The following is a 66,605-nucleotide window of genomic DNA, read 5'->3' as shown; positions in this document are numbered from 1 at the left end:
CTGTTGGATGGCATTCCTGATGGTGTGCTGGAAAGTTTTTTTTTTTGGCGCGACTGATATAAATTTTGAGGGGAAATCTGAGGTTGTGTTGAGTGATAAAAAGTCACCGGGTTTTTTTTTAGAGTCATCAGCACAATTCCTTGGGTACTATTCAGTGGTATTGGGAGACACCCCCTTTTCTTCCGAAATACAAGATTGCCCATCAGAGATGTGAAGTGGTTTTTCTTTTAAGTGCGCGCGGGGGTGGTTCGAAGGACCAACACAAAGGCTCCTTTCAATGGCGCTCATCATATAACAGACAATTGTGCGCATTTTGGTGCAAAAACCAACTTAGAGGGCATATGATGTGGGGTAAGAGAAAAAGATCGAGGGGATGAAGTGTATGTTTTTGGTAAAGAAATGCCTTAGACATGCGCAACTTTCGCCAATCCTGTGAGAGCAGGTGTGGCTTTTTACACTCTATGTGGCAACAGGTTGTTGTTCTTCTGGGGGAGATCCTTTCTTCTTTTCACTTTGGTGAAAAGCTACCCTTATTCTCAAAACCCAATACATTCTTTTTTATCAGGCCACCTCTTTCCTGATTATAGCATGCAAAAAGCCATCCACAAAGCTAATGCTCGTGGCTATTTTTCCCGCCAACTTCCCCGTTAGACAACCCCTAAAAGCTGACTTTTCGCGCCAAATGAAAAGTCATTGTAGTGGGGGTCAAATCATTTTCTCCACGCAGGCACGTTGGGTTGATGGTGACTGTATCTCCTGTAATTATAATGGGAATTGAATTGCATCAAGTGAAAGTGATTCGATTATACGAGAGGATGGGAGTTTATTTAGTGGGTTTTCACACAAGAGGATTTTTTTAAATCCAGTTCCTGAGGGCATCAGGAAAATTCCATTTAATTCTTAATCAACAATTACGTCTGGTTTTAATCTAAAAATCTGTTGGGCTGGTAACTTTTACCAGGATTAACTATATAACAATCATGCCCTTCGATGATTAGGAAAATTGTCCAACAAGGGGAAGATATTTTTCGTCTTGATGTACTTCACTGATTAAGAATTAAATTGTAGACATTTTTTTTAGCTGTCTGAAATAGTCATAAAAGATGAACAGGATGATCTTTATGTGCTGGACACATTTATGTCTTAAGCCGAGTGATGGCTTAACGTAATTATAATCAAAATAACGATTGGACTAAACTCCCATCAGTTTCTCACTAAGTAATTTCCTGACTTAAGCCGAGAGACGGCTTAGTCAAGAAAATGATGGAAATGTAATGTAATAATTATTTTGATTACAATTAAGTTAAACCGTCCCTAAGCTTAAGTCGTAGGGAGAACTGGGGTAGTAAACAGGGGTAGTTGTAAACACTGTGATTTTTTTCATCCATTTTAAGACTCCAGAGGATAAAACCCATAAGCATTCATAGATACCATGGGGATATATGTCCACAGATGAATTGGTCAATAAAATCGTAATTACTTTAAAAATTAAAGTCATTTTTCCCGAAAATTTTTGATATTTCCATTATTTTGGTCATTTGGATTTCCACCTGGAAATTAAAAACTGTGTAAAATAATCGAAATGTAGCAATACCAGTTCTTTCCTACATCTTTTAGGATTATATTAATGCATTTACTAGAGAAATTGAGATTCTCATTATTTTAAAAGAATTAATAATTGGACAGAAAACAGCATTTGGGGTAGATGTAAACAGGCAATTTCCCCGTAATTGTAGATGTCGCGAGTGTAGAATGAATGGCAAAATATTTTGTCTTTTTCTTCTTCATTTCATTCGTTTGACAGCTGCATCTCATGATGGGAAATGTTTCGTTGTGGTCAATAAGAAGTCACATGATGTCAAAATATGAGGAAAATCCATTGAAAAATATCTTTTATTTGCATGCTTTTAGTTTTTTTTTGCTATTTTAATTATTCTTTGTAAAAAGTGTAGTGATTTTTTGAAAAATAAGCAGTCTTTATATCTCTTAAGTAATCAAAATAATTGAAAGTGGTGCAAAGTTAATTTCAAGGGTGGAAAAAAGGGTGTTTACATCCTCCCCAGAAAGTGTTTACTTCTACCCCAGGTATTTTGTGGAAAGAGAAAAATGCACAGTGACACAAATTTTATTTTTATGGAAAACTGAATTATTTTCCAGCATCCGCATTACCCTCGATGTATTGCCTATACCCAAGGGTAAAACATGAGCTAAGAAATATTTTCCAAAAAATCACTGTGTACTTGGAAAATCACCTCAAATTCGCATCTATTGAAAATGTTTACATGTGCCCAAGTCTCCCCTTAAGTGTGTCCAGGCACATTACGTAGTATTATTAATCATATCGGAATACTTTGTTACAATGTACTCTGTGCTGAAAGTATCGGCTGATCGTACACCACCCAGGAGCGCCTTTCCCGTGATGTGGATGCTTCTTCTATGCTCCCAGAGTTTTTTGGGCGCAGTGGCGGTGCGTTTGTACTACGTTTTATCACAGTGAAAACGTCTTACCTGACATTCAGTTGCTTGTACTTACGTACGTAGATACTACGCCATATTACGTAGTGAATATTGTTATTGGTATTAGTGCTCGAACTGTACGGAACACTGGGGCATAGTCAAGATGTCAGGGGTTGAATTAGACAAGTGGGATATCGTATTATAGCATTGTCTTGGAGCAGTGGAGTGGGATGAGAACAAAATCCATATAGTATTTGGATTCCTTGCATTAACTTTTGGGGGGGTTGTCAGAACATTCTAAGTGTCTAGCTCTATTACTTTGGTCAAAAAAATAAATCAGAAGAAATTCTTCCATTCTGGCCGATTTTTTTACCATCTAGGGGAAGAAGGGGTTGGTTGTCTTTGCTGTAAATGGATGAAATGGACTCTGGGGGCCTCTCTCTCTAAAACATCCAAGACTGAAAGGAGGTCATAGTATTGTCTCTGATAACATTTTTCAGTATCGGTCAATTTGATCGGGTATGGTAGGAACAGGTATATAAAAATCTCGGTAGGTTTAGTGTTAATGTATCTAATAAAATGCAAGGAATATATGACGTTTTCTCATTAATCTACGTTTTCCGATAAAGATAAATGTTGAAATTTTGTATTCCAAATGGTACCGAGTAAGGTGTCAATAGCTCCTGACACGAGTTCTTAAAGTGTCAATAGGTGTTCCTTTCACCTTACTTTTATTAAATTTTGATCAAAATTTCAGGTGATAGAATCGGTTATAGGGGGTGGGAGGATTATGATTTAGAGGATTCAAATCGATTTTTTTAAAATTTTACTTAAGCTTTTGTGAACGAGTGTAAAGTGTCATCGAAACATTCGTCGTCGTCAGTGGTTAAAATTAAAATTGAGACTTTCCCATCCCTCTTGAATCGGGTGTAAAGAGTAAATATAAAAACTCACGGACGAAATAGAGAAAAATTTGCGAAAATTTTAAAAAGTTGTTCATAATTTTATTTTTTGTTTTTCCTAAACAAATAATGTGAAACTAATTAAGGAGTATTTACCACCATTAAATTCACGAATTCGAATATTTTAAAAAAATTAGATCGATTTATCACCCTTTTTTTCTTTAGGTTAGAGAACTTCAAAGGGGTGGCGAAGCGTCCCAGGCTTTGCGAAATGCTCGAACTCGAGATTTAGATGCTATACCTCAAAAGTATTTTCGCATCATTTACCGGTTTTCAAACGATTTGAACCGATTTATGGCTCAAAAGATCCCCAAAATAGTTTAAAAAGTAATAGAACTGATTTTCAGATAAAAAAAATTAGCTATCGGCTATGAATCGGTTCATTACCGGTTCAGAACCGTTTAGAACCGGTTCAGTTTTATAGGAAATTCCAAGACCTTTCCAATGAGCCCAAACATGACCCCATTCGTTTGATAAATGCGCCCTCTAGTGTCTTTAATCTTTGACCTTGAAAAACCGTTATTAGGAATGATTCAAGGCTATTTTCGTATATGGATGTCCAGATGTCCGCCTGGGTAATCTCTAAAACATATCCAAAAATGAAGAAAATCGCATGCCGCGTTTTCGAGCAATCCCAAAAAACATGGTTTTGGAGGAGCAGGGGAGGGGTGGGGGAAAATGAGGGGCATGTTAGCGATCCTTGGGTCGACTTATTGGGGGGTCTTCCGAAGGTTCAAAGTCGCTATCCCTAACCGTTTGGCCTCTAGAGCTGGCGGTAGCCGGACGGACAGTCGGACAGACGGACAAACATCGTGACGCCAAAAAACTCGAAACTTCAAATTTCCGAAATTCTACCAAAATACGACCCCATGGGGTTAAGGAGTCGAAATATAATAATTCAAAATCAAGGGATTATATAATACTATACCGCTCTCTTCGTGGAGTTTCGAGCAGTAAAAATCATTTATTACTTACTAATTAAGTTTCAGATACTTGAGAACTTCCAAGTACTTTTGGTACTTTGTACGCGGTGTACGTGATTTCTAAAGACAGCGTTGCCTTGAATTTTAGGGGATCTTATATAATTTTAGTGAAATAAATGTCTATTGTGTAATTAAATGATTTTGAGTATAATTAAAAATCTTTCTTGGCATTCAGGGGAAGATGAACCAATTGTTTTTGGTGAAATCCTCCAGTATATTATTGAGCCATTGAATGCAATGGGGGGTTTTATCAATCCAGAACACAACACACCCTTTCTTTGCCACTCAATTAAATCCTGTGAGGGGTTTTATGTGTGAAATTGTGCAAATACCCAGAGTATTCATTGATATTTCTCTTGTATCAATAACTTGATCATTTTCTCAGTGTGTTGTGAATATAACTTTCAATTTTGATGGGGGTGAAAAGAGAATGATGAATTATAGAAATAACAGTGGGAAGATGCTCTCTATATCCTCAGGGTATGTCTTTATTGCATTTTCAGCAGTTTTCCTCGTGTGAAAATCAACAAATAGAATTTTTCTTCTATTCTTCTGACTTTTCCTCTATTTGTTCTGGAAGACTGACTGGCTGGTGTTTTTCTTAGGACTTCTATAGTGGTGATGGTTTGTTTGATCAGAGATGAAGAGCTTTCCATTCCAATTGACTTTTTGCACTTTTATTCAAGTGTTGGTCATTGTATTTTAGGGTGAAATGTGAGAGGGTGTTTGATATTGAATTGTGGGTTTATACTCGAGAGGGATACAATTTTCAGGAAATTCCTTTGATTGTCCTGTTGAATAAAGTGAGGTACTAAAAGTCATCCATTTAATCGGTAAACTAAAATTGAAAGCGTTGGGGATAATTGCAACAGGGACAAAGGTACGAATGAAGGTGTATAAAGTGCCGTGAGTGAATTTTGAAGGAAATCCCCTATCAAGAGGATTCAATATACACCAGAGAAGAGTGTATGAAAGAGAAAGAGAGAAAGAGGGACTGAAAGAGCGATATCCGGAAAAAGGGAATTGAGAGAATTTCCCTAGCTTGACTATAATCTTTTTGTCGGGGAGCATATTAATTCCATCTTCAATGCTGTTATCAGAATAACACAGTGGAGTCGTTTGTTTTCGAATAATGGACATTATTCGCTATTATGTGGCATTTTATTATTCTCATCGCGTCCTTCTTTTCACACCCTCCGATGAGGGTTGAAATTGTTCTCCAGATGAAAGGAGAGTTGTCTATGGGTTTTGTTACTATTATTTCATATATCATCTCTGTGTTTTACTATAACTTTAACTTCCCTTTTACCTTGTTCATCTACCTCAATGGTTTTTTTTCTTGCCGATATTATCTATCACCTTTTTTTTTTTTAGAACAACCAGAATAACAAAAGAAGTTGAAGAAAATATTTTCAAACAAATTTGCTTATACGGAATCTTTTTTACCACTTCCTTGCCAGTTTTGTGTGAAGTACTATTGACAATAGAAACTTTTGTTGTTTTTATCACATGAAGCGCAATTTGAGGTGTTTGTTATTCGCATGAGGAAAAAGTCTTGTAACTAAGCAGATGTTGCACATAATTAAACATAAAATATCCCTTTGGCGGGAAAATAACTGCTAGAAAAATCTTTTGACCAAACTACCATATTCTAGCAGTTTGTAGAGATCAATTGTGTCAAAGTTCATAACCTCAAGACGATAATGCAGGTACTAACTTCTGTCCCAAAACTAGAAACGGCTTTATGTCATTGCTAAGCTAAACTGTTTTCAATTTGGACACAAATCTTCATCTAAAATTGCAGTTATAGCAGTTACTGCAATTACCAAGCTTTTTACGAATCCTTTTCACACCATTTATTTGGAGGGAGTATTCCTTGCAATTAGCAGGAGTGCTAAAGAAGAAATTTATATATATCTGGCGCGAAAAAAAATGTGGAAAAATCATGATTATCCATTAGAACACTCACTCACAACTGATGCATGTTAATTTAATGAGTAAATCAGTTTCAATTGCAAACTCAACTCTCTCCTGACGGTGGAAAAACCAAGAGAAGTATAGGGCGAAAAAAAAGTGTGGGAAATGGCAGGAGGAAAAATTAACTATAATTTGCTTCTATTTATTTAATTTTTTTTTGTTTGAAAAAAAAAAGAGGGTGAAATTATTGAGTATAGGATGAAGCGGTATGAGGAAATTTGAGGGATTGAATTTTATGAGGGATGTTCAAGTGTTTTGGCTCTCTCTTCATTTATTTACATTTTGAAATTGAGGCAAATATAGGAGGATGATAAAAAGACTTTTCTGAATGCCACTTTTTTTTCCTTTGGTGTTTATTCAATAAATTTCCCGTGAATAATTTTCCACTTGATAGATTTGTTTATTTTTCTCAATAATTTACACTCCATATAGTTTAATTTTAATTAGATTTTTCTTGTTTTTTTATCTTTTTCTCTTTTGTAGTCTATCAACGACAAAATTACATCAATTTGCATAATTTTACAATAAGGTTTATCCAATTATCCTTTTGCCTGATTAGTTATACATTCTATTTCTTTTCTTTTTAATAATATATTTTTTTTAATTTTAAATACAGAAAAGTTAGACTATCGTTAAGGTGTGTGTAATTAATTTAACGCTAATTTCGACTACTTTATTTTATGTATATTTACATTTTGTGTGAAAGGAAAAAAAAACTGTAAGACTATGAAAGTGGGTTAAGTATAAGGGCTAAGGTATTATTCGCAATAATGCCCCATTTATTCTTTGTCCGGTCAGAAAATCACAGTCAGTGGCCTCCGAAAGTCACCCCCCGGTGGATATTGGTATCCACCAGAGGGATAGGCGTTTCCACCTGAAGTCTCCAACTGGCTATCTTGTCCACTGGTCAATTGAGCTTTGTCACCCATATCACCCAATTGAGGAGTAGGTTCTCGTTCCTCAAGATTATTGTTGTTCGATGTCATGCCATTTGTTGGCTGCTGAAGTTGTTGCTGTTGCTGGCCGTAGATTTTGCTGATGTCAAATGCGTAGTTAGCTGCCCGGTCCTGGTACATCTTGGAGTCGAAGTATGCCTTTGTGAGAACGGACGGATCGAGGTATGCACTATATGCACTAGTTGGTGCCTTCGATGTGTCATACAGGGAACTAGCAGCTGAGCCTAAGTATGCACTCCTGTCCAGGGCAAACTTTGACACATCCATTTGAGTTGGCAGGGATGCCTAGAAATATTTAGTGACTTTAGAAAAATGCCATTTATGGGACCCCTTCAAGATCCTTAAGTTACAGAAATTTGCTAGAATATAATTTTATGAGATAATTATTTTTTTATGTACTGGATCCACTGGATTCAAACATTACAATCGTTCTTTGTTAAAAAAAATTTGTAAGGCAATAGACTTCCATTATGGTTAAAACGTGAGGATCTATTCCTATATTACGTCTTTGCTCTACTATATACGATGTTCCACTTGTTTACGCCTTCCCATTTTTCAATATAATATTAACACCTCAATTCTATATGAGGAAGCAATATAACATAAAAATTTCCCGAGCTTTAGATACTTACAAATCTATCACATCAGGTTGTCATCAATTCACAAATACGATATAAGAGAATCCCTGGATTCATTCAATATGAGATATCTTACTAAAAGGGACAGATAATCCTAACCGGCTTATGTAGGTGAGATTCTTAACGTGAGCTAACTCGGAGTGCATGCAAATTCGATTTGATGCTGAAGTAGGGAGACGCCATTCAGTTATCTTGAACCAAATTCGTGAAATTATACAAGTTTTGTATTTGAACCAAAATGTCAAGGATTTGGATGAACTGACAGAAAAGTGTTATATGGGTGAAATGTAGACCAGAATGTTCTCTATAATTTTGCCGTAGAACTTGAACTCATCGATTACTCAGAAGCCAAGATAAGCGAGGTTTTTTTGTTTCTTAACTCGTTTTTTCATCCAGAGTACCCCAAGTGTTCATTTATTGAACTTCAACTAAATCAAAGAATTGTTGTATTTTGCGGGACTTTCCATTTAAACCCCTATTTTAAGTGTCTTGGTCGAGTAGAGGCAGTCAAATTGGCATCTGAGTGATTTCAAAGCGTTATTATGGGAAAAATCAATTTTTTCACACTTAAACGGCAAAATCGGAGTGATAGCGTAGTCTGAGCGGAAAATGATGTATGGACGAAATGTAGAGACAAATGTGTTCTACAATTATGTTGAAGTAATCATCAAAATCGGTTCAGCGACAGTCGAGATAATTGAGGTTATGTGATATTGAAATTGGTTTTTCGACTGTGGCGCCCCTGGTGTTGGTCCCACGAAGTTCAAACATTCTAGAAAGTTGTAGCATTTGGTGAGATCTTTCGTTTAAGCCCTCATTCATCAAAATCGGTCACATAGAACCGGAGATATGATTTTTTGAATTTCGTGAACTTTGACCCCTCATATCTCCGGTTCTATTGAAACCACAGCGCGCATACGCACCATTTTGGAAACGTCCTAGACTGGACTACAACATTTTAAAATTTCATTAACTTGCACAATGCCGTTTTTGAGAAAAGTGACTTTGAATTTCGATGAATTTTGACGCTATCACAGCGCCACCTGTGGTGACTTTTTGAACTTCCATCTGAAAGTGCTCATCGAGACGAAACCAAAAAGGTCAAATTTAGGTCGCTATGTTAATTAGAACCGGAGATAGAGGCCGATCAATGTTCGAACTTTGACCCCTTATAGCTCGGGTCAGGGGTTTTAGATCGACTTAAGGTTTTTTTTGTTTGATAGGTATAATCAACGGCTACAACATACTAAATTTTCAGCCCGATGCACAATGGAATTTTTGAGTTATTTAACTTTTAAGATTTAAAAATTTTCTTTTTAAAAAAAGCGCCCCTAGCGGTGGTTTTATGAACTTGCGATGTTAGAAGGGGAAGTGGCATTTCACGAGAGCTTTCCAAAAAGCCCTCACTTTTTAAATTCTGACAATTAGAACCGGAGTTATGGCCATTTTAAGAAATTTTTTTTGGACCCTTATAGCTCGGGTCAGGGGGGTCGGGGGACCTTAAGTTTGGTATTGATGGAAAGCTCTAAGGCCCAGCTATAACATACTAAAATTTGAGTCCGCTGAATGCCATAGGGGCGGAGCTATTGAGAAAACAAAAAAAGGGGTGGTCTTCAAAATGGCGGAAGGAGGGGTGGGGGGTGGGGGGTCTTTGCACCAAGTTGCAATTTTCACCCGATATATAACCTTTGCCGAAAACCGCAAGTCGATATCTTTTTTAGTTTAGGAGCTATTAAGCTCCAAAGAGCGGCCGGCCGGCCGGCCGGCCGGGAACGTAAATTAGCCACACATATATTCGTGATCAGGAAGTGCTGAAACACATTTTGGCCAAATTTGAGGTCGATCGGACGACATGAAATTTTGTTAGGATTATAGTAGGTGAGATTGTTAAGAATCTCACCTAATATAAAGATCTGATACAAAAAGAACTTGCATTCATTTGAACTTTCAGGAATAAAGGATCCGCATAATTTGAAATTGAAATAGGGGAATGTTTACGGGAATATAGGCTGCTTTTGAACACGCCAGATTTTTAATATTACAATGTTTCATTTTTCTTTATATTCTATCAACTATTAGGGTAAATTAAGCTAATTCAAAACCTGTTCCAAATGGAATCTTTTCGCTACTCCAAATGGAAACATCATTTTTTCCATCTTTTAAAAATTATTATATTTATATATTTTCTATACCATAGTTTAATTATTTAGTTAATTTTGCTCTAAATTACGTATTTGTTCGTAAATTTTTGCCAGACAAACAAAAATTTACGAACAAATGACAAAATTTTACGAACATTTTTTTTTGTGTGTATACGAACATTTACGAACAAATGTTTGTAAAAGTACAAAATATGTTTGTCAAATGATTATTTTACTAACAATGTTTGTGAAAAAAGTACAAAATTTTACGAACTTGTTTGTGGATTATACGATTCACGAGCATTTCGTAAGTCTGTCATAGGATTTCACAAACATTTACAAAAGGGACAGATAATCCTAACCGGCTTATGTAGGTGAGATTCTTAACGTGAGCTAACTCGGAGTGCATGCAAATTCGATTTAGAGCTGAAATTGTTAGTCGCCATTCAGTTATCTTGAATCAAATTCGTGAAATTATACAAATTTTGTATTTAAACCAAAATATCAAGGATTTGGATGAACTGACAGAAAAGTGTTATATGGGTGAAATGTAGACCAGAATGTTCTCTATAATTTTTCCATAGAACATGATCTCATCGATTACTCAGAAGCCAAGATAATCGAGGTTTTTTGTTTCTTAACTCGTTTTTTCATCCAGAGTGCCTCAAGTAGTCATTTGTTGAACTTCAACTATATCAAAGAATTGTTGTATTTTGTGGGACTTTCCATTTAAAACCCTATTTTAAGTGTCTTGGTGGAGTAGAGGCAGTCAAATTGGTATCTGAGTGATTTCAAAGCGTTATTATGGGAAAAATCAATTTTTTTCACACTTAAACGGCAAAATCGGAGTGATAGCGTAGTCTGACCGGAAAATGATGTATGGACGAAATGTAGAGACAAATGTCCTCTACAATTATGTTGAAGTAATCATCAAAATCGGTTCAGCGATAGTCGAGATAATTGAGGTTATGTGATATTGAAATTGGTTTTTCGACTGTGGCGCCCCTGGTGTTGGTCCCACGAAGTTCAAATATTCTAGAAAGTTGTAGCATTTGGTGAGACCTTTCGTATAAGCCCTCATTCATCAAAATCGGTCACATAGAACCGGAGATATGATTTTTTGAATTTTGTGAACTTTGACCCCTCATATCTCCGGTTCTATTGAAACCACAGCGCGCATACGCACCATTTTGGAAACGTCCTAGACTGGACTACAACATACTAAAATTTCATTAACTTGCACAATGCCGTTTTTGAGAAAAATGTCTTTGAATTTCGATGAATTTTGACGCTATCACAGCGCCACCTGTGGTGACTTTTCGAACTTCCATCTGAAAGTACTCATCGAGACGAAACCAAAAAGGTAAAATTTATGTCGATATGTTAATTAGAACCGGAGATAGAGGCCGGTCAATGTTCGAACTTTGACCCCTTATAGCTCGGGTCAGGGGTTTTAGATCGACTTAAGGTTTTTTTTGTTTGATAGGTATAATCAACGGCTACAACATACTAAATTTTCAGCCCGATTGCATAAGGAATTTTTGAGTTATTTAACTTTTAAGATTTAAAAATTTTCTTTTTAATAATAGCGCCCCTAGCGGTGGTTTTATGAACTTGCGATGTTAGAAGAGAAAGTGGCATTTCACGAGAGCTTTCCAAAAAGCCCCCATTTTTTAAATTCTGACAATTAGAACCGGAGTTATGGCCATTTTAAGAAATTTTTTTTGGACCCTTATAGCTCGGGTCAGGGTGGTCGGGGGACCCTAAGTTTGGTATTGATGGAAAGCTCTAAGGCCCAGCTATAACATACTAAAATTTGAGCCCGCTCGATGCTATAGGAGCGGAGCTATTGAGAAAACAAAAAAAGGGGGGTCTTCAAAATGGCGGAAGGAGGGGTGGGGGGTGGGGGGTCAATGCACCATGTTGCAATTTTCATACGATATTTAACCTTTGCCGAAAACCGCAAGTCGATATCTTTTTTAGTTTAGGAGCTGTTAAGCTCCAAATAGCGGCCGGACGGCCGGCCGGCCGGGAACGTAACTTAGCCCCCCATATATTCGTGATCAGGAAGTGGCGAAACACATTTTGGCCAAGTTTGAGGTCGATCGGACGACATGAAATTTTGTTAGGATTATAGTAGGTGAGATTGTTAAGAATCTCACCTAATATTTTTTTCTGTGTAGGGGGAAGTGGAGCACATTTGATTTGGGACAGCTTTGAAATTGGGCTTCTTTCTCTAATATTTTAAATGGAATTGAGCCTTATCTTGATGTAATTTAGCTTTACAATTGGTTTATTGAACTAACAGAGCGATGCAACTTTAATTTCGTATCTTATAAGATAAGATGTCAAATTTTGAATTATAAGATTTTGGTATGCAAGATTAAGGTCTATGTGGTGAGTTTATTTGAACGAGACTACCATGCTAGCTATGAGTGTCATTTAGTTTTCGCGCTAATTTTTCTCTTTGGAAAGCAGAAGGCGGGAAGGAAAAACAGTTGAAAACTGGAAAATATTTAGTGAAAAGTTCATTCTGAGGAAACGGTGACCAAAAGAAAATGTTTAAGATTCGTTTACTGGTGAGTAGTACTTCTTTGAGATCCGTAAATCACAATGAAAAGTTAAGTTTAGGTTTTTCCTATTGTACATATCTTTAGAATTAGAGATCTTCAGAGCTCAGTGGATAGTTAGTATTAGCAGAAAGCATTTGTTGTCTTTGCAGAGTGTGACTTCCAAGTAAAGCTTGCACTCCCTTCATCAGGAATTCTGTCATAAAGACGAGTATGCTGAACAAAACAGGAGAATCTGAGGTCACCGGAAAGATTGGATAAGAACTTTGCATAACACATGTGAAGAGGATGCTCCTGCAACTGCAAAGATGATTCGTTTTGAAGAATAATCTGTTAGGGATTTGATGAAAATTTCTTTGGAAGCCAGAAGATTGTATCAGGAATAGGATATAATTATGTAGTTCTGAAATGTATAGTCTTTTCCGTCCCCAACGATGTCTTTGAATTATTCTGTATTAGAAAATGCGATCAGAAGATGAAGAAATATACCCACAACGTGCACCGATAGCAGAATTACCAAGCTGAGGAAGAAAAAGCCTGAGATTGGGTTGAGAAAAATAATTAAAATGTATTTTCAAAAAAAATATATGTTTCATTTTTCAAGAAAAAATATTGTATTCTGACGAATTCTGTACAATTTTCATGTAAGAGGGCATGCCCCCTATTGGTTATCAATAAATTCAAATTCAAATTCAATTAAAGATTTCTCAACTTCAAATTAATAAAATGAATATTAAGAAAACCATTTCTTAAATTTTTCTCTCGAAAAACACCCATAAACAGACAATCTCGTACTTTGCGGCACCTCTGAAAGTACGAGACTGTTATGAGACGTTTTGAGGTTGGAATTCATATTTTATAAAATTCACCACTCAGGGTTGCATCGCAAATCTCGTTCATATAAAATCTCGTTCTGAACAGAGCCTGTCAATAAAATTACGAGATTTGACATCTCGTTCATAAAGTTGCATCGCAAATCTCTTAAGTTAATAGACTAATAGACGAGATCTGTAAAGTTGCATCGCGCTGTAAATTATATTTTAATAAGGTTCAGTTTCATTTAAAATCGTAGAGAAAAGCACAAATACAATGCTACTCCAGTTTAAAGGTACCCCACTTCCCCCTATAAATGATAATTGCTTCAGTTATTTTACTCAAATGCCCCTTCCGTTTTCTTCCAAGAACTTAGCATGAAAAAGCTCACTCTTCTTGAGTTCTGAAAAAGCACATTAAACTTTAAGAGGTATGGCTTCAATCTTAAAAATTTAACCATTGTTTTACTCAGACGGACAAAAGTTTTCTTCAAAAGTTTGGTGTCTTTCATAATTTTAACAGGTTTATCATCAAACGATTTTGGAAAATAGAACATATTGGGTTGTATCAGTAGAATGCTACCCTATTGCTTTTTTTTTAATTTTAGTGGCTTGAAATAAAACAATTGTTTTTGTTTTAATAATCTATTAAAAAAGACATTCTTAATGACAAATCTTCAGCATAATAATTGTAACGTGATAAGACACATAAGTGTATTTGTGTGTGTTCTTTTATGAAAGATTCTCTTTTCCATAATGCTGAAAGTGTGTAAATTTCGTATGAATGGTAAGCAATATTTTAAAATGACACCTCAACAATACCTCCTTAACGAATTCAACCAGCACGGTCAAAAGAATAAAATAAATAGTATGGGAAATAAAACAAAAAGATGAATGTGAGGCATTAGATAGATGAATGGGGAGTCTCGGAAGAAATCTTCGGGGGGAAAATATTCATATGGAGAGAACGATGGGGACTTTTGTGGTATGTTCCTCGAGAGCCGCCCGGTGAGACAAAAGGCAAAGTACTTGACAGACGTCTTTTGTATCATGGATTACTGGTGATATTTATTGTTACTATTTTGGTTTTTTTTTGGAGTTATTGTTCTCGAGATAAAAGAAACACTCACGAGGATGCTTAAAATGTCTCTCTTATTCTTTAGTGATCTTTGAAGAGCTCTTATGCATTGCAAAATTAATTTCAAGGTGAATATTATTTAATTTTATAATCGTTCAACTCTGACCTCAATTCTCTTTTTTTTTGTCTACTTCATCTTTAACTTCAATTAACTACCTTTTAGGAATTTTCTCCATAATTGAATATCCTCTACTGCATCCAATTACTGATGAATTTACATCCCAAAAATTATTAAATGTGAAATATGCTGAAGAGATGTTGTGGTGTAAAAAAGGTGTTTAGTGTACAAGAAAGAATTCATCATTATGCTGAGATGTCGATGGCATTCGATAATGAGGGGGGAGGGTCAAAAGATGACTGACGATTATGTAATTACATAGTCGAATGATCGACAAATTGACGGTCACTTCCATCAACATGTGATTTTTCTCCCCCATCATTCCCAATCCTCCTGAACATCGTACAAAAACAAATATTTACCATCAATGGAAATAACAATTTTCTCACACTCTCAATAGTGAGAAAGGACCCAAATAACGAAAAAAAAAACTGTACCACAGTATCCCTTTTGTCATCTACGTAGCAATATAATTTAGTTTCTCACTCAGATTGTCGGTTACTTTGGGGACATTCTCTCTGGGTTTTTGTCGATATGAATCGTAATTACAGTGTTTTGACTTTTCCGGTGAGATATTGACACCAATGTTAGTGCCAAGAAGAAAAGCCTCCCGGCTATTCTGTATTTGCACACCAAATTACAACCCTCTTTTGCATTGAAATCCATTTCCAATGCGTTGAGTGTTTGTTTTCAAGGGGTTTTCTGTTACATCAACTAAACGGTCATTCATAGGCTCCCAAACAATGTTTCAATATAGATAGGTATACCAAGTTTTTGTTCTATATTGTATTATGTTCTACATATTTGCAGGTTGTGTGATTGTACGTTGGCAGTATTAGATTTTATCTTTATGCATTATGATGTTATTCCACAATTTGATTCAGAAGATTGCATTTTAGAAACATTGTCATCATATTTCAATCATCAAACTGATTGAATTCGTATTGATTTTAAATAAATACTCATTGTCAGTGAACTTAGAAACATAAATTGATTTGTGCAATTTATCTGATAAATTAACGGATACAGTATCATTAAATTTACTCTTAAACAATATTATAATAAGTAGGTCAAATGATCTGTTAATTATAATTCTATTAAATGATGTTTACGAAATTATTTACTGACTCATAACCCTTTTGAAGTTATCTGAAAAGCCTTTCAAATGAAATCAAACTTGTTCTAATCTATTCGATAATATGCAGTCTACAGCATATGCCCTTTTAAAGAAAATAGTAAATCTAACTGCACGGGTCCCGGTCAAAATCCCGAAAGCCAAAATCCCGAATGGGCCAAAATCCCGAATTCTTAAAAGTGTCATAGCTACTCCCACGATTGCATCCGCGCTTGTTGGAGGCAAAGGGAAATCTTTTGTGTCTTAGAAAATTATTCTAAACATTTTCCCCCATATATTTTTTTCCCTTTCAGGATTTTGAAAATTCGGGATTTTGGCCTTTTCGGGATTTTGGCGATCGGGATTTGGGCTTTTGGGATTTTGGCTTTCGGGATTTTGGCTGCCACCGAACTACACACATCTTTACAATCAAAACAGTTCAAGCATTTACAGCTTTTTTATGCTGGAGAAAAACTTACGATTTTAGAACTTTTCAGACTATTCTTAGTATACAGAAATTTCTCTAACATTTAAAAGATTCAACTTAATGGGAAATCAAAGTCTTAGCATTTTTGATCTTGGTAAGAGATGTTGAATAAGTACTGCACTTTAACAATAAAAAGTAACATTCAGTATAAAATTTAATTTAGAAGTTTCCTCCATTTTTCGGAATAAAAGAATCATTTATTCTTTTATTTGTAGTTTTGTTAGGACAATTCATCTATTCATTTTGAACTGCTTGTCCCTAATGGGGTTCGTGAACTTAGAACGTCTAAGTTAGACTTTCGTATCTCATACATCTTTGCTACATCAACAGGAAGATTTTTGGGGTTGATTCCTAGACGTTCCTGAGCAAGTTTCTGAATTTAATCCAGCCAACTTGTCCTAGGTTTACCCTGGTCTCGATAAATTTTATAGTAATGATTTGTAAAATTTTCTAAGCCTTGGTAGGGTAACTTTGGAAAAATTGTACCAAAAGAGAAACTGGTTTTTTTTCACGAGATCTCGGTAGATCTGAGGGATTTATACTCTGATCTCATATTTTGCTGAAAGTTTAGGTGGAATGATAGCTTTTTGATACTACCGAATTGATAGTAACTATAAATTTGTATCTGTTAGATTAAGTGAATGATAAGTTTTTACGCATTGTTAGGCCATTTATTGTGACATTCTTAATAGAATGTAAGTATTGACATTTGTATTAGATACAAATTTAGATACAATTTGTATTGGATCGTTTTAATTTTTCAGAATCGACAGTCCATATTATCGAAAAGGAGTTATTATACCACCCCTGTTTTCTATTACAAATAGAAATAGGGTATAATGGAGTAATTTGGAATCGGAGTTAAATTGGAAATTTTGTGATTTTCTTACTGTTCGAGATGCGTAAATAGAAAATAAAAGATGATCATGAAAAAGTATAAGTTCTTTCATAAAGAACTGAATTAAGAACTGAATAAAGAACTGAAACTTGAATTTAGATCCGATTCTAAATTATTCCTTACTTTTCGAACCTTTTTTTAAAAGTTAATTTTTTTTGAAAGACTGCAAGTGAGAAATCCGAAAAAGTTAAATTAACATTCCGGAAATGTTATTTTTATCCTGCAGTATTGATCCAAAATCGGTGTAAATATTACCCTTTTTTAGGTGTATTAAGGGTTAAAGTTACCCTTTTTCATGTTAATTTTACCCTTAAAAAAGTGTAAAATTAATAATCTTAAAAAATGTTGATATATTTTTACACCTAAAAAGCGTTAAAATTCTGAGGAGAAAAAGTTAATCCCATCCTCTTTTTTTTCTCAGTGAAATAATTTTCTGTAATAAATTAAGTGTTTACTACAAATTAAGGTTTACTACAAATGCTCCATCTCTTATTGTTCTGTGTCTAGGAATGCTAAAGAATAAATAGTAAAGTCGCATTGAAAATCAGAATTCCGTCCCTTCTCTTAGTCTAAGCCAACATTAATTCTTTGAATGTCAAAATACTCTAGAGATCGTTATACTTAACCTATTGGAGTTAGTATGTATGGAATTATTTAGCAGGTTTTGTAATCTCAAACTAGTTAAAAGTATTTCCAAACTATTATTAAATGAACTTAAATTGTTATTCGAAATCGAACTGTAATTATTTTTTGTTAATTTTTTGGAAAATTTTAAGTTGATCTGTGAATTGTTTTCAAAATGTTGTGAATCGGTAAATAAAAACCCGAAAGTAAATGGTAATTAAAGTGCGGTCAGGTATTATTAAATTCAGATTTCAACTAGGGAAAACAGGGCAGTAGTACATTTGGGGTAGTTGTAAACACTGAAGTTTATTGCTACTCTAACTAGGACTGACCTCTACTATTTCTTTAGTAGACAAGGATCTCTAATCCTTAATCCCTATTATCTATGAATTCATATAGGTCTCATCCTTTGAAGTCTAATATCTAATTAAAAAATCACAGTGTTTAGTACTACCCCATGTTTACTACGATTTTGCCACTTATTTTTAATTAGTTCATATACCAATTTTATTTATTAAAATTAAATTGAAAGATCTCTTAAAATGAAATTTTTAATTTGCGTCTGATACTTAATGCTTAACCGGTGGTCCCTGTGGTTTGAAGGGTAGATCATATAAAATGGAATCAAATTTGAGATAGAGATGTACTTTTCGAGTGATTTCCGTTTTCTCTCGAGTGTTTGTTTTCTAAAACATTAAATGGGCGTGAAGAAATCAATTTTCGTGTGAGAAAGATTGCTATTAAGGTGATTGAGGTGAAATAGACAAAAAAAAAAGCCACCAAAAACTGATGCATGGTAAATGGGATTGAAGTAATTGGTATAATATGAAAAAAAGAAGAAATCTGGGTGTAAACATACGTTGGATGCTGGATATTCTAGATGAAAAATTACAATGGTTGAGAGAAGATGAAAGGGAGTTGTGGAGTGAGATGGATTAGGAGATTATGTGGTGGAAAAACAGTAGCCAAAAGTGATGTGTCCAAATAGAGCGTGCATCGAATATTTTTAATGATGATGGAGTGAAGGAAATTGTAGTGTATGGGAGAATAATTGCATGCCGAAGAAGTTAACCCAGGCAACAATAGGCAGGTATGAATGGACAGACAATCAAATCACTGTGCAATTATCTCATCACTTTAACGAGATACGCCGCGTTCATCGAATTAAATTATCTCTCTCGCCACTCTATCTCACCTTTTAGTGTCTCAACACTTCCAATAACTTCTTTTACTCCACCTTCTCTTTTTTCTCCAACAGAATTTCCCATTGTATCTTTATTAATATTCCTTTAGATTTTTTTTTCAACTCCCTTGGGGTCGTGATAAAATCTCTTATTTGTTATTTCTTTTATCCGGCGAAGGACAATAGAGGAGGAATATTTTCAATGATGTGATGAGGTACAAGTGGCAATTTTCTACCCTTTTACACGGCCATCAACTGTCGTTTAATGATGAAAGGGTTTAAAGAAAAAGAGGATTTACCTGAGTCGTCGGAGGACTTGTCTGTGAGAGATGACTTCCCAGATGATAAGGTGGCCCTGGAGCAAAATATCCTGGAGTTATGCCTGAAAGCAAATTATAGATATTACGTTTGATTATTTCAACAGAAATTAGGATTTAGGCTAGCTTATGATTCATCTTATAGACTTGAATATTCAAACAAGATAATTTTGTTTATTTACAGCTGAAAAATAATTTCCGTATTAGAATGGTTTAGTGTTATTCAGGAGTTAAAGTAAAGCTAGGTATTGATTTTTTTGAACGCCAGAACGTAGAGTAGTAGGGGAGATTGGGGCAGAATTAGCCAAAAAATTTTTCTTGGTTTATAAATCGTCAAACAAATGCTTAAATCAGACTGATAAATATTTCGTTGAATAGGCAGGACGTTGATTATTCTGATTAAATAATAGTTTGCTTAATAATCTTTCGAAAACTATAATGCTTCACTGTCTAATTTCTACACTTGACTAATTCTGCACCGGTCTCACCTACTTTGACATAAGTTTTTACTGCTTGAACTCCACAGGGAGGGCAGTAATCTTTGAATTTTTTCACCATCAAAAAATTTTCACTTTCTACTATCCCGAAGACCAATTTTCTCAGCATATCTTCATGTTTCAGACAGTTTCTTAGCAAGACGTCACGCTGTTTGTCCGTCTTCGTCTATTCGTCTGGCTATCGCCAGTTTTAGAGGTTAAACGGTAAGAGATAGCGACTTGGAACCTTCGGGGACCCTCCCATAAGTTGACTCAAGTATCACTGACATGCTCCTCATTTTCCCACACCCTTCCTCTTTTCTTCCAAAGCCATGTTTTGTTATGAGATTACTTGAAATCGCGTCATGTGTTTCTTTTTTCATTTTTGAACATATTTAAGAGACTACCCAGGTGGAAATTTCACCCTTTTACGAAAATACTGTGGACTCATTGCTATTAATGGTTTTTCAAGGTAAACGTTTAAAAAGGCTCTAGAGCTAGAGTCTAGAGAGCGTATTTCGCAACCGAATGGTATCATGTTTCAGTACTTTGGAAAGGTCTTGGCATTCCTGAGTAGTCTGAACAAATTCCAATCAGTTTCAAACCGGCAATAAACCGGGTCATAACCGATAACTAATTTTTATTCGTTTTTTTTAGTATTGGAAGTGAAATTTTGTAGAATCGCATTTTTGTGGAATTTTGTGTATCGACAAAAATCTGTATTCCTAGTGTTGTCCTGAGAGAAAACAAATTTCTTTTTGTTGGCCAGTTTGGACACTTCTGGTTGATAGCTTTTTTCAAACGATTAAAGTAAATCAGTGTACCGCTTACAATTAATACAGTGGGACCTCGATAGAGTCAATCTCCATTAGAGTTAACAGCTATTTTTTTACTCTACGGACTCCGATAGTGTCAACTTGGACCCAAATTGACTTCGATAGAGTCAACTTTCCTTGTATTATTGAACTAATAATATTATATGATTTTAATATGATATTTTCGAAATAAAAACGAGTCTTATTGTGTATCAACATAACAATTTGAACATAAGAAAAAAATATTTATCTAAGGAGATGGTAATTTTGTGATAAAATTCGTAGGTATATATATTAACCGTGTAATCATTTTCCAACAAAATAATTTTCTTTACGTGATTTTAAGCTTTTTGACCAATTGAAAGTTCTCTTGTCTTTTCTCTCTTGTCTTAAGAATTTTTGATTAGGTTTATGATCACAATGTAAGGAATTTTCAGCCATAATTAATTTATATGTGAATAATATTATAGCAAAAACAAAAAAAATATGAACTCGAATTACAAAAAAAAAACATTTAGGATGCTATTTAGATATTTTTAGTATAACATAGTGAAGAAACTTTTCTAAATTTATTCGAGCTTTTTAAAGGCCCTACTTCTTTAAAAAATGTACATGATAAACGATCACGCTTCTAAAGAAGACGCGTAAATTTATTTTAACTTACATTTTTAATTTAAAATATCAGTATCTCAAAAGAAAATTTGGATCAAAAACAAAAATAAGTAGCAGAAAATTAAAATTTTTAAGCAAATTCATTAAAAAGAAATCGCCTGTGGGTATGCAAATTTTTTGGTGCATAATGCCATTTTGCGCGTTTTTTTCGTTCCCGAAAATGTGCATAATGCCCAGAGCACAATAACTTTTGTTTAGTAAACATGTTTTTAACTGTAAAAGGTTTTTGAGAGGACCAGAGGTGCATCCCGAGAGTGTCCCTCTGAAGGTTTACACAAACAAAAATTATTGTGCTTTGGACATAATCTCGGGACTGAGTGTATTTACTAATAATAAAAAATATTCTTAAAAATCATTCCTTAATCTCCAACTTTTGCCTAAACACACGACTTTTTTGGGCCAGAGGGTATAGAATTTATGGATTAATTTAATAAAATATTCTACTATCGTGTTAAATTTATCAATGATCAAGTAAAAACATAAAATAATACCTCTTTATATCAAAATTTCACATTTTAATTAATTTTTTCGGACTCAGATAGAGTCAACGAATCCAATAGAGTCAACAGACCTGGAAATAATTAGTTGACTCTATCGAGGTATCACTGTATTTGGCTCGGTGCGAGGATCGTACACAATGGTTCATTTTCAATTCCATTTGGCATTGGCATACCACAAAGCATTCCTTATTTTTACTCTAGGTTTAACCATGGTTAGAGCCATTTCGCAGATCCTAAATCATGAACGTTAGGTATAAGATTAATATTGTAGATGTAGATAATGCACTTTTATCGGTCCATAAGTCCATAATATTCTCTTAAAACCACGGCTCTTTTAATTATTTATTCAGCAATAATTCATAAATGGGCATGCTATAAAAAATAAACAATTTTTGCAAGTTCCATTTTAATACGAACGACAGAAACGATAAATTGGAATAATTTGATAGAAGAATAGTACATGATAAAAGTCCTTAAGGTGGAAATGGAATTGTTGTAAACGCGCTAACTGTATTGATAATACTATTTCGTGGAAATGTTAGCAAATTTTTAGCAATAGTTCTCAAAATAACATCTTCAGAGTTATAAAAGTTTTTTATTTGCCAAATTCACGATAATACTTTTGAATTATTCATATCACCATGAGCTTTTTCTGTCTTTTCCACCCTCAAATCCAGGGTAAAAGTTGTGAGTTATATTTGCTGTTTATAGAGCTAAAATTAAAATGAGGATGGTCGTATTTTCCATTTCCTGTCACATTTTCCTGCTAACTTCAATCCCATGAGGGTGTGTTTCAATTCTCATATGAAAAAAAATATATAGAAGTGATACGGATTTTGCTTATGAATTTGCGTGTCACTGGGCAATTAGTGTCAATTTAGATGTTATGTAAAATTTTTTAGTTATAGTTTGAAGGGTGAAAGAGAAGGTTATTCTTTCTACCAATTTCCTCTGTAGCCCCAAAGAATAATTGGACAAATATGGTAATTATAGTTGAGGGTGACATGGTAGATGAAAAGAAGGAAAATGTTAGAGCTTTTGTGCTTTATTGTGTTCAACATGAGAAAAGAGAGACATATTTTGAGGACAATGTGTTATCGTGTTCCCTAAGTATTCAACTTTGCTTTTTTTTATCAATCTTGTCTCTTATTTAATGGAAAGAAAGAAGATATGGGAGGAATTATTTGACAAATTGTTTGGTGTAATGGAAGCTGTTTCTACCCATGAGCTGCTATTTGCAGATACAGAATAGATTTGAGAATGAACAAAGATTGTGTATGGAATACAGAAAGCTCGGGGAAGTGGAGAAGAATGCAAAAAGAATGCAGTATTGTCTCTTCATTTTCTCTCATTCTCATCTTTTCATCCCTTGTCTGGCATTTGTGAGAATTGCAATGGGGAGATTGTTAGAAAAATCTCCGGTATTTTCCATGAGAAACTTAAATGGGGAAAACCTATTGTGTGAATCTGTCACGTGCATCGTGACTGTACGTAGATTTTTAAGATGGGGGTAAAAATGATTTGTTATAGAAATTAGGTCACAAAGTTCTTACCTGCTCGTAGAGCTTCCACAGGAACTGAAGGATATGGCATTGGATATGGATAACCGTCGCGTCTGAGAGCTTTTGGCTTTCTTCTTGGTCGGTATTTGTAATCGGGATGCTCCTTCATGTGCATTGCCCTGAAACAATATAATTAAAAAATAAAGAACGAATAGCATTAGAAAATTCCTTTTGCTAATTGGGATTTTTATTGTATAAATTTTCAGAATTTACAACTTGTTAATAATATACCCTAGATAAAATCCGGTTAAGTGAAAGCTTTCAAGCTTCGCATACACTCAGCCTTCGAACACTTAATATTTTTCCTATATTCCTTTAATGAATATGACCTAATATTTCAAGAAATGTGTGACTTAAGAATAAAGAAAATAAAGAAAAATATGAAGTGTTCGAAGCCATAGTGTGTGCGAAACCTGAAGGCCTTCCCTAATTCCTTTATATTTCGCAAGTTTCAAGTTTTTACCTTATTTTCGTCAATCAAACCTACCCATTTCAAAATATTCTTTTATTTATAAATTAATTTAAGTACAGTGGAACCTCGATATAGTCAACCCCCGATAGAGTCAATTTCCATTAGAGTCAATACCTATTTTTTACTCTACGGACTGCGATAGAGTCAACCTTGACCAAAATTGACTCCGATAGAGCCGACTTTTCTTGTATTATTGTTCTAATAATATTATATAGTTTTAATATGATCTTTTCGAAATAAGAAACAGTCTTATTGTGTATCAACGTAACACTTTGAACACAAGAAAAAATATTTATGTAAGGACATGGTAATTTTGTGATAAAATTCGTAGACTTATTAACCGTGTAATCATTTTCCAACAAAATAATTTTCTTTACGTGATTTTAAGCTTTTTGATGGATTGAAAGTTCTCTTGTCTTAAGATTTTTTGATTAGGTCTATGTATGATCACAATGTAAGGAATTTTGAGCCATTATTAATTTATAAGTGAATAATATTATGGCAAATACAAAAAATATGAACTCGAATTACAAAAAAACGTACAGGATGCTAAATTTTTCAAGTATTACATAATGAAGAAACTTTTCTAAATTTATTAGAAAAGACCTTACTCTTCTTTAAAAAATGTACATGATAAACAATCATAAAAATTACGCTTCTAAAGAAAACGGGTAAATTTATTTTAACTTACATTTTTAATTTAAAATATCAGTATCTCAAAAGAAAATTTGGATCAAAAACAAAAATAAGCAACAGAAAATTAAATTTTTTAAGCAAATTCATTAAAAAGAAATCGCCTGTGTGTATGCAAATTTTCTTTATGCATAATTCGATTTCGCGCGTTTTTTCGGTCCCGAAAATGTGCATAATTCCTGTACTGAGTGTATTTACTAATAATAAAAATATTCTTAAAAATCATTCCTTAATCTCCCATTTTTGCCTAAACACACGACTTTTTTTGGGCCAGAGATTAATTTAATAAATGGAATAATTTAATAAAATATTCTACTATCGTGTTGAATTTATCAATGATCTAGTAAAAACACAAAATAATACCCCTTTATATCAATAATTCATATTTTAATTGATTTTTTTGGGACACCGATAGAGTCAACGAATCCAATAGAGTCAACAAGCCTGGAAATAATTAGTTGACTCTATCGAGGTCCCACTGTATTTAGGTAGTTCTCTAAAAATTTTTGTACAGACAAATATTTAGACGTGTCGTGGTGAAAAAACACTATTTTACATTTTCTTTCTTTTCTCTGTGATGTTAGAAATAATTTTCTTAAGTTTCTAGTGGAAAATGTAAATCAGAGAACATAGTACATACAGTAGACTCTCGCTCAATTGGCCCTTTTTCAATCGGGCGAAAAATTTTGTTGACAATTTTCACGTTTAATTATGAAGTTAATTTGCTCAAATTCGCTGTAGTTCTTCCTAATTTATCGTGATTCTTTATAATTGAGATCGATAAACGATAAACCAGATGACATTTTGGCCCAATTGCCCAATTGAAAGAGAGTCTACTGTATTACAAAATTATTTTGAAAAACAACTTTGTTTAACGTAAAACTAATTCCGCAACGAGTATGGTAAATGCTATTTTTGTCGGAAGTTCTTGCCATTTCAACAACTACTTTTCTTTTGAAAATAAATATGTTTAGAAATTCATATTTAACTTACCGTAAACGTTTGGCTTCATCGATGAATGGACGTTTCTCATCTTCACTCAGCAATTTCCATTCGGCACCTGAAATTGTATCTCAGATTGTATTGAAAGTGTTCAGGAGGAGTAAATCCAAAATAGGAAGCTTTGTAAGGGAGAATGAGAACATTTCGAATAAGAGAAATTTCTGTAATTGCTCGTTTTTGGCAAACATTGACAATATCCTGCGAAATGTTGGAGGAAGAGTGTTTTCTGCCTATTCACCATAGCTTTTCGGCAGTGAAATTGTGTTTAATTCAGAAACAATATTTTCAGTGTACAACTGTGTGTATGTTGGGGATGGTAAATAATGGAATATTGTTGTCAGAGTATTCAGTAGGGTCCTTTTCATGTTTCATCCTCATTCTCTGGTATATGGCATGTACAAGGGAAAATTCATCAATGTGCGGAGCTTTTTGTGCGAAAGTTTCAGGTGAAATTTACGTGGGAGCCGTAACTCACTGAATTTAACCATCTCGCTCTCTATATTATAATACCTTCCTGATAATGCCAAAAATTCAGCAGTTTGTCATTGTTTGGAAGAGAGAGAGGTTATTTTTTTTCTCCCTTGGTTTCGTTGCTTTTTGGACAGGGAACGGAATTTCAGACAGGTGTATGTTATTTATTCGAAAGGGGGTGGTGGTTTGGTGAAGCCGCGCGTGCTTTCACCAAACTAGGAGACATCGTCATCGTGCAATTGTCGAAGGAAACAATGCACAATTCTATTGTCACCATGACAACAGAACTCGAGTTTTTCGTTTTGATTAAATGTCGTCGTTCCACCCTTTCTGTGCCAACCACTACCCATTCCCCAAGCCAAGATACCAACTTTCGATTCTGGGAGCAAACAATGGCGCCAGAGTTGTGGATGGTAGAATGAACAACGACATAGTTTCCACCACATTCGAGACGTGTTTGGCTCAAATGTGGGGATTTTGCAAATAATCTCAACCATTTTGTGTTTTCGGATATAGACAGTGGTTCATGAGGAAATTGTAACAACTGTTTTTATGTTCTAATACTCTTGTTCTCTTACACTTTTCATTGTTAGATTCGAATGGAACATTTGTATTGCTAACTTCTCTGCATTAAATTTTCAAAGTTCGCTTTTAATTAGGATTTTATGAAATTGTTTTATTTGAAATATTTCTATAGATATAATAACTATTATGGCTATTGTCTTTAGTATTTATTAGTATACAAAAAGGAGAATCTTTTTATTTGCTGACTTGAAAAAAATTAACACTAAATTATTTCAAAATTAACCCTCTAAACCGTAATACAGGCTTTAAACTAAAGGTTTTGCCTCAGTTTCTGAAGGTTGCGAAATTCTAAATGATAAGCAATTTTAGTGATGATAAGAAATTAGAGAGGTTAAGCTGTGGGATCCTGTCTGACCCACTAACCCTTTATAGAAGATTGAGAAAGGATCTATTATATTTTTTGATGGTTTACTTCTTTAAAGTAAACACACTCCAAAAGCATTGGCCCAAGTTCGGAAATTAATACGGTTACGATTATGGATAGAGGAGGCCCCACACCTGTAACAAATGCACCCTGGCGGACTGACTACCTCCCAGAGTGTGAAGAAACTCATCCATATAGCCTATATATGGAATAAAACATCATGACTTTTCTAAGTGATACTCCATTGGCTAATTCAATCCCATTTTGAGTATAGTACGCCAGAATTCAATATCTGTACTCCTCTAGGCGTAGTTAGGGCATTATATAATTTCAGGACAAACTTCAAGACAACTTCAAGAACAAATTTTCTAAGTTCCGACGGTTCCAATTTCAACAGAATATTCTCTGTCGGTGGCGATAGTCGTATTGGAGTATCTCTAAAGTCTTGAAGTCTTAGGGGTTATAATTATGTCTGATTCTACAAGAATACGGTGCTTTTTTGTTTTTTTTTCTTCGGTGTCGTTTCAAGAGATTTTAATCAGCTTTCTTTTGATGAAATTCTTGTTAAAAATGTTAATTTTTGACTGACTAATTGCAAAAAGATGAAAAGTTGACAATAATCTCAGAAATCCAAATGCGAGTTATGCTGAAATCGCGAAGATTATAATTCGGTTTTGGATCAAGGTTCAAGACTGTTGCTCAGAAGCCAGGAGGAAGTGGCCGAAAACCTGGGATTCAGGACAAGGGGATGTAAGAGAAAGTGCTTGAGAAGAGAAAGATGGGAATACGTTGTATAATAATAATAATAATAGTGGCACAACGTTTCATAGAGAAACTAGGTGTTCCCACAAGGGGAGTTCGGGACATCCATTATTTTTTTTTGATACAGGGATGGGGTTGTCAGTCCCATGCGCCGTGGAATCAAGTGCACTGAACCTCACTGGATGCAATTCGAACACTTTTAACCCTTTAAGGACGATTGGAACACCGGTGTCCCATAAAGAAAATAATTTTTCCTGACTACGGAAAGTTATTTTTTCCTTATGTTTATTCGTAGTTGCAAAATAGAAGGTTAAAGGAATCTAGGATATTTTTTGGAAGTCTCCAGCTTTTTGATATATAGTAAATTTTTAAACTCAAAAATTACAAATTTTTAAATTCTCTTAATGAAAATTAATTTTAAATATTTTTTATACTTCCAATTTTTTTTAAGCAAAACCATTTTAGTATAAGAAAATAGAATACTCAAACATAATATTTTTCATTAAATTGAAAATTATCATTCATTAGTATTGTCAGAAAAATTACTTAAATTTTTAGGCTACTTTTATTCCTATCGTTCATAGACACACAAAATACACCAAATCAGACTCTGTTGGCTTTTCGAAGGCCAGATATAAGACCTTTCACTGGTTCTGTTCATTGATTTCATTTTTATTGCTGATTTTCGGTCCGCGAAAACTGTCTCGTCGTTAAAGGGTTAACGCCAGAAAAATTCCTGGTGACCTAAAGGGATTCGAACGCGGAACATTTGCATCATAGAGTGAGTGCTCTACCACTTGACCCATTGAGTGCCCCATTATTGAAGCTTGGTCCATAAAATCAAGAAGAGGAATAGTTTGATAACCTACAAATCTGAGGACGCTCCCCATCGGACCGACAAATACCGTCAAAGTTCTAAAATAAGGTCACGAAAATTTAACGATCATCTTTTCAAAGAATTCTAGAGCTGTGCGATAAGATATTCAACCCGTCCTTCACTCCGAAAACTTGCCTGATTTCGAGAGAAAGTGGAACAAAGCCCTCCGAGACAGTGGAAACGTGCTTGTCAAGTCCTTTATTAAAGGAATTAAGAAAAAGGTGCGAGAATTCGGCGAGAAGTCGTTGGATTAAAAAAAAATCCCAATAAAATTATCTTTCCGAAAATACATTTGTTTTTTCATATAGGGTAAAAAGTGGAAAGCGAGTCAGTTTGGAAAGTGGGACCAAGTGTGGAATGTGAGACACCTCCCTAAAAAGCCTAAAAACTTGATAATAAATCAATTAAATATAAAGCAAGTGACAAAGGACCTGGGCGGATTGGGTATTGAAGTGTGCTAAAACGTTGCATTCGCTTTAATTTAAAGCTTTAATTGCTGGACAGCGCGGGGCGTCTATGTGAAATTTACAGAACCTCTTTTTGGTTGGACGTCCAGGAAGTTCTTGGTAATATTTCAAGGATTCCTCAAGTGCTACCCGGACATTAAGCAGGGATTAGAATAAGTATCCAATGTGCAAGTATACGTAGACAACCCTCAACAATTGATTTTCTACATATTTCGTATAATATTTTGTCATTAATATCACTGTGTCCATCTTTCCAAAAGTTTTTGTCTCACTTTCCAACATTTTGTCCATCTTTTCAAAATGTGTTCTTTTCTAATTTGTTTGAATATTCTAATTAATTGGTTGAAATTTCTAATAAAGCTGTCAAGATTCTATTAGAGTATTTTACAAGGAATCTCATGATACAAAGTAAATGGAAAAAAAATATTTATTCGGCTTACAAATGCATTTGAAATTGAACTTTTTCTTAAGTGTCTCCCTTTCCATAATTCACCCTATACTGTGGTTAACATGTGAGAGGTATTTTTCATTAGGGAAAATTTATCATCTAAATGCTTTATTAGAAATATATTTTTTTTTCGATAACAAAATTGAGTAATTTTTACTTTAGAAATGTTCTAACTTATGAAACTTTTGACTATTATGTTTAAGCGATTAATGGAACTGTTAATCAGGTTAAGCTTAGAATTCCTTTGCCACTTCTGCTCTTTTCTTCCACACCTCCTACCTAAATCTTTGCTGTCTGTCTGATTATATTGTATATCTTATCCTATTCACATGCCACAAGGCAAGGTTATTGTTGTGCAAGTGGCTGCTCGAGTCATGGCTGAATATGTTCTTAAGGCTTTCCACTTGCAAGAGGGTTGTCTACACAATGGTAGTACATCTAATTATTCTTATCTTCGTTTAACAGTTTCCAAATTTGAATATTTCCTATATTATTTAGCTTTTCTGTATGTTTAAGTCTTTCCCGCCAGATTTGTTTAGAGTTCGCACAGGTTGTATCGGAGTTTGAGTAGATTTTTTTCTGAGTGTAAAATAGAAAATCCTCTCATCATTTTTCCCATTTACTTGCTTTCGCGCAATGTAAATATTGACAATCGATAATATTTTTTTTTCGAATGAAATGAGCCATATGTCCAATTAATGGGGAAGTGCATTGGCAAAAAACAATGGATTCACCACCCTCTCTCATTGTTGATCGGTCTCATCCTTGTTTCCCTTTGCACTTGTCTGAGCCGATGTGTGTTCAAATCTATCATCCGGCAAATTTAGATGTTTCTGAAGTGCATATTAACACACCATCTATTGTTTGGGGTATGTGAAGAGTGGGCGGGAAAGTGCAAATATGTTTTGGGTGGATGTTTAAGCGAAAATATGTCAGGCTTTTGAGGGTTAAAAACAATCTGCGTGTCAATATTTAACGTCTATCTATTGAGGGAGTGAGTATTTTCCTATTGTCTCTCATTCTGGAAATTAAATTAGATTTAGAGGATTTTTCTCCATCTTTTCCAATGTTGAGAAAATATTTAAATAACACTCAAACGGATAGAGAACGAAGGCAAACTTTTTCCTCTTAAGGATTTTATGTCTTGGTGGAAAATTGTCAGAAACAGATTTGTTTGTCCAGTAGTGGCAAAGGGAGAAAGATATACGCGAGGAAAAATAAGGGGTTGAAGATATTCCATAGTATAATAAAGTCTTTTATCAATTCTTTTCCGTATTCTCGTATCATTGATAAATCATTTAATTGAAATTCGATCCTCATCTCTCCTTCCTATTCGATATATACTCTCCTTATTCATTCAATCAACTTTGTCTGGGTTTTTCTTCGTCAACAATCCATCCCCAATACAAAAGACACATACCATGTTGTAATTTTGCTCTCTGGGAATTCTTTCACAATCTCCAGATAGAAATTGTCTTTCAATTCCTCAACACATTTCACCATTCACATTTGTTGTTTTTCATCAATGCCAAGTGATTGTTGATGGAACAATGACATCATTACAGGAGGAAACAAAATTGATTGAACACACTTTCTAACCCATTGATTTTCATTTTCCTTTGTGCATTTACCTTAATGATGCGTCGAATATCAGTGAATGGAAAACTTTTTCAACCATTTGATTGTTTTAGGAATACAATTTTATCGAAATAATTTCCAATTTTATTAAAAAAAAATTGAAACCTTTTATAGGATATTTTATGTTGAGTTTTTGATAATGTTTACCCATTAAAACCCGCTTAAACAGTAATACTAATGCGTGACTATAGACTGTAGAGGAACTATGTCCTTTCATAGACGAGATTGTCCAATTTCGAATCTTGTTAGACCTAAAAACTTTGTGGTAGTAGGAATACTAAGACGCATTTTGATTTAAAGGAGATCCGAATCTTAAACAGTTGTATCATATTCATAGTGCGGACGCTCTATCTGTTTATCCATTGCGTGCCTTAACCCTTAAAGACGATTGGGACAGATGCATCCTTCCTAACCGTGGTGTCACATATAAGATTAATATTAATATTAAGAAAATCCGGAGAGAGAGATAGGGTAAAATGAGGTAATTTGGAACCATTTACAATTTGGGACATTTGAGATTTTCTCATTGTTTCAGATGAGCGAAGAGAAAACAAAAAAGACGATTAAGAAGAAAAGGAACAGCTTCTATTTCTTTTGAATCTCTAAAACAGTGAGAAAATCTCAAATGTCCCAAATTGTAAATGGTTCCAAATTACCTCATTTTACCCTATATAGTATGCAAAATTTCAAATGGAATATCACGTGTGTTAGAAAGAGTACACTGTAGTGGAGCAATACGATGAGTAAGATATTACTGTTCGTATTAAGTGCTTTCTGAATCGTATCACAGGCAATTCGAGCAATTTTCCAGGCGTTCCAACTGTGATTCGGTCAGTTTTCGAGCGAAACGCGAGAGAAAGGCAGGAATACACTTTCTATCTTTTTTTTTTGCCATTCTCGCAGTTCAGAGAGTATTAATCTTCATATTAATCTTATATGTGACATGTAGGGGAATTCCGTAATTTTCGTGGCATTGTCACATGTAAGCCCGAAACCTGACAATTCCAATCGAGCTTTTCTTTGTCATATCATATGAGTTTGAAAATGCAAATCACTGATTTTTTAATGAAATGCCTTTTTAGTGATACAGTAGACTCTTCGATATCCAGCACTTCGATATCCGGGTGACAGCTGCCAAACACTGGCGGTTGATATATTCAAAATTATTTTCACTAAACATGAAGTTTGTCCAGAGTGAATTAAAGTATTATTAACATTGTATCGAAGTTTTTAATACATAATTGTGATAAAAAATGAAACATAAGCACACCATGAAGAAAATTCTCTTTTTCTTTGTCAGACAGAAAATAAATTCACACTGCACAAAATAGAAAAACCGTTGATCATTCAAAAACCTAAATGTCATTTTGTCCCCCAGTCAGCCGGATATCGAAGAGTCTACTGTATTATGCAAATACAGTCTGTCTTGGTTGATTGCAATATATTTTAATAGCTAAATAGTTTTAAGTCACACGTTTCCTGAAAATAATTAGGGCAAATTTATTGGCAAAAAACAAATGGTCAGTAAAAAGTCAAAAGTAGTCAGCAAAAATTAAATTTGATCGGCAAATAATTCGAAATATATACCTAATCAGTGAAAAAAATCAATTTTTTCAGTAAAAAGTAAAATTTTGTCAGTAATAAGTTAAATTTGGTCAGTAAAAACTTCGAATTGATAAGTAGATATATTCGAGTTGATCAGTAAAAATTGGTAATTAATCAGCAAAAAATTAAAAATGATCAGTAGAAATATTCGTATTTATCACTGAAAATTTAAAAAGTGGTCAGCAAAAAATTAAAAAGGAGCAGTAAGAAATAAATTTAATTTTTTACCGACCACTTTTTATTTTTTACTGACCACTATGTTTTTTTTACTGAAAATCTTTTTCTTTTTACTGATCATGTTTTATTTTTTACTGATCACTTTTTACTATTTACTGATCATGTATGTTTCATTTGTTGCTGACCACTTTTAATTTTTGACTGACCGTTTTTAATAAAGTACTGCTCTTTTTTAATTTATTACTGATCTTTTTAAACTTTCTACTTCCCCTTTTTTTATTTTTTATTGACCATATTTTTATTTTTACTGATCATTTCGATTTTTTTGCTGACCAAATTTGACTTTTTACTGCTCGTTTATTCAATGCGAAATTTATTAAAGGAATATGGGAAAAAGTGTTCGAAGCCAGAGTGTGTGCGAAACCTGAAAGCCTTCCCTTAATTGAAGAATCGATATTTTTCTAAATGTAAGAAGCCTGCTAAGCTGATCTGAAAGCAGCCATAGTTTATGTTAGTTTTTGAACTGTGAAATATTAAGCGGAATAATTTAAAATTTCAGCTAATTGTGTACAGATGGGGAAGCTTTGAAATTTTTTCTGTATTTAGGGTAAAGTGGTACAAGTTAGACCATGGTACAAGTTGGACAGGGTTCTTTTTTCTTGATAAATTTAGTACTTCATTTTTATTTGTATATTTTTAATGCTTTATGGCTCCGGCACACCTTTTAGATCAGGAAAATTTCATGAAGTCGAAATTCGAAACCCTTTCTTTCTCACATGTTTTGCATATCAAGAAGAAGAAGAAGAAGAGTGCGAGAGAATGAGATAGACATATGCAAAACACGTGAGAAAGAAATGGATCCGAAATTCGACTTCATGAAATTTTCTTGATCTAAAAGGTGTGCCCGAGCCATTAGTTTTATAATTTGGTTCCTTATGCTTAAAGGTCTCTACACATTGGGAGCAATTTTTGTCAAAAATTGCATTTTTGAAGGAAATTGTCTGCACTGCTGTAGGCAGAACTGTCAAAATTCTGTCAAAAATGCAATTTTTGACGAAAATTGCTCCCAATGTGTAGAGGCTTTAAGAAAAATTTAGTACTGTATTTATTAAGAAAAAATCCCTGTCCAACTTGTACCGGCGAAATGTCCAACTTCTAACATTATGTCCAACTTGTATCACTTTACCCTAATTCAGTTTTATTTGAGAGAAATTTAAATCACGAAAAAATCTTAGGCAAAGTTAAAAGTTATCACGTTAAAAATTGTCCTTTTGAAAGAATTTAACATTTATTCTTATCCTGTGTAAGGAGTGTCATCATGGCATATTATTTTTTAAACCTTTTAATACTATGAAGTGATATAATAGATTTTATTCTGTTTCATTAACAAAGGAAGGTTAATCTTAAAGAATAGTTAACTCAACATTAGAAGACTTTCATTAAGAATAAGGGGTTTGCTGTAAAATGTTATTTATATCTCGGACTTTCCCTTGATATCTCTGTCAACTCAATCAAAAGTCATAATGTGACAACTTTAAGACGTTTTCAACCACCCTCACTCTTACTAAATCTAAAATTATACTACGTTGTCGTACAATATGCCACGGAAGTCGGATACGAGAAGGAAATTAAATCGAATGTAAAATCGGAAGTTACATTTTGAGCCTTGTAAATGTGTTTACAATTGTCATTTTTAGTATGGGGTGTGTAGTAGGTAGAGTAGGTACGTCGGTGTAAAAAAAAAGGTCCTCAATGCTCCCAAAATACGAAAAAATGGCACACATTTTTCTTCTATACCAATTCCATTGGGAGAATTTTCGTCGGAAAAGTGAATGAAATAGGGAGAAGGAGGAAAGCCTTATACAATGGGATTGGAATTTTAGGGACAAGGGGGTTGGTGGTACATTGTTCAATTGGATTGACAGGCAATCTCTATCTGGAATTACATCTGTTTGGACAATTGAATCGACTCATAATGCCTTGTTTGACGCAATCAATGACAATACGAATTTTCCTTCACTTTCCACTCCAAACCACACCCCCTCGGCATCCACTCAAATCCATCACGATCACTTTAATATGGTAAGTCCAGGGAGAGGAGAAGGATGATTGTTTGCCGGGAAAATGAACTTGCGATGGATTGCATGAAGAGTGCATATAGCTTTTTGGTTTAGAGGGAGAAATGGTATAGATTTGGACTGAATTAAATATCCAGTGATTTTGTGGGCAAATAAGATGAAGGAAAGTTTTCCCAGTCAATTTACAAAAGGAGGGTTGTGTATTCACCCTCAAACATTGTCATTTGATGCACCTCAATGGCCACTCAATAACAGATTATTTCGATGGTGTTTGAGTGGATATTTCTAAGTGGAGGATAGATAGAGGGGGATCTACACATTCCTCTGACCTGGTGTTTTGGATTATTAGGGGTTTTATCTTAAGTGTTGGAGAGATTATCATTTGCTTATAGGGGACGCTTACCAAGTCTTTTAGAGATCTCTGAGTTGTGCATCTTGGGATTATCCTGGGCTATCTTACGACGCTGTAGACGTGACCATACCATAAAGGCATTCATGGGACGCTTTATATGTTCCTCCGTGGCACGTTTAGTAGTGTTCTGACCCATAAGACTGCAGAAGAAACTTGGAGGATAGTGTATCATAATATACTCCCGAGTTTGGGATTAGTTAATAAGTATTAACCTACTTTGTGCTTCCGGAGTTGTTCATCATACCTCCGATGTTCTGATGCAGATTTCCAGCTGTCTGTGTTTGGGTCTGATGGTGATGCAGGGAGGCTGTCGAGGTGGCATGAAGATTCTGTGCGGTGTGCAAATTGAGGGTGTTCAGGGGATGTGACGAGTGATTGGCGATGGTCTGTGTTGTGGGAATTGACAGGGGATGTGGCAGGGACAGCCCAGGCAGAGACAGAGATGGTATTCTGTCCATCATATCTTCGTGCTGCGATGTCCACGGGAGTGCCTGTAAAGAATTATTTAAAGTCAGGAAGGTGCTTTAAATTAACTATACGGATTTATATTAAACGCGTTAAGGTTCAGGTGTTTTATTTATTGTGTCAAAGTGGACCTCAAAAATCCACTGAAGCCCATTGGATGAAATTCTTAACCCATTGAGACTCATTGAGGTATGAACTGATACATCTAAAATTGGGATTTTTTTTTTAATTTTTATTTAGATATTATACTTAAAAAAGAAATTGGATATTTCTAGAAGAAAATATGAATCTATACTTTTCAAAGCTTCATAATATAGTACTTTTAAAAGACTTGTTTATTTTTTTTTTTTCAAAATTTACGTTTTTTTTTTAATTGGTTCCACTACGAATTTGTAGTGTATTTTAGAATTCTACAAGTTTTCCCAGAGAAGTTTCTTTGTCAAAAAATACCATACGGGGTAAAATGTGGCAGAACACATGGGAGAAAATAAAATAATAATTTGATTAATATTTACTTGGTCAAATTCGTATTCCGTGCGCCTTTTCTAAACTACCATAAGTTTATCTAGACACTGATTTCAAGTCATTTTTGAAAAAATGACTTAAAAAGTAAATTCACAGTAAGATTTAGAAAATATATTTCATATGAAAATATGTCAAAAGAATATTATAACATAAACAAGAGCCTGGTAGTAAGATGAATTAAAGTGTCACAAATTACCCCATATTTATCAGTATTTTCCCAGCTTTTTTATAGGCCTTACTGCAAAGTCAACTATTTAGGAAAAGCATGGAAAAGCATATTTTCTATGTACTAATAATAATAATGCTGGCATAATATTCCATAGAGGAACTAGGCCTTCTCAACAGCGAGAGGACATATATTATTATTTTTTGTCTTAGATAGGGGTGGGGTTATCAGTCTTATGCCACGTGGAATCAAGTGCAGTAAAACTGGATGCAATTCAAACACCTATAATGCTAGAAAAATTTCTGATGACCGAAAGGGGATTCCAATTCGAGGTACTTGCATCATATAGATCGAGTACTTTACCACTTGATCCAATGAGTGCCACTAAAAAAAGTTTACTGATCAGAAATCTCTTTAGATTTCTGAGTGTTCATAAGAAAATAATAGGGGAGATTGGGGAGGTTTGGGACAGTTTTTCGTGTTTAGACTTTGAGACACTATTCCAAAAAATCACGATAATGTATTACAATTTAATGCGGGCTATAGGATACTTATGGGTATTGACTTTATAAAAAGTACTCGATAGAACTTGGAAAGCAGCTGAGTTTTCTTGGAGAAGATAAAACATTTAACTTGACGCTTTGTCCCAAACCTCCCCGATGTGGGGCAGTATGGGACGCAAAAGGGGATGTTTGGCACGCATTTTTTCTCGCATAACTTGCATTATTGGAGCACGTTAATTAATTTTAAATACTACTTTAAAAATATTTCTGATAGAAAGAAAAATGTTTCATCTTTTATTTCATACTTAAAAATTAATATCAATTTTATATGTACAATAGAGTCAGTTATTGTCAATCAATTATTTAAAGTATTTTCTTCTTATTTTCCATCTACCTTTCTTTGCTTTTTTTATTCTAAATATTGAAATCATGATCATCAAACTCCTCAGGCGAGTATAGTCTCTTAACACTTTTAGTATTGAACTCATTGGCCGATTCTTGTTTGATTTTACGACAACTCCATGGTACCTGTTTTTCCTTATTTCTCTGAATTAGCTCTCGCCTTTTCTGGAGAACTTGTGAAAATTGTAGAGGATATTGCTCGATAAATTTTCGAGAAAATAGTTTTTAACGGGATTGGGCAAAGATCGAATATCCTCTGAGAAGAAATTATTGATTCCCAAGACATTGATGGTTTGTTTGTCTCTGTAGTTAGAGAAATCTGCTCCACTGGTAAAGTTTACACAAGAGGGAGATTTTTAGTAAAAACTGGGCATTACTCTTCATTTTGACAATAAACAATTGCACGCCACCTACAATCTTGTCGAAAATCAACGTCCCATTCATCCCCTTTCATGTGTCCCAAACATCCCCGCACGTAGTTTTGGTATTTAAAACCTTTATGTAAAAAACAAGAGCATATAATCTCTGAAACTTTTATAAAAATATGTTCCCAGATTACACTGCTACCTAATGAGATAAAAAAGTTTTGATTATATATCGCTTATATAAAATACAAAGAGGAACACTGAGTGAGATGTAAAAATATACAATTTTCATCAATTTTTAAAAAAGTGTTGATAGAATTAAAACAATAAAACTGAGGATATCCATTCTTTTAGTCAAGATACATTTTAATATTGCCTACGATTGAGTAGTGGTTAAATCCCATTTATTTAAAAAAAATAATGAAAAAATCGCCTTGTCCCACACTACCCCTGTCCTAAACCTCCCCGGTCTCCCCTATGCACGTTATGCAATATTTTGGTTTATGGTTTCCTAACATTCAATTCGTCTATTAGTTTTCTTAATAACTTTTAAAATTTGTATGCATATTTTGAAGTTGTAGGATTGGTAGGGAGTTTTGACTAGGGGAAGTCTTTCAGACTTCGCACATACTCTGGCTTCAAACATTTTATATTTTTCACATATTTGTTTAATGAATCTGACCTAGACTTCAATAGATAGTCTTAAGTCACACATTCCCTGAAAAAAAGATCAGGTTTATTTTAGGAGTATGCAAAGCCTGAAAGATTTCCCCTATATGGTGAACTTGAGTCGTTGCATACGTAACTAAAATCGTTTAGGAATTCAAGGGTTAAATTGGCTATGGATTCATATTTAAATGAATGAAATCTCATTTCACGCAGAAACACTTGTAGCCCAGAGACAGACACACATCATAATGAATGAAACATGTGGCCGGGGAATTGGTATCGCAATCTCCAATCTCACAAAACAAACTCAAATAAATCCCAGCGGGTCACCATTTAACACACTTCAGCTACTGTTTTCCTTCTGAAACTCTCCCATTCGTTTCTCTAGGGGAATTTTCCCTTCTTCAGCTGATCACTATTGGAAAATTTATTGATCATCTTCTGCATAGCAGAATTTCCTTTTAAAATTTTCTTAGGTTTTTTCCATACAAGTGGTGTGTTAGGGTCTTGGGTCTCCACTCATCACCCATAAAATCAAATTCCATCGTCATTGAATTAATTCAGAAAGGTGTAATATTTTCTCATTCTGCGTCTGGATCAAGAGCATCCCGAAAAAAGTGTCCCGCTGACTCAGAAATGTTGATTTTGGAATTTATTCACGCGCTCAGCACCGAACAGTTGCCTGTGGATTGCCATTAATTTTTCGGTTGGGTAGACCATCCAACTCTTCTTCGGTCGTCTGATCCAATTGGAAATGGGAAATACACTGGGGGGTAGGAGAACAAGTGGCATCGAAGGTGCGATTCATAATCATTTTCTTTTCATTGAGGAGGGACGACATATATATCTATACACATAGATCTCACGAAATCCCAAATGGGTATCATGGGTAATTTTAATAAAAATGTTGTGTGGAAGTGAGGAAGAACGAAGAGGTGGAGACAAAAATTCCAGGAGATACTTCTTCTTAAGATGACTCTCAAACTGACTGCTGGTCAACGCGCAAGTTCTTTGATGAGAGATGGGGTATCTTGTGGTCACAGATGGAAGAGACATTCTATGGTGCTCTCCAGCTGCGAATTTATTGCAGTATTCTGACTAAGAAATCTTTTCACAGGAGGAGGACAATGTATCGAAGGGGATAGTTTCTCTCAATATCATCTCTAATTAATTACAAATTTATGATCATTTCGAGTGTTGATGATCCAATATTGGATGCCACCATTCGGCCTTTTTCTCCTACTGTTCCCGGTAGGTCTTCTTTTCACCTATTCCAACGAGTGGGTGTCTTTTAACTGCCACGGAGGACGCTCCAGAGGAAATGAAGGGTCATTAAATAATGCCCAATTTAAATAGTCTCATAAAAATGCAATACAGATTCTATAGGGCCACTCTAGGATACCAAATTTTCTTCAATAAAAGATCCATTATAATCGGAAGAGCTTAAGGTTGAGGAGAACAATTTTTAAGAATGGTGACTTTCCTTTTTTATCTTTTTTATATTGTGCGTCATCTTCTTAGGAGGATTCATACCCAAAAATTTCAATAAAACTGAACACTGAAACAACTGTATAGCTCTAAATTTTGTATTCAATAGTAAGTCATTTCTGAAGAAGGTAATTCAATTGATAAAGAATTGCGAAGTGAGACTTTCGGGGTAAGGACAAATAATATTAATCGTACTTATTTTATTAGTCGCTGAGGTGTTTGCTAATCCTGGCTACAAGAATGTGAATTGAATTTTAGGGACCCGTTTAAATGTTAAGAAAGATAAAAATTTTCTTTCGAAATGTTGTAGGTACTCCATAGTAGGGGAAAGTGCTCTTCCTTCGAACGTTCATTCCTTCGAATAATGTGAATTTCTTTTGTTTTTCGTAAGAGATTTCCACTTAATTATCACAGAATTATCAACAATTGATGATAAGCTAACTAATATTTAATAGAAATGTGTAAGTGTTAGGAAAACTAAAAGAAAATTCACATTATTCGAAGGCATGAACGTTCGAAGGGAGAGTACTTTCCCCTAGATAGGTGAAGAATTAGCTTAAAAACAGGATTTAAAAAAATATAATAAGAAGATGCAAATTAAGGATACTTAACAAATTTTTGAGATAACGTCAGCAAACTATAAATCTTTTTCACTTAACGATCTCGCTTGCAATTCTTGCGTTTCTGAATTACAAGCGTCAAAAAAGGTCAATAGAGTCATTAACATTTTTTTTGATATTTGTGAAAATACTAATAAACAGAAACTATATGACTTTCTTCATGTGTGGAAAGCAGTATTGAGAAGTCTATTGTTCAGATAATTGAAGTTATATTTTGAATAAATTATTCTTCGCAAAAATGCTCAAAGGAGAAAAGGCTGCTTTATAGACAAAATCCTCGCAATGGAAGTTCGGAACATCCATTATTATTATTTTCTTGTACGGGATGGGGTTGTTAGTCCCATGCCCCTTGGAACCAAGTGCAGTGAAGCTTACTGGATTCAATTCGAACACCTTTAAGGCAGAATCACATTGACAATAAAATGCTCGCCGTGGCCTCATCGTATTTCGTTAATTTGCGCATTTTCATTGTAATTCTTACGAAAATTCTGGATTACCGTATTACCTTATCTCATACTGGGTGGCACTAGGTGAAAATAATATAAGAAAATTGAAGAAATAAAACGAAAATTCGATAAACGGTGAGCAAAAAAAAACTGTAAGAGAAATTAATCGTAAAGTTTTTTTTGCTCACCGTTTATCGTATTTTCCTTTTATTTCTTCAAATTTCTTGTATTATTTTCACCTAGTGTCACCAAGTATGAGATAAGGTAATACGGTAATCAAGAATTTGCGTAAGAATTGCAATGAAAATGCGTAAATTTACGAAATACAGTGAGCATTTTACTGTCAATGTGATTCTGCCTTTAATGCTAGAAAAAATTGCATGATGACCTAAAAGGATTCTAAACCGGAACACTTGCATCATAGAGCGAGTGCTCTACCACTTGATCTCTTGAGTGTCCCCTGAATGCCTTCCCCTACTCTATAATGAGAATTTTGTATTTATAAATTTACAGAATTGTGACAAAACGAACTTTAAAAGTGCGTTTTGTAACGTCTAGCATAGAAAATTCTATAAGATGTCATTATAAAGAAGTACCGTTCTTTAGGTTATGAACTAAGAAGATTTATAGACCTAGCACAAGAATTGTAACTATTATAATTAAATAACTATAAATAATTTTCGAAATAACTGTAATTGTATGTCGCGTAAACTGTGTGTTTTAACATAAATGTTCCCATTGATCCAATAAACGTTGTTTTAGCTGTTGTAATCTCTATTTGGGGTTAATATAAATAGTGTAAATTTACTTTGTTTTAAATATTTGACCTGGGATATAATTGCCAAAATTACAAACAAATGCCATGCAATTTAATCATAAAATGTTTGTTTTTTTTTTTTTTTTTTTAAATATGTCAGCAGGTTGCAACATTTAGATTTGTGACAGTTTATTGATTTTGCATTTCCAGAATATTTCTTTCAGGATTTAATTTAATTTAATAACAAATCTATTATAGAGGAAGTTGAAATATTCGGAAAATGCAAAAAAAAAGATGAGATGGCAGTTTGTTTTGGACTATAGGGGGAAGTGGGGCACCTTTGAAATTGGGATTTTTCACCTATTTTTAAGTAAATTTGAGCCTTATCGTGATATAACTTATCTGGACACACAGATTGAGAAACTAAATTACATTATAATATGGCTCAATTCGACTGAAGCAAAGGAGACAAATCTCAATTTCAAAGGTGCCCGACTTTCAAAGGTGCCCCACATCCCCCTAGAAGCTTAGAATGTAAAAAAAATCATCTAAAAAGATTACCATAAAATCAAGTTATTGCAGAGCCTATATAGGCCTTAAGATTAGTCAGATAAGCCGAGAGGCGATTAAGTGGAAAATTGACATTATTTTGATTATACTACTGTCCCGTCTTTTACGGAATCCTTATAGCTTAAGTAAGTCCTTAGCTTTAAACATCAATAAATCTTGATTGAAATAGCAGGGGAAATCTTTCAGGCTTCGCACATATTTTGGTTTCAAACACTTCTTATTCTTCCCATATTCCTTTAACTATTGCCTATACCTAACTATTTCTGACCAATTGCAATATATTTCAATAGCTTAGTATTAAGTCATACTTTTCATGAAAATAGTTAGGTCAAATGGGTCAAATTTATTAAAGGAATATAGGAAAAATATGAGGGATCGAGGTTAGAGTGTGTGCGAAACTTGCAAGGCTTGTCCTATGTCTCATTTTATTTTACTTTCTTTTTATAAAAACCTTCTGGATTTCATTTGATTAAAAAAAAACATTATAAAATATTTCGTAATCTTTGAAAATAATTTATCTAAGTTTAATAAATTAATAATTTCTCTACGTACACTTGCTTTCTAATGCCTTTTTTCTGAGTGCATTTTTGTCGATGAATAATTTTAAATAAAGACATTCAACGGGTCTGTAAGGAAAAATGTCTTTTTGAGCTAATGATGGAAAAGGCGTGAAAAATAGTTGTGTTAAGTGGATTGGAAAACATTTCGAATGACTTATGCTCTATCACTTATAGGCTAATAACTAAAATTTTGGGCGCTAATTGTACCATGAATGCAATAGTGCGAATAGATGTTCAAATTACAAATCCATTAACATCCAGAACAAAAATTGGTGGTGAAAAGAACACCATTGACAAGGCACTTTATAAAAAAAGGAATAGTTTAAACAACTTATTCCGTGGGCACGAATGGCATAGAGCTTATTTTTCTTGATGTTACAATACAATGGGTTGTTTTTTCTTGAGGAGAAGAAAAATTGCCTGAAATGATGTTTTTTCCATTGGTGCGTTCTTGTACACAACTCCATTATGGGCAATTACTAGGATGATAATTGTGTTGAAAGCGTTTGCCCAATTCGTCAAAATTATTCCTTTCATAATGTGGGTTTTTTTTCTCTCCATCTCTTTTTTTTCAATCCTGGAAGTCACAATATTTGATGTTGTTTAGCAAGAGAAATAATGGATGATGGCAATTGATAGGTTTTTTTTAGGGAGATAAGACATGAGTGTAATAAGTAAGCATAATAGTGCTGTGCACATCACATTAAAGGTTAAGTCACGTTGTCCTATAATGTTATATAAAAGGGCCTTTGCTGATTGCTCGAACTCATAACTTTGATGCTACTTTCTGAAAATTGGTTGTGTACTATAATTGGTTAATCAAAAGTTATTCAGTGGTCGAACTCATAAAAGAAATTGTTAAAATTGTGTAAAAGTAATGTAATTAAATTTCGAAGAAAAATTATCGGTCAAAGCGTCCATTACCGGTCAAAAACGATCTATTACCGTTTGAAGTATTTGTCGGTTTACTAAAGTTCGGAACCGATTCACATTTGCAAATTATTTTAAAACCGTTGCAATGATTTCTTATTTGTTTTAATCGGTTGGGAAATACCTTCTCATAATGTTTTTTGATGATGATGTTTCTTATGCCCTAGACACACTTACGACTTAAGCCGAGAGACGACTTAGTGGAAAATAATGAAAATGTAGTTTTACCATTATTTCTAATGTAATTACGCTAAGCCGTGTCTCGGCTAATCCTCAGGTCTGTCAAGGCCCTTAGTGTGACACTCTGTTAGACAAGTTGACGATATGTCGATCAATAAATTTAAAATTTTACCAGAATGTTGGATATTTCCACAGAATTCAGAGTAAATATATAAGTTATTTAAGAGTACAAAAAAATAATTGAGTGATTTTTCGTTTTTCTATTTCACATTTTTAAAGCTTTGGCGAATCAGTGATTATTTTATTTTTAGTACGTGTAAACAGATACAGTAGGGTTCCGGAAATTCAAAAGCTTTGGTGTATAAATGACATTTCTTACTTCCCAAGTTCGGATGATATTAAAAAAATTAACGGAATGTATGTGACTTTGAATTATATACTCTTTAACCCTTTAAGGACGATTGGAACACCGGTGTCCCATAAAGAAAATAATTTTGCCTGACTACCTAAAGTTATTTTTTCCTTATGTCTGTACGTAATTGTAAAGTAGAAGGTTGAAGGAATCTAGAATATTTTTTGCAAGACTCTAACTATTTGCTATGTAGGAAATATTTAAGCTCAAAAATGGCGAATTTTTAAATTCTCAAATTCATAAATTGATTTTATTTGTTTTTAATACTTCAATTTTTTTTTAAGAAAAACTCTTGGCGATAAAAAGTACAATACTCATACGTAATATTTTTCATTACAGCGAAAAATATTATTCATTGGCATTGTCAGAAAAATTACTTGATTTTGTAGGCTATTTTCGTTCCTATCGTTCATAGAAGCAAAAAACATACCGAATCAGACTCTGTTGGACTTTGAATGGTTAGATGTAAGACTTATCATTGATTATGTTTCCCAGTTTAATTTTTATTGTTGATTTCCAGTCCGTAAAAAGTATCTCGTCGTTAAAGGGTTAAATGAACCGCTCGTACTTCCTTAGAAATCTTCGTGGTGACGTAGGAGAAAGTGGGGCACCACCAAACAATGATTTTTATTTTTAAACTACTTGGACTATGACGACTATTTCTTCAGTGGACAAGCATCCCTATAGTTTTTATGAATTCATACAGGTCTCGTCCTCTGGCGTCTAAAATATCTGATTAAAAAATCGCACTGTTGCGTGCTACCCCGTGTTCGATAGTGCCCCAGTTTTCCCAATATTCTTTTTATTTTAAACTTTTATAATGTATGTGAATATTCGGGAAGCAACAGGGAAATAGGACTGATTGTCAATTATCCAGAGTACAAATTCTTTTAACATAACCTCATATTTGACAATTTGAAATTAACCGTTCGTCTGTCGTCGTTCGAGAATTTGAGAGATTTAGATTTGAGGAACTCTACTGTATTAAAATTTCCTTTAGGATTTCAATCGACGCATCCACCAATTTTCGGAAACACGGTGAACCAACATTCACTCCGGTATTTCAGTTTTATGTTAATTAGGACTATTCGACACAAAGATGGAATTATGACATTGTTTTCGTGAATGATAAGCGATATATCGAACGACATAGTCGCATAATGCCGATGGACATTTTTGTTGTAGGGTATTTACGAGACATAATGAAATGGGTTACATTACAATTGCCTTTTTTTTATCGTCGTCCCTCAGCGATGGTGCAGTTTTTTCGAGTGTGCGATTGAGAAATCATAAAATACATGCGGAGAATGCTGACACTTTTCCCATGACAACGAAAATTCGATGAAAATTTTTCGCAAATGTAGCCGCAAATTGGTGAAAACTCAATAATAGACTGCGAGTGTGAAAATTTGTTGGGAGAAATGTTGAGAATTCCAACTTTTGCTCATTTAGCAATCCAGCGCGTATTTTTTTTGTACCACTGAGAGGCCACTTCACTATCCACATTTTCCATCCCAATCGAGAGTTAGGGAAATTGTATACGAACGAAGCGGTAGAGTGAAAAAGAGTTAATTGAAATTTTAATGAGGAAACCCGTGCAATTGAGATAAAACGACAATGAATTAATTAAAATGAGTCTTTTCATTAGCACGTGGGCGATGATTTTTCTTGTTGCTACCGCTAAGATATCTTTCTGGTGATATTTTAGTGCCATTTTTTTTTTACTGTGGATGCCCAAAAGCACCTCATGTTGATTAAACAAAATATTTTGATTATTTAACTATTCAAATCTGTTATTTATGCCCGTACGAAGATGATGGTAAACATAGTCTCGCTTTTGGCGGAATAAAAAGAGGATGCTCCTCTGGGTGCCCAATAAACCGGTCTCCAGATACTGACACATTTGTCATAATCATATACAATTTTTATTAATATTCTTCATTATTATTCCATCACACGTTTTTCATGCCATGCATCTAAGCACGATGGAGTTTTGTTAAGGAGCTTTTGTGAGCTTTCTGAATTGATTATGGGAGCTAATTAATTTGCATAGAAATACAATCAAGGTGTAAATGTTGAGGTGTTTTTTCACTCCTCACTGTTCTTTAGCTCTTTTGGAGATGTCTTCATAAATTGCCCATTTTTATCTTTCACATCACCTTTCTGCCCCTTTAGAGGTGTCTTCGTGCTATCATGCTGGGGATATTTAATCCAAAATCTATCTCGATTTTATACGGCCGTCGGCACTTTATATTGTGGAATGATTGGAATTTTTGGATATGTGATTGCTTGTATTATAATCTGGCTATAGGTAGCAATTTTATTATTCACTGGAATATTGATCATCTCGCGTGCGAGACAATGCAATGTTTTATATAGATTTTGAATAGCACTATAATATACATAGCTTCAATTAAATGTAGCAGTAACTAAATAGACTGAATCACTGACTTTGGGACTCACGGCTTCTGCGTACAAGTCTCACATCAAACTTACAACCGGTAAAAAATGTAAGTTGCTTAATAAAGCACTTGGTAGTTTTATAAAGCTAGGGGACAGTGCCCATGCTTGGTACCATTGGAAGCTTCGTAATGACTAAATTTTTCCTATGTTTCTCAATAAACGTGACTCTGCAATATATTTTAAAAACTAGTCACTTTCCCATAGTATTTAAAATATTGTTGCGATGAGTCACATATATATTGCGAAACATGGAAAATTTAGTTATTACGAAGCTTCCAATGGTATCAAGCATGGGCACTTTCCCATGTAACGAAACTTATAAAAAGAAGTAGGGAAGAAGAATTCGATTTGAAAGAACGTCTTCCTGAAAACTTTAGTGGTATAGTTTCAAAAAATCGAATCCAACGAATCATTCCTTTAGCTCATCCCTATTAATTGTTTTTTGCTTTTAATTTTGCAATTTTATTTTGTTTGTCATGGATTTCAACTGTGTTAGATTTGTATGAAATTTTGATTAATACCTTTTGATACTCGTAATACTCCTATAATAATATTCTAATGTCTACATTTATAGTGAAATAGAATGAAATTTCAGGTGCATAGCATTTAATTCGAGTGTTTGGTGAATACCTTGGATTGCTCTATTGGACAATAAGTTTTGGAATGAGGCTGGACTATTAAGTTCATTGTCTTCGGACACAATTAAAGGTTTGATTTTACATGTATTTCAATAAATGTGGGAGGATGTTGGATTTTCCAAGCTAAAAAAATGTATGGATGTGGGGTAATTGTACCAAATTTTGACCAGTAGCCGAATTTTACAATATCAAATTTGAGAATGAGATTTTCAAATTTGAGAATCCTATTCTCAAACTCACACTACTCAGAATACTCACATTGATTTGAGAACGTTTTGTTCGAAAAATCGCACAATAAGATGCTCAATCATATTGCAATATTCATAAAAAATAATAAATAGTATCATTTTAGATGTTTTTGAACATATTTGTTTTTAGTAAATGTGAAAGATGAAAAGGTTGAGTTTACTGAATTATCAAACTCAAACTTTTTTGCTCAAACTCACACAATTTTACTCACATTGAGTTGAAACTCAACTCACATTGGAGACGCTCAGAGCAAGAGTGGTCTCCATTGTATGCGATTCCCTATTAAAACGGTCTACGTTTGCTCTGAGCATCTCATTGTGCAAGTTGCATGCGATTTTTCGAACAAAACGTTCTCAAATCAATGTGAGTATTTTGAGTAGTGTGAGTTTGAGAATAGGATTCTCAAATTTGAAAATCTCATTCTCAAATTTGATATTGTAAAATTCGGCTACAGCTTGCAATTTCGACCACTTCTTTTGTCTTTCAAATTTCCATGAAATTTTAGATTTTCAATACTTTAGAAATTATATCACATAATAATAATAATAATAATAATAATAATAGTGCTGGCACAACATACTATGACAACTAGGCCTTCCCGCAAGGGGATTTCTAGACATGAATTATTATTTTTTCTTGTACGGAATGAGGTTGTCAGTCCTATGCTCGTGGAATCAAGTAATGTAATTTCAGTGATTACTTGATTAGTTTATAGTTCTTCTTCATATTTGTATTTTTTTTTGGTTTTTTAATGAAAAAAAGGACCCCCGCTCTACTCCGATTGGCCTATTTCCGGTGCAGTTGTCAAAAATGACATTGTAAACAGGGGCCCATCAAGTCTAATAAAAAGTGAAGCTATTTTTCACTTTTCGTTCTAAAAATTTTGTAGATATTGCACCGCGACTTAAACAAATTTGCTCGTAGTTCTTGTATTATTTCGGCGAACATTATGAAATATGTATTTTTAGATAGCTTTAAATGCACGATTTCGAAATATATCACACTGATAAGTCAATTCCCTTTAGGAAAAAACTTTCCAATAGTCTTCAGTGCCTCTATGCAAAGCGTATGGTAAAATGAAATGTCGAGAGGCCCCTGTTGTAACAAATAACACACAGTTTGTGAAGGCACGTTTTTATTGATTGGTCTTGGAGGCCAGAATCAACTCCAAGACAGCGATGAACGCATGGGAAAGGGGTAAAAACGGTAAAAAGACGATAAGAGATGAAAATAAACTGAATTGAAAATTGAAAAAAATAGTAGAGGAAAGCGCGCTACCTTCAGACGATTTATGCTTCGCACAAATCATTTTTTAAATGTGTTGTAAATGAATTTGGCCCATTATATTATTATATTTTAATAGCTAGTCCAAAACCTCAAATTTTTAGAAAAGGGCTATGGGTGACATCAATAAGGAACCTGGAGAAAGAATTAAATTGTCCGAAGCTTGAGTCGTCTGAAGGTAGCGCGCTTTCCCCTAAGTTTGAAAGTCATTCAATGCGTTGTCACTCAACGCGGAACTCTCTATATTAGTGTGCCAAGATTTCAGGGCGACTTTTTTCTGTCTCCTGAATGCGAAATTATCGTTAGATAAGAGTAGCCACCAAGAATTTAGAGCAGTTACGTTCGTGTCATTAAATTACGTAGGGGAAAGCGCGTTAACTTCGGACTATTCAAGCTTCGAACAACTTATTTTTACTATATGTTATTAATGAATATGGCCCATTATGATATTATATTTTAACCTAATGGTCCAATGACTTGAATTTCCTGTAAATGGGCGTAAAAAGTTTCAGTCGCCTGAACGAAGCGCGCTTTCCCCTATGCTTGTACATTAGTATGTATGTATTGTAGAAATATTATATTGAAGCCTTTTGTGATCTAAATGCACTTTCTGTCTACGTATATTCATAAAATATTTTAAAATAGAAGAAAAGCCTTGTAGAATTTTTTGATAAAATTGCTCCAATTCTTTTCGGACTGCAATAGTGTAAATGAATTCAATATTACTGATATCAGTTTGTTTACACTATTGGAGTCGCACTCTGAGGTACTCTGCGTTGCATTGCTTCTCTATTACTTTTTTGTTTCCTCCCTTACCAAGGTCTTAGGCCTTTAGGCCTATTTTGACCAGTATCCTACGTTGAAAATCCTTTAAAAACTAAAAACATCCATAAAAATAGATATCAAAATCATCAATCTATAAAATTACTGACAAATACTGAAGAAAAACAATAAATAACAAAGACGGGAACCTTTCACATTAATAGCCGTACTGGCTTCTCTTTTACTTTTGTGCATATGACAAAGTATAGTATAGTTCTCTATGTTACCTAATTTATTGAAAAATGCAATAAAGCTGTATGAACTGCCCCATACTCTTTTAAAACTTTATTCCTTTGTACTGGATGGAATTTTACATAATGATATAATAGATAATATATGTATTTAAACATTTTATTTTCTTTTTAGTAATTGTTATTTATATTTGAATATTATCTTGTGGCTTAGCGGAATAATAAGCCTCAATAAAGATGAAACCTCTCCAATATATTTGCACTAACTTTTTTATTGGCTTGTTTTCTAGTTACTAATCTGAGAATTAGTCGAGAGATAGATTAACGTAATTTTAAATGCAATAATGAATAAACTATAATCTCAAAATTATTACTTAAACTTTCCCTTAACTTGTACTCAGATCTGTAAGGGTATGTTGCTATTAATTGTCGAACTGGTATTATTGAACACCACACTAAATAAAATTTTATATCAAATTTTACATTCATTTAATCACAATATTTACATATAGCAATAACTTTCAAGTGTAATTTTTCATTTTGTTTCATAAACTAAGATAATGGTTGAAAATATAATCTTGTATTTCCTATTTATTGATAAATTGATAATATATTTAAATTTTGAATTTGTTTTTTCTTGATTATAGGTGAAAATTTCTGTTATGGAATTTTGATTTTTTAAGATTTATCATATAACCCAGGGGAGTGATATGATCTTTGAAAAATGCGACCAGTTCTAGTGTAATTTTTTTCCTGTTTTCGTACACATTTCACGAGATATCTCCAAAACTATGTAGGTTGCCAATTTAGGGTTTTCGGTTGCCTTTTCGTTATTAAATTGGTTTTTATTTTGTATTAGTGTTTTTTACTAGTTCATTCTACAATGACAGAAAACAGCTAATAAAGTCAAAAGTTTTTTCGGCACGCTAGAAACATATGGGAAACATAGGAAACGTCATGTCCCTGATATAACCACTATATTATTGTTTTTTTTCTAGTATTTATAGTAAACTTGATTAGAAATAATTAAATAGGTAATTTTAAATAAATAATAAATAATTTTGAAATATTTATTGATAAAACATAACATGTTACAAGTAATATAGAATATTTTGTTAACCGAGTGTTTTACTGAACAAGATGTTAATTCATTATCCAAAAGTGTTTTCTATTCTTTAATAATTTAAATTTAATTTAAATATCTGATACTTGATACTGCTTTTGAGCTTGTGCTATGGAAAAGAAATGTTTTAGGTTCATGCTATTTAAAAGGCCACGTTTGCGCAATAGCGTCTACCGCCGTCTTAAGTGTTGGTGACCAATCTCCATATAAAACCGGTGGAAAACTTTTCTTCAATTTATCTACTTAATTTTTGTTTATAGGGGGAAGTGGGGCACCTTTGAAATTGAGATTTTTCTCCCATGTTTAAGTGGAACTGTGCCATATCATAATGTAATTTAGCTTCTCAATTTTATTTAAAAATAGGTGAAAAATACCAATTTCAAAGGTGCCCCCTTTCCCCTAGCTGTTTTGTTTTGAAAGGATTTATGTCGTTTTTATCAAAAGTTTAAATCTCAGATCCAGGATCTGTTATATATAGATTTTCCAATTAATAAGAAAATTGTTAGTTTCTTACAATTGAAAATTCTTTTTTTTATCCGTTTCAAAAGCTATTATCAATTTGTTCTATTGGCACACTTTCTTAATGCTTTCCATTGCTAAATTTAATTTAAAATAAAAACTTTTTTTTCACTCTAAATTCGTTCTTAATTAAAATTCTGTGCGTCTATAGGAGTTGACACAGTATTTGGCGAAAATATTGACATAAAATGTGACCTTTCTTGTAATTAGTGGAGGCTAAATTGTGTGACGAGAGTGTCTTGTGTCAAAATTTTCGACAAATGACGAGTTAAATATTTGACTTTGTCGCAATACTACAGAAGAAATTAGTGGGAGAATACAACAAATTTTCACCTGAATCAATTTATTCGCTGGTTGTTGATAGCACCTCTCGCGGGATGGAAGGAAAAATTCCACTTTATGAGAAAATGTCTCCGAGAAGATGTTGAAAATTGTCACCTAACACACAAACACTTTTCTCTGTCAATTGCTGATTACACGAAAAGGTGAAATTTCTAAAGGTATCACTAATTGGAGAGTATAAATCACGCAATATTTAAATTTCTTCATCACTTTTCTTTTGTAGCAATCACATTATCACTTTTCGTTTTGATTTGAAGAGATGAATTAAAGTCACTGATTCTTTTTTTTTGTCGAGTTTTTCCCACGGAAGTAATTCCTTTAGGGATTTTGTTTATAATTAATTAACTTTACAAGTTAATTAATAAAGAGTTTTAATCATTTAACATCCAGTCTGGTAAAAACCCTAAACGGAACTGTTGGCATAGCTTTGGACAAAAGTACCCAACAATATTATAACTTGCGTGGTGGAATGTTAAAAGATGTGAGGAAAAAGGTGATACACTCATAGAACTCCTTTTGCGCGAATTTTCCCGGAAAAAAGGGGAAAGAAAGATTGCGTGTTGCGTCCGTTTAGCGCGCGAGACAGTGCTGCCGCCACAGTGGTGATGGGCAACTGTCGACGGTACGCGGATGAAGGTGGAAAATTGAACGAAAGAGCAAAATAGCGCAGGCGTCCGCCTTTTGTTACATTGTTATTGGTCGGAAGACACCATTGGCCCGTACATATTGCGATGATGCTGAAACATGGGGCGGCGCTGCTCTAATCAAGCGTATCTTTCTTTATGGCGCGACTCCGTGGGCAATCCGACAAATATAACGAAGACGAAGAAGGGGAATAACGAAGTAACCACGAGAGAGAGAGAGAGATAAATTTTATTTGACTTAAGTTAGACCACGTGATGAGCTTTTGAACTTAACGAGGGGGATCGCTTTGATATGTATAATGTATAAAATGTATATGTATATATATATGATAATGTCAAATAAAAGCTCAGTGAGAAGGTTAATTTTCTCTTGAGTGAGAGAAAGTTCTGTGTTCTCCATTAAGCACATGGTAACACTTCTCTAGGGGAAAGTATCCTCATGGGGGGATTGTATATAGAAAAGCTCCTATCTATGTCATACTGTGTGTGAGAGAGAGAGAGAATGACAGAGGGCGTCTATTGTATGGGGAAACAATGGATCAATTGTGAATTGGAGAAAGGAAGGAAGAACGTCTCAGGGATCCAATTGGATAAAAATGTTCCACAAACTTTTTTTTCTCTCATTCTTCTTTCTATTTCAAACAAATAGGAAGTTCCCTTTGTGCCAGATGAGACAAGAATAAAGCGCATGACTTCAGAGATACAATCTTCCTCTGAAGGGATTGTCTGTGTGTTGAGAGAGCTTTTGGTGGAGCTTTCACTGCATTCCATTGTTGTGAGTTGTGAGCTATATCTACATATATCTTATGATACCATTATGGTATTGTGTGGTGTTTTGTTGGGCGTCTATGGCACTGAAATATTCTGGGAAAATCCTTCTATAGAGAATTTATTGCTAGGAGTCTAGAAAGTCCTTTTATCTCTGTCGCACTTACAGACAGTCTAACATGCTCATATACTCTCACAGAGAATTCAATGAATTTTCTTTCACAAAAGACTATCATAGCGTTTTGAAGTTTTCAATGCAGAATTTGGAAATCGATACATCAAGTTTCTTTTTCAAACATTGAGCTTTTCATGTTTTAGGAAATTTAGAAATTTGCACAAAAATATAATATTGCGGTATTAAAATGTATGTACCGCAATTTAGAAGTTAAAAAATCACGATTTTTTTGTAAGCCAGAACGATAGCAATAACAATTATAAATCATTATAAATTAGGATATAGCTAAATTATTAGCACTTTTTGGCTAAAAACTTTTCTGACTGGCATAATTGGCACCAAAATAATAATTTGTATGATTGAATTACATTCATGCCCGGGAAGAGTGTCTTCCTTTCGGATTTGTTCCTCCTGATAGTTATTTTCAAGGAAGTAGAGTATGATGTAAAACAAACAATAATATTTGTTTTTAAAGATGTTTTCAAAATTGCCTATGAGAGTGTACGAGATTAATAAAGATTTAAGTCATTCTCTTTGTTTTACGAAAAATATATTTGCAAAACAAATTTATGCAAAGTGGACTTTATAGCCTACGCACATTAACTTTTGTTTTGTAAACATGTTTTTAATATTTCAGCCAAAGATTGTTTCAATTTAAATAACTACAAACTAGACGTTTGTCAACAAAATTCAAAAATACGATTTTGATGACATTATAATTAGTATACCATTCATATTCATATGTCTACGCTTTTCTAGAACAATCTTCCTTGGAATTCAGGATTCTAAAGGAAACAGAATAACCGTTAACGTTACTTGAACAAATCATTGTTTTCAGCAGAAATTAGGAAATATTTTAGATTTTAATTGAGTTTAAATCATAAAATCATTATAAAAGCTACCTTCATTTCAGGTTTTAACAGAAGTATTTCTGAGAATGGAAATTCAGCTTTTCAGATTGTTCTGAAGAGCAATATTTGAAAATTCTTTTAAAAAATTTTCCATTTCATAAAATGTATTCGGAAGATTTTTATGAACTTGTATTCAACTTCATCGAATTCCTGTTAGAATCCTAAAAATTAAATTTGAGAACACTTACCAGCGCCATATGCGGAAGAAATTTAGGCCCTCACAGAAAAAGAAATACTTTTAAGTCTGTAAATTTTAGGAATTTACCGCTTTTCATTTCGCAACAATTAGGGTAAAGTGTATAATTTGGAATTAGTGTTACAAGTTGGACAATTCGCCGGTACAAGTTGGACATGGCTTTTTTCTTGATAAATACAGTACAAAATTTGTTTTGAAGCACAAGGAACCAAATTATAAAACTAAAGCATTAAAAATATACAAATAAAAATGAAGTACTAAATTTATCAAGACAAAAAGCCCTGTCCAAATTGTACCATTGTCCAACTTCTATCACTGTCCAACTTGTACCACTTTAGCCTATTTGTTTTTATGAAAAATATAGAAAATGGTGTACACAGAATAGTATAGAAAATGTTCGTAAATGTTTGTGAATTCATATGGGGGACTTACGAAATGCTCGTAAATCGTATAACGCACAAACAAGTTCGTTAAAGTTCGTACTTTTTTCACGAACATTCTTCGTAACATGATCACTTAACGACCATTTTTTGTACTTTTACAAATATTTTTTCGTAAGTGTTCGTAAACACACAAAAATGTTCGTAAAATTTTGTTATTTGTTCGTAAATTTTTGTTTGTATGACGATGACAATGTTTGTGAAAAAAGTACAAACTTTTACGAACTTGTTTGTGGGTTATACGATTTACGAGCATTTCGTAAGTCCCCCATAGGAATACACAAACATTTACGAACATTTTAACAAATTTTTTTTCTGTGTACAAGAACATTTTAATTTTAAAATTCCGGCCACTTCTTTTGTTCCTTAAATTTGCATGAATTTTTGGTTTTTGCATACTGTAGAGACTATAGTGCAAAAAAAACAATAAATGTCGTTTTGACGAACGAGATGATGTGAAAAATGCTTTAGAGAAATTCTGGAAGGGCAAGGAACAATAAGAATCAAGGTGGCCGAAATATTACTCGAAACTGTGTCAATTTTTCTATTCATTTTAAAATGTATTAAGAACTATTTTAGAGAAAAAAGAGGATGTACAAGGTACCAAGCAACACTCCTTAAAAAGAAGTAACAAAAAAATCAATTTGTAATAAATATTACATCTCAAACTTAAGACTTTGGTGTTTGCATGCAACTATGCCGAAATTTGGTACAGTTACCCTACCGTGAGATATTTCAACACTGAGAGAAATCCGAAAAAGTTAAAAAAACATTCCGGAAATGTTTATTTTACCCTGTAGTATTGATCCAAAATCGGTGTAAATATTACCCTTTTTAGGTGTATTGGGGGTTAAGGGTACCCTTTTTCATACTAATTTTACCCTTAATAAGGTATGAAATTAACATTAAAAAATGTTGATATATTTTTACACCTAAAAAGTGTTAAAGTTCTGAGGAAAAAATGTTAATCGAACCCTCTTTTTTTCTCAGTGTAGGCTAGGCTCTTTAACAATTTATGTAAGTTCTTTCTTCATCTTTTATCTAGTAGCCGCCACAGAAAATAAAGATTTTTCTAATGAATTCCCTTTTTTTTAGGAACGGTAAAAAAGCTTAAATTCAGAAAAAAGTTGATATGTCAGCGTCTATTCATTGGCATAGGTCTCGTTCGTCACGATTCTTCTCAAAACACGGAGGTTATGAGCTGTTTAATTCAACGTTGCCTCTTGGGATGCTTAGGGGTACTTTCGTGTAGCCATAGATCCACCTTATAGAGGTAGAGTAAGATTTTTACTGAACTTTTTGAAATCTAGACCTAAAAATGATGGAATTGTATTTTCTCGTATAAAATGATTATATTAAACAAATATTTATATCAGACGGGAAAAAGATCACGTTTCAATTTAATTTTGTTTAAAAATCTTATGTAATTCATCACGAAATCACTTTCCTTCATTTACAAAATATTTATCGAAGGGATTACAAGATTCATTCTATTTGTTAATGTGATAATAATTTTATTATATTTTCTTTTGTTACATGTGGTAAATTAACTTTTGTCTTTGTACGCTGTTCTCTGGAATTTTCTTTGACATTTCCAGAAAGAAGGCAACCATTTTCCGAGAAAACCCCTTATAAATGACTTGAGTAAGTTCCCTCAATATATCGATTTTCATTCAATGCATTATTTCTACTAATTGAGTGAAACTTTCTTACCATATAACTCAAGCACATGTGACATGAAAGGGCTGATATTCATTCTTCTATAAGTTTGAAATGCAAGAATTCTATACAATGCCCGCAAAGCTACAGGACATATAGAAATTATACAATTGCCATTGTGCAATGTTAATAAAAAAATGGTTGAAGAACAGAATATGGTTCTAATGCACAATTAGTTGAATTTTTAGTTTTCAATTGCCTAATTTTTTCAATTAGGCAATTGAAAACCACCCCATGTTTTCCACACAATTCCTAATGTGTGATCTTCAGCCGGAGGCTATTTGTTTCTCAATGTGCGTTTTATTTCCTGACATGTTAAAACATATTGCCCGTATATAGCATATTTGCATCCCTTAGCAGTGGTTTTCAATTCAAATTCAATTATTTCACCCCACTGCCACTGCACTGAATGGAAAATGCAACAGAAATAATTCAAAAGGGGCAAAAGGCAATATATCACTATCTTCTTGCTGCTTTCTTGCAGTTTTCTAGCAATTTTAATATAGGAAATTTTGATTATGTTTCATACAGTTCAAAGTAATACTAGTAGTGCTTAGCTTTTACACTTCGCGTTGTTAAAGTTCTTGGAATATTTCCATTTGTTAATGATTTGTCAGAATAGAGATTAATTAATTTTATAAAATTCGTTAGGTTTAGGCAAATAATACGTTGATTGAGTAATAATGTTATGTTTGTTCTTCATGAGAGTATTCTTTTTATTTGTTTTTTTTTCCTTATTCTTGTATTGTACTTCGATTATGATATAATTTCTCTTTCTCCTTTTTTATTGTTGCAATTCTCTGTTGCTCAATTGCCATACAACTATCATAGCTTGGCTATATCTCTTGCCACTACAACACTCGTGGACAAACTCACGATTAAAAATCTCAAAAAAAAAAATTGTAAAAGTGCAAACCTGACAATATACAACCTGTGAAGGGGTTTTCCATCGTTTTCACCCTGGAGGTTGGTCACCAACGCTAAGACGGCGATGGCCGCAATGTATAGTGAGTTCAGCATGAGCATTTGTAAATGGTAATGACTCAATAAATACATACATACGTACATACATAATATAGGGGACAACGGAGCTTAATTGCGTATTGTATTTATTTTTAAGGTGATTCTATTTTAACACTTATCTCTTTCAACTTTAAATACTAAAATATTAAATTCTAAACATAGTTTTGCACTCCAAAAAATCCTTTTTGTTTTAAACAAGTTTTTTTGTAAAATATCAAGCGTATTATAGATTTAAAAAAATCCCAAAATACGTATAAATTAATATCGTTTCTAACAAAATTTGGGAGAAATATTTATTCTGCTAAAAGCTGTTTTTCCGCATAAAATCATCAAAAATGAGGGATCTTTTATGGTCAATGTTTAATGTTCTGTAAATGCTTTCTTTAATCCTAAAATTGTTCCCAAACGGACGACATTTTTGGGTATAGAAAAGGTAATATTTATAAGGGTAGGGGAAAGTGCCCATGCTTTGCACGGTCCCAAGTTTCATAATGACCAAATTTTTCCTATTTTTTTGAATAATTGTGACTCATCGCACCCATATGTAAAAAAAAAACTAGGGGAAAGTGTCCTGTTTTTGTGGAGTCGTATATTGTGGAGTCGTATTTATTCAGAAACATAGGAAAAATTTAATTATTATGAAGCTTGGGTCGTTTTACCAACAAGTTACGACAACTGCTGATACAAGTGACGATGTTATGATACAAATTTTATATAAAGTCGAGAAATAATATTTTAAATTTCAAAATTGAAAAGATAGACAGTTAAATTATAAAAGAAATTATCGTTCTTATAAAAATCTTGTAGGGCAAGGCTTGCATGCTTTGCACATACACTGCCTTAGAATACTTCATGCTTTTTGCATATTGCTTAGATAGATAAGTCAGATTGATTCAAGGAATATGGAAAAAAATAAAGTCTTCGAAGCCACAGTGTGTGCGAAGACTGAAAACCTCCCCGTTATTGCTTTCAGATTTCTCTCAATATGATTGTTGCAATCTTTGGGTCGTGTCCTTTGAAACAAAACGCCGAAAGACGAATTAGTCAGAAAGAAACTGATGGAATTGTAATTTGATCATTATTGCTGCTCGAACTCCACGGAGAAAGCAGTATTATAATCACTCTATTTTTTCACCCCCCCCCCCCCCAAATTTCCACCTTCCATCCCCTCCTGGAGACCACTTTTGTCAACTTTGCATTTCAGACAATTTCTGAGAAATGTCGTCGCGCTGTTTGTCCGTTTGTCCGTCTGTCCGTCTAGAGGCCAAACGGTAACAGATAGCGACTTTGGACCTTCGGGAGACCCCCCCATAACTCGACCGAAGGATCGTTAACATGCCCCTGATTTTTCCCACCCTTCTCCTTCCCCTCCAAAACCATGTTTTTTTGGGATTACTCGAAAACGCATCGTGAGATATTCTTCTTTTTTGATATGTTTTAGAGATTATTCAGACAGACATTTCGTCCTTAGACGAAAATTTCGTTGAATCATTCCTAATAACGGTTTTTCAAGGTCAAAACTTAAAAGGACAATAGAGAGCGCATTTATTAAGTGAATGGGGTCATATTTGGGCTCGTTGGAAAGGTCTTGGAATTTCCTATAAAACTGAACTGGTTCTAATCTGTTTTGAATAGGTATTGGACCGGTTCATAACCGATAACTAATTATTTGCGAAAATGAATTCTATTACTTTTGAAACGGTTTTGGGGGATCTTATGAGTGATTTATGAATCTGTTCAAATCGGTTGAGAACCGGTAAACGGTAAATGATGTGAAAGTACTTTTGCGGTATAGCATCTAAGTCATGAGTTCGAGTATTTCGTTAAGCCTGGGATGCTTTGCCACCCCTTTTTGATTATAATTACGTTAAGCTCTCTCTCGGCTTAAGTCGTAACTGTGTCTAAGGCATTAAGCACCAATAGCTAACTGGTAACAAGTTTTCACGGAAGACTGAGTTGTTTACTTCAGTCGAAGTAATTTAGTTGTTCTAAATAACAATGAACATAGCAAAAACGCTTAGAAGGAGCATTACCATAAATTTTGTATTTTTTTAGAAAATCTCCGTAAAATTGAAATTGATATATTCGTGCAAGATAGTCTCACTTTCCTGTAATAAATTGATCTCCTTCTCTGAAATCTTCACTTTTTCTCGTGATTTTTCAAGGTGAGAGTGAACTACTGAGTATATATTTGATATGCAAATTATATTCTCATTTTTTATCGTACCTCTTTCAACTATATATGGAAAAACGTCCCCATGTTTTATGTACACCGAACTTCACTATGTTATACTAACAATATTGCATGTATTACAATTTAAATACTCTCCTGGGTTTTTTTCAATGGTGAGGAAGAAAATAAAAAATGCGGTGGTATTAAAAGCCAACAATGTCTCAATAGCTTCAAAAATGTTTTTATTCCCATTTTGTAGATTATGTAACATTTCATTTATATTTCACTCTCTCGTGTGGCGCATTTTTAACAAACAAAATATATGTGTCTCTTCTTTTTTTCGACTGAGTGTTACTTGACTGGGTTATATGGAGATGGTATAGTATAATGAGGAATGGCACGAGTGACATCTTTTGTAGGGGGAGCGATATAATGGTTTATTTTTTACATCTCACACTGCTTTTCATTGCGTGGTGAAGAAAGCACGTTACATTGTTAGAAGAATTCATCCACAAAAGTGGTATTCAAGTTAAGGAAAATGCACAGAAAATACTGATTTAGAGAATGAAAGACTTTGCAATTGGAATGAAATAGATAAATAGAACATTGAAGAGTTTTGGGAAAAAAGCTTAATTTGATCATATAGATGCTGAAGATTGAGTTTTTTTTTTTTTTTTGAAATATGAGCAAATTCAAGGAGCTTTCATTTGGTGAAAAATTCAATTTCTCGCATTATGCCGTGGAAAATTAATTTCTTTCCTCTCTTTCGCATTTGATCAATATATTTTTTTTTTAATTCAACACAATATCTATACATTCAATAATTCTTTTTACCGCACATTCTCCATTCTTTTACCGTTTTTTATTCCTCCTTTTGATGTAATTTTTGTAAATGTGCAGAAATTCGCAAGTCACTGTGTTTTAATTTGTGAACACCGCATGAATATCATCCTGATATTGTGCAGTAACAACAGTATATTCTCCTCCTTTTTATTTTCACTCCCAATGTGTTCTCTTTGAATTATGTTTGGTGGCAAACATGCATTTAATATTATTAATTGAATAAGAGATACCATTTTTGATTGCCGTCCGTGAGATTTTATACAATGTTGGGTGATGAACTTGTAGAAATTTCATCTCTAGCGGGTGGTTAATGAAGCCAACAGCCAATTTCTTTGGTAGAAATACCTTCAAGTTGAGATGTGTAAATTTAAAATGATAAGAATATTCATTTTTCTAAAGTATTATAAAACATAATTTGCATTTAGTGAAAAAAAGGATGACAAAGTCTCATGGCATCACTAAATATTCGAACTCATGACTTTGTTGACCCTCTACCTAGAAATAATTTGGCAAAAATTGTTTCATTGAAGAAAGTTATTTATAGAGTAATTAAATAACCTTGTCCAAAAATTAGAATATTATATTTTGTAAAATTGTTTTTTGTCTTGTCATAATTTCTATTTTTAACCAATTCCCATCGATTTAATCCGTGGATTATTTCAAAATCCTCAAAATCGTCATCCTCATCAAAAGTTCATGAGTTCTTTGATTCATAAACAATTGATACAGTATTTACATACACTTGTCAGTGTTTCAAAGACCTTTCTAACAAAGTCAAATTTGTTTTTATCATTTGAGAAAAGTTCCTTCTAGAACTATAGAACCTTTGACCTTGAAAATCCATTGAAGTTTTCGGAACGACCAAGTTTTCGGACGGAAAGGGCAGGGTTATGGCCTCTACACGCTAGAGAAATTTATGTCCATATTGAAGCGAAATTTTGTCTTTCTGTTGGCTCACTCTCAAAGAGAGACAAAGCGATTCAGAGTGAGCCAACAAAAAGACCAAAATTTTTCAAGAAAATAATATAGGGTAAGGGCTCATTATTTTGGACAGGGTGCTCATAAGCATCGATGTTCCAAGTTTGAAGTGCGATATTTTCAATACTAATTGGGTTTTTTTTTGTTACTCTCTTTTCAGAAGGGTTGTTTAGAAACTTGGCAAGGGTTTATTGTCTTAGGTTTTACTAAAATTAGTCTTAATACATTTAAAAATGAATTGATCTGTAGAGGTGAATTTGACTCGAATTTTGGACGCCTTGGTTATTAATTTGGACACCTTGGCTGTAAATATGGACAGCTAATTCGCCTCAATATAGGAAGTCCATTATTGTTCATTTCAAGAACAAATCTTACCTAGTCCTCTTCCTGTTCATGTAAGGGAAACATAGAATGTCACAAAAAGCCCGGAAACTTTCCATATCATTCATTAAAGTGAGTTGATTTCGGTACTCCAAGTACGTTCGAATTTGTGGATTTCATGGACTTTTCGGGGGCCTTTCAAGGCTTTTCTCACTACATCTCTTCGTAAAGATGATCCAAAATAAGGACTATCACCTCACTGGTGAATCTTTTAGAAGATTTCCCATTTTTCACACGAAAAACGTGATTCACAAAGCATATCTCACTTCAGGTCAAATCAACAAGTCACTATAAATGTGAATCAACACAATATACAACGAATATTTAATAATATCACTCAAAAACAGCGAGGGAAAATTTTTAGTACTTCACCACAGCTAAATAAGACTGAAGTAAACACGAAGTTCTGTCATATTTCTCGTAAGCAATTGCTCACACTGAATTTTCAACAAAGCAATTTCAACTCAAATCATATTCAAAATTTAATGTATTTAGTGTTGAAATCTTCCAAAAAGAACTAATATTTAGATAAAATTCATTATTCATCATATATTGGATTAAAAATCCATAATTTTAATCAATTTATTTATTGTGTCCAATTTTATCTTCAAAGTGTCCAAATTTAGAAACTGTCCAAAATTATGAGCTCTTACCCTATACCAAATCTCAAGAAGCTGAAAAGTTCTAGCAGTGATATGCAGTTGTAAGCAGACGTTAGACGTTTCCCAATTGATTAAAAAATTCTGAATTGACCCACTGAGGAAGACCCATATGAAGGGTCGAAAGCTTTGGAGTAAAATTTTGAGTTTTTAATTGAGGAAAAAGCTGCCCCTAACCAACTCCGGATGATCTGTATCCGAAAAATGATTAGTTCGTTTCTATACTAAATTTTTGAATGGAAGAATTAGTAAGACTAATTTTTAAAGACTCTTTTGGTCTCTGAATAGGTATATTAAAAGTGAAAAATGAAAAAAAGGGTCTAAAACGGACATAAAATAGTGTCCTGTGCTAAAATAATTATTGTAATCATGTCAATTTCCTATAAAAGGAGTGGCAAAGCGTTCCAGGCTTTGTGAAATGCTCGAACTCGTGACTTAGACGTTATAGGGTAGAGTTTTAACAAGTAAGTTCTTATCTATAAAAGATTTTGAAAAATCACAAAATTGTTAATCTGTTGTAGATAAGAACACAAAATTTTTGCACGCTGTTTATAAGTGTATATCGTCCACAAGTGATGACTCCACCCTATAGCAAATAAGTTACGAGTTCGAGAACTTCGCAAAGGCTGCCATGCTTTGCCACCCCTTTATAAACATTTGTTTATACGTACCATACCTACCTAGCAAGTTTGAATATAGCGATTAACCTTTTTTAGAATCAGGGATATTTACTTCAGCTTTAGGGGAAGTGCTTATAATTTTGGACAGTCTGCATATAAGCATCGATATCCTAAGTTTGAAGTGCCATATTTTCAATACTAATTGACTTTTCTTGTTACTCTCTTTTCAGAAGGATTGTTTAGAAACTTGGCAAGCTATTTATCATCTCATTTTTACTAAAATTAGTTTTAATACGTTTAAAAATGAATTAATATGTAGAGGTGAATTTGACTCTTATTTTGGACAACTTGGTTATTAATTTTTACAACTTGTCTGTAAATTTGGACAGATAATCCGCCTCAACAGGATGCCCATTGTTCTTCATTTTATGAACCAATCTTACCAAGTCCTCTTCCTGGTCATGTAAGGGAAACGTGGAATGTCACAAGACGCCCAGAAACTTTCCATATCATTCATTAAAGTGAGTTGACTTCGGTACTCCAAGTACGTGCGGATTCGCTCATTCCCTGCCCTTTCCGGGAGCCTTTCAAGGCATTTCTCACTGCATCTCTTTCGTAGAGATGATGCTCCTTTGTTTCTCCAGGCATTTGTCCAACCTAGTCTTCACAAAAGCTAAAACTTCACGAAATTTCGTGAGAAAAACACCTGTCCAAAATAAGAATCATCACCCCACTGGTGAATGTCTTAAAAAATTTCCCATTTTTCACACGAAAAATCTAATTCACAAGGCAAATCTCACTTCAGGTCAAATGTACAAATCATTAGTAACGTGAATCAACACAATATTCAATGAATATTCAATAATATCACTCAAAAACAGCGAACAAACTTTGTTAGTACTTCACCAAAACTAAATAAGACTGAAGTAAGCCACGAAGTTCTGTCATATTTCTCGTAAGCAATTGCTCACACTGAATTTTCAACAAAGCAATTTCAACTCAAATCATATTCAAAATTTAACGTATTTAGTGTCAAAATCTTCCAAAAAGAACAAATATTTAGATAGAATTCATTATTCATCAAATATTGATATAAAAATCCATCATTTTAATCAATTTATTTTTAGTGTCCAATGTTATCCTCAAAGTGTCCAAAATAAGAAACTGGACAAAATTAGAAGCATTTCCCCTACTTAGTAAAATCAAAGAAATGTTGTGTTATCTGTTTTAAAAAATTTAGATTTCTGAAATTCTACCTAAATGGGATCATTTGGGGATGGTGAGGGAAACTCAATAGGAATTATTATGATTCTTGAAGCTCATTTTTGTGAGTTCAAGTAATGAAAGGGACAGATAATCCTAACCGGCTTATGTAGGTGAGATTCTTAACGTGAGCTAACTCGGAGTGCATGCAAATTCGATTTAGAGCTGAAGTTGGGAGACGCCATTCAGTTATCTTGAATCAAATTCGTGAAATTATACAAATTTTGTATTTAAACCAAAATATCAAGGATTTGGATGAACTGATAGAAAAGTGATATATGGATGAAATGTAGACCAGAATGTTCTCTATAATTTTCCTATAGAACATGATCTCATCGATTACTCAGAAGCCAAGATAAGCGAGGTTTTTTGTTTCTTAACTCGTTTTTTCATCCAGAGTGCCCCAAGTAGTCATTTGTTGAACTTCAACTAAATCAAAGAATTGTTGTATTTTGTGGGACTTTCCCTTTAAAACCCTATTTTAAGTCTTGGTGGAGTAGAGGTAGTCAAATTGGCATCTGAGTTATTTCAAAGCGTTATTATGGGAAAAATCAATTTTTTCACAATTAAACGGCAAAATATGAGTGATAGCGTAGTCTGAGTGGAAAATGATGTATGGACGAAATGTAGAGACAAATGTCCTCTACAATTATGCCGAAGTAATCATCAAAATCGGTTCAGCGACAGTCGAGATAATTGAGGTTATGTGATATTGAAATTGGTTTTTCGACTGTGGCGCCCCTGGTGTTGGTCCCACGAAGTTCAAATATTCTAGAAAGTTGTAGCATTTGGTGAGGTCTTTCGTTTAAGCCCTCACTCATCAAAATCGGTCACATAGAACCGGAGATATGATTTTTTGAATTTTGTGAACTTTGACCCCTCATATCTCCGGTTCTGTTTTAACCACAGCGCGCATACGCACCATTTTGGAAACGTCCTAGACTGGACTACAACATACTAAAATTTCATTAACTTGCACAATGCCGTTTTTGAGAAAAGTGACTTTGAATTTCGATGAATTTTGACGCTATCACAGCGCCACCTGTGGTGACTTTTTGAACTTCCATCTGAAAGTGCTCATCGAGACGAAACCAAAAAGGTAAAATTTATGTCGATATGTTAATTAGAACCGGAGATAGAGGCCGGTCAATGTTCGAACTTTGACCCCTTATAGCTCGGGTCAGGGGTTATGGATCGACTTAAGGTTTTTTTTGTTTGATAGGTATAATCAACGGCTACAACATACTAAATTTTCAACCCGATGCACAATGGAATTTTTGAGTTATTTAACTTATAAGATTTAAAAATTTTCTTTTTAAAAAAAGCGCCCCTAGCGGTGGTTTTATGAACTTGCGATGTTAGAAGGGGAAGTGGCATTTCACGAGAGCTTTCCAAAAAGCCCTCACTTTTTAAATTCTGACAATTAGAACCGGAGTTATGGCCATTTTAAGAAATTTTTTTTGTACCCTTATAGCTCGGGTCAGGGGGGTCGGGGGACCTTAAGTTTGGTATTGATGGAAAGCTCTAAGGCCCAGCTATAACATACTAAAATTTGAGTCCGCTGAATGCCATAGGGGCGGAGCTATTGAGAAAACAAAAAAAGGGGGGTCTTCAAAATGGCGGAAGGAGGGGTGGGGGGTGGGGGGTCTATGCACCAAGTTGCAATTTTCAC

The 66,605-nt window shown here is 33.8% G+C and overlaps 2 protein-coding genes across 3 annotated transcripts in view; both read right to left on the bottom strand.

The window, feature by feature from the left end:
- Nucleotides 1-15, bottom strand: part of LOC129803535 (transcription factor SOX-14) — a 6,155-nt gene extending 6,140 nt beyond the window's left edge. Inside the window, exon 1 of the mRNA XM_055850167.1 lies at nucleotides 1-15. This exon is cut by the window's left edge and continues 491 nt beyond it. The gene's annotated coding sequence lies outside the window, so the exon portion shown is untranslated.
- Nucleotides 16-6,755: 6,740 nt separating this feature from the next.
- Nucleotides 6,756-52,739, bottom strand: LOC129803525 (protein SOX-15). 2 transcript variants are annotated; one of them, XM_055850152.1, is made up of 7 exons: nucleotides 52,132-52,739; nucleotides 35,668-35,942; nucleotides 35,443-35,603; nucleotides 25,559-25,625; nucleotides 23,392-23,519; nucleotides 19,358-19,440; nucleotides 6,756-7,620 (listed from the first exon to the last, which is right to left on the bottom strand). In XM_055850152.1, the coding sequence occupies exons 2-7, from the start codon at nucleotides 35,910-35,912 to the stop codon at nucleotides 7,174-7,176; spliced, it is 1,131 nt and encodes a 376-aa protein (XP_055706127.1). In that variant the 5' UTR covers nucleotides 35,913-35,942; nucleotides 52,132-52,739; the 3' UTR covers nucleotides 6,756-7,173. The 2 variants fall into 2 exon arrangements, with proteins under 2 accessions (XP_055706127.1, XP_055706128.1); XM_055850153.1 differs by having other exon boundaries at nucleotides 35,443-35,591.
- Between the last annotated feature and the right edge of the window lie 13,866 nt (nucleotides 52,740-66,605).

The sequence above is a fragment of the Phlebotomus papatasi genome, chromosome 2, assembly GCF_024763615.1.
Source record: "Phlebotomus papatasi isolate M1 chromosome 2, Ppap_2.1, whole genome shotgun sequence".
In the NCBI taxonomy this organism is placed as follows: domain Eukaryota; kingdom Metazoa; phylum Arthropoda; class Insecta; order Diptera; family Psychodidae; genus Phlebotomus; species Phlebotomus papatasi.
The sequence above is the reverse complement of the archived record's forward strand: the minus strand, read 5'-3'. Positions and strand labels throughout refer to the sequence as shown.

Bases quoted from the DNA above. Each gene is read 5' to 3' on its own strand.
- LOC129803525 (XM_055850152.1), bottom strand. From the start codon at position 35,912: ATGATGGACAGAATACCATCTCTGTCTCTGCCTGGGCTGTCCCTGCCA. The intron at 35,604-35,667 runs GTAGGTTAATAC...CTATCCTCCAAG, and splicing joins AACAACTCCGGAAGCACAAA to TTTCTTCTGCAGTCTTATGG. The intron at 23,520-25,558 runs GTAAGTTAAATA...ATATTGTTTCAG, and splicing joins GATGAAGCCAAACGTTTACG to GGCAATGCACATGAAGGAGC.